The 61,217-nt window shown below is 36.4% G+C and overlaps 4 protein-coding genes across 14 annotated transcripts; 2 read left to right on the top strand and 2 right to left on the bottom strand.

The window, feature by feature from the left end:
- The first annotated feature begins 18,625 nt into the window (after window positions 1–18,625).
- LOC142540945 (uncharacterized) lies at window positions 18,626–21,397 on the top strand. Of its 2 annotated transcripts, none has more exons than XM_075647428.1 (5): window positions 18,626–18,843; window positions 19,278–19,405; window positions 19,709–19,795; window positions 19,960–20,118; window positions 21,101–21,397. In XM_075647428.1, the coding sequence occupies exons 1-5, from the start codon at window positions 18,738–18,740 to the stop codon at window positions 21,200–21,202; spliced, it is 582 nt and encodes a 193-aa protein (XP_075503543.1). In that variant the 5' UTR covers window positions 18,626–18,737; the 3' UTR covers window positions 21,203–21,397. The 2 variants fall into 2 exon arrangements, with proteins under 2 accessions (XP_075503543.1, XP_075503544.1); XM_075647429.1 differs by having other exon boundaries at window positions 18,660–18,843; window positions 19,290–19,405.
- Window positions 21,398–27,471: 6,074 nt separating this feature from the next.
- Window positions 27,472–36,186, top strand: LOC142540947 (uncharacterized). 10 transcript variants are annotated; one of them, XM_075647440.1, is made up of 9 exons: window positions 27,472–28,041; window positions 28,299–28,556; window positions 29,513–29,755; window positions 29,894–30,040; window positions 30,185–31,205; window positions 31,313–31,697; window positions 35,331–35,400; window positions 35,517–35,601; window positions 35,682–36,186. In XM_075647440.1, the coding sequence occupies exons 1-6, from the start codon at window positions 27,601–27,603 to the stop codon at window positions 31,318–31,320; spliced, it is 2,118 nt and encodes a 705-aa protein (XP_075503555.1). In that variant the 5' UTR covers window positions 27,472–27,600; the 3' UTR covers window positions 31,321–31,697; window positions 35,331–35,400; window positions 35,517–35,601; window positions 35,682–36,186. The 10 variants fall into 10 exon arrangements, with proteins under 10 accessions (XP_075503555.1, XP_075503553.1, XP_075503554.1 ...); XM_075647438.1 differs by having other exon boundaries at window positions 31,648–31,697; window positions 35,331–35,415; XM_075647439.1 differs by having other exon boundaries at window positions 31,648–31,697.
- A 2,771-nt stretch (window positions 36,187–38,957) lies between these two features.
- On the bottom strand, window positions 38,958–41,789 carry LOC142540949 (non-specific lipid transfer protein GPI-anchored 3-like). The gene is made up of 4 exons (XM_075647442.1): window positions 41,692–41,789; window positions 39,693–39,950; window positions 39,343–39,393; window positions 38,958–39,182 (listed from the first exon to the last, which is right to left on the bottom strand). Exons 2-4 carry the CDS (start codon window positions 39,841–39,843, stop codon window positions 39,070–39,072), a joined length of 315 nt encoding a protein of 104 aa, XP_075503557.1. The 5' UTR covers window positions 39,844–39,950; window positions 41,692–41,789; the 3' UTR covers window positions 38,958–39,069.
- Window positions 41,790–42,280: 491 nt separating this feature from the next.
- Window positions 42,281–50,782, bottom strand: LOC142540948 (uncharacterized). Its single transcript, XM_075647441.1, has 7 exons — window positions 50,658–50,782; window positions 49,306–49,387; window positions 49,125–49,192; window positions 48,920–49,017; window positions 45,869–46,005; window positions 45,620–45,687; window positions 42,281–42,449 (listed from the first exon to the last, which is right to left on the bottom strand). The coding sequence occupies exons 1-7, from the start codon at window positions 50,666–50,668 to the stop codon at window positions 42,296–42,298; spliced, it is 618 nt and encodes a 205-aa protein (XP_075503556.1). The 5' UTR covers window positions 50,669–50,782; the 3' UTR covers window positions 42,281–42,295.
- Window positions 50,783–61,217: the final 10,435 nt, after the last annotated feature.

The following is a 61,217-nucleotide window of genomic DNA, read 5'->3' on the forward strand; positions in this document are numbered from 1 at the left end:
TAATCATGAACTTTCCATAAACATTTAAAATGACATTTTAACCTCAAAACATTTACAATAACATTTTGACATATTAAATCATAAGCATATAAAATTCCCTAAACATTTAAAATATCATTTTAACATAAAAAAATTTCCATAAACATCCATAACTATAGAAATTAATCATATTAGCACATAAAACAGCAAATAGGGCACTGCCATGACGTTTACTAATTTCTAGGTGTAAAATGACCGTTTTACCCCTAGACGTAAAATTTCTCGTTTTTGACATTTTCTTAATTTTATTGATTCTAACATGGCCCAAATAATTATTTAAGCCTACATGAATTTTCTCATATTTTTATTTAGCATAAAACGAGGACTTTTAAATAAATCTTTAAATGTGACGTATTAATGCATTTTAATCTCGAATTAAACCAAACCTTAATATAAAATTCCCAAATTAAAAAATTAGGCTTCTAATAATTATTTAAGTTTAAACCTAATTTTTCATAATTTTATAAAGCTTAAAACTTGGTGTTTCAATTAGTTATTTAATTAGCGTTTCATGTGGCGATTAAATCCCGAATAAATCCAAAACTCGTTATTTTGATCCCAAATTTTAAACATAACATTTTTAAGATTTATTCTACCCTTCCAAGTCATGAACCACCCCCGTGGACCCTTGGATCAATTTTGGCTTAATTAATCTCGTTTTTGACCCTTCGACGAACATACCGAGCCATCTCCTAATTTACTCGAGCCACGTCCGAGCCACCTTGAGCCAAAACCTAGCCAACCCATCTAAGAACCCTACTGTGCAAGCCCAGACCAAACAACCAGCCCTAGCCCGACCAAAAACGTCCTGGAAGTGGACCTAAAATTCTGCACGTGTGTGTGTTTGTAGTGTCCTTGTTGCATTGGGACTCCTAGCCGCCTAGGACTCTACCAGCCCTTAACCACCGACCACCCATGACCCTAACCTTCCCTGGACCATGCCCAGACCATACCCAGACCCTCGAGCCCACCTGCAGCGAGCCACTGAACAATACAGCAGCTGCGCACACCCTTGCTGCCATGCACCTACCTCACGATTCTCGCCCAAGCAGCCAGCCCAGCCGTCCCAGACCCTGGCCCGACCCTTGTGCACCCTCCTAGGACCCTAAGGACTTAGCCTAGCCCAGCCCAAAGCCCCTGGCCGAGCCTCTTTCTTCCCTGCATCAGCAATAACCTGCGCCACTCTTTACTTGCTCTCGGGTGGAGTCCTAGCTTGCTAGGACTCCTCCCCAGCCCATGGTCTTGAGTCCTAGCGTGGCTAGGACTCTTCCCTTGAACCAACCACCACCCTGCTAGCCCTGGTCCCAAGCCAATAGCAAGCCAAGCCCCCCGTGATCTAAACCGTACCCTTCAACCCCATGACAGCAACCTGGCCCCTGCTTGTTTTCTTTCTCGTTTGCAGCGTTTTCAGTGTGTTCTAAGTCCCCTAAACTTGTGTAAAACTTGCCCCTTAACATCCTAATTCATGGCAGCCCCTTTGACAACATAACAAAGATGTTTTTGGGTGAAAAATCAAAAGTTTAGAACACATAAATGCATAGTTACGAAAATTGTGAATTGTGACCTGTTTTCATGCAAAAATTCATTAAATAAAATACTATGGTGTGATAGATGTTTGAAAGAAATAATATGGCGTGCCTTTGCGTATTTTACGCATGATTTTACGTTGACGACGTTGAAGAACGGGCAAGACCTTTGGCTTGAAGCTTCCTTGGCAATTTTCGAAAATTGCCTCAATCTTTATGCATGTGTGTGCCGTGTAGTTTAGGTGGAGATTTTTTCAGAATTGTGGCCGTTTGTTTGTGTAGGAGTCCTAGGGTTTTAGGAGATTTAAACATATATTATATAGTTAATTAAGTCCTAACAAGGCTTTAGGCCTAATAAGCAAACAATTAGGCCCATTAGTCTTAATTAGGATTTAATTAAAATATTAAAATAATTTTGGTAAAAATAAGTTTGTGAATTAAATAGCCGGGTTGCCAAAAAGTTCGTATTTTTGTTGAAAAACCAACAGCGATAAAATTTACGTCCCGGCGTATAAAATCATTTCAAAACCCCTTATTTTCAAAAATAAGAAAAAGCATCACCCTTATTTTAAATAATTAAAAACAATTAACCAATAAAAATATTTTCTATTTTTTTCAGCCTCGGTCTCCGTTCCTCGATCGCAACTCGAATAACCTTTAAAAATACATTTTAATGCAACCATGTATAAAATATAATTAATTCATGCAATTAAAATATTTAATTAAAATAAAAAGAATTTAATAATTCGTGCATGTGGTTCGCGTGGACCTTCAAATTTTTCGGGGCGTTACAGAAAACATAATCAATATAAAACTGTCAATCAGACTCGTGACTCCACGTCTCAGACTAGACTCAATCCTAGTCTAGGGATCCCGGTTTCCAGACGTTGGCATTCCTATATCGAATTCAGTAATAAAAGTAACTCCAATTCTATTCTATCGATATAACCAAACATCCGGTGTCTTGATCTATCCGTCACAGACTGTGGCACTATCGCCAATTCACTATCTTGTGACAAGGTGCAATGTGCCAGTGACGATTCCATCACCATCGGCACTTATGTCACAAGATTACTCGTCTAATACTCATCTAATACATGCTTCTATAAATCAATAGAACAAGCATATCAATTCAAATCATTGTAAATAATAACAATAAGTATGTGATTTAGGGAAACTCGAGTATATCCTACTCGAGTCGTTCTCCCAGTACCACATTGACTTATACATTTCTTTCGTAATCTCGGTCCGACGAATTGGAAGTTCTGAATTCAAGACTGTCTCTATCAATCTGAAATGACATATCGAGAATAATAATATCAATACTCCATTCCCAATTCAACACTGAATCTGATCAATCTGAATCTAACTCAAAATCAACGGCATAACGGAACAATCTCGATATCCCCATCAATACCACATCAACAGATATCAATTACAAATCAAAACAAATATATAATACAATCCATAATCAATCAATATTCCAAATCTGTCCAATTTCAATCGATATAATCGAAAAATCATAACAATTCCATAATCAATCTGTTCTTCGATCTTACTTCGATTCTACGATGTCTAGTATTCTCAGAACACATAATAATAATCAAATAACGATCCTCCAATATCATAATTTCAAATGATAACAGAACTCAATAAAACTTACATCCTGTAGTAGCTATCGACGAGATGATCATAAAACTGTGCTCGGATCGAAATTCTGATAACCGGATTTGGCACAATCAAATTTCTAAGTTAAAATGAAGTTTGAGAATTTCACGAAGCTCTTCCCTCTATTCTTTCTCTGGAAGTTAAGAAGGAAATGAAGATTGTTTACATATCAAGTGCATGGTGGTGACAAGTGTCCCACTCAAATCATTAATTGCACTTTAGCCCCTGAAATCTTCATTATTTGCGATTTGGTCCTCACAACTCTTTTTAATTCAATTTCAATCTAACTAATTACAAAAACCGTGGAATCTAATTCATTATTCCAAAATTCGTAAATTAAATAATCTCGGATTAAAATGATAAAATCTCGGGCCTTACAATTCTCCCCCTCTGAGACATGATTTCGTCCTCGAAATCGCAGGCAATCAAATCATATCAATAAGAAGGTATAACAGAAGCTAAATAGAAAGCTCACATCAATGAAATAACTCTGGGAACTCTTGTCTCATGTTTGATTCAGTCTCCCAAGTAGCTTCTTCAATGCCATGACGAGTCCATTGCACTTTCACAAGTGGCATGGTCTTTGTTCTGAGTTTCTTTTCTTTACGATCAATAATCTGAATCGGTTTCTCGATATAACTCAGACTTTCATCAATCTCGGCCTCATCTGGCTGAATAATGTGAGAATCATCAGGGAGATACTTCCGCAGCATAGATACATGAAAGACATCATGTATTCCAGATAGAGAAGGCGGTAATGCGATTCGATAGGCACGATCTCCTATCTTCTCGAGAATCTCGTACGGCCCAATATATCGTGGAGACAGCTTCCCTTTCTTGCCAAATCTGACAACTCCTCTGAAAGGTGAAATCTTTAAAAATACCCGGTCTCCTGCCTCAAATACCAACGGTCTACGTCGAACATTGGCATATTTGGCTTGTCTGTCTTGAGCTGTCTTCATTCTCTTCTGAATCAGCTTTACTTTTTCTGTCATATCCCTAATCATATCAGGTCCAAATTCAGGTACCTCGGAGATATCATCCCAATACAGAGGGGATCTGCACTTCTTACCGTACAATGCTTCAAACGGAGCCATCTCAATACTCGTCTGATAGCTGTTATTGTACGAAAACTCACAAAGTGGCAATGCATCTTGCCAACTAGTGCTAAAATCAAGCACTACAATTCTCAGCATATCTTCCAGTGTCTGGATAGTCCGCTCTGACTGTCCGTCGGTCTGTGGATGATATGCGGTACTCAGATGTAACTTCGTACCTAGAGCCTGCTGCAAACTCTGCCAAAAGTGCGAAGTAAACCGAGGATCACGGTCTGATACAATCGAATTCGGCACTCCGTGCAATATGACCACTTCTCTGACATAGATTTCTGCCATTTGGTCATATCTGTACGTCATCTGATACGGAATGAAGCATGCTGATTTGGTCAATCTGTCAATCACGACCCAAATCGCATCACAACCTCTGAAGGAACGTCGTAACTGCGTCACGAAGTCCATGGAAATGTGATCCCATTTCCATTCAGGAATCGATAAACTGTGCAGTAGAACTCCTGGTTTCTTTCTTTCCGCTTTCACCTGTTGGCAATTCAGACACTTGGATACAAATTCAGTAACATCAGATTTCATCTGTTTCCACCAATACTGTGTCTTCAAATCATTATACATTTTTCTGCCACCAGGATGAATGCTAAAACGACTGCTGTGCGCTTCTGCTAGTATCCGCTGTCTCAAATCTGAAACATTCGGCACAACAATACGATTATTCACATACAAAACACTGTCACAAACCTGATACTCTGATTGATGTCCAGCTCTGACCATATCAATCGAATTCTGCACCTTCTGATCAACTTTCTGAGCCGCTTTAATTTTCAAAATCAGTTCTGGTTCAGCTTGAATAGCATATAATCTCAAGGGTTGACAGTCTGTCTCAAATGCTAATCCAGACAAACATCAATCTTCTATAAAATTTGAAACACCTATTGTCGATAAGGACAAAGAACATACCTTACAACTCAGTGCATCAGCTGCTGCATTAGACTTCCCGGGATAGTACTTGATTTCACAATCAAAATCCTTCAAGAAATCAAGTCATCTTCGCTGCCTCATATTCAGCCCAGACTGTGAAAACAGATATTTCAAGATTTTGTGATCAGAATATATCTCAAACTTTTCACCGTAGAGATAATGTCGCCATATCTTCAAAGCAAAGACAATGGCCGTCAATTCAAGATCATGAATTGGGTAACGAGTCTCATGTGGTTTCAGTTGTCTCGAGGCATAAGCAATAACATGCCCTCGCTGCATCAGAACACAACACAATCCTCGGTGAGATGCATCACAATAAACCACAAAATCACCAGTACCTGATGGAATAGTCAGTATCGGTGCACTGGTCAATCTCTTCTTCAACTCCTAGAAACTAGACTCACAGTCTTCAGACCAAATAAACGGAGCATTCTTCTGAGTCAACTGAGTAATCGGCTTGGCAATGCTGGAAAAGCCTTTTATAAATCGATGGTAATATCCTGCCAAACCCATAAAGCTGTGTATCTCTGGCACAGATGTCGGTCTTGGCCAACTGATCACGGCCTCAGCCTTGCTGGGATCAACTGATATACCGTCTCCGGATATAATATGCCCCAGAAATACAACCTGTCTCAACCAAAACTCGTATTTCGACAGTTTAGCATACAATTTTTCAGCCCTCAGAATTTTCAACACAGTTCTCAAATGCTCGGCATGTTCAATCATATTCTTCGAATATATCAAAATGTCATCAATGAATATAATTACAAACTCATCGAGGTATCTCTGAAAAACACGGTTCATCAATCCCATAAATACAGCCGGTGCATTCGTCAAACCAAATGGCATGACAATAAATTCATAGTGTCCATACCTGGTTCTAAATGCTGTCTTCGAAATATCAGAGTCTCTGAGTCTCAGCTGATGGTATACAGATCTCAGATCGATCTTGGAATATACAGATGAACCCTGCAAATGATCAAACAAATCATCAATGCGAGGCAAGGGATATTTATTCTTTACCGTTGCTTTGTTCAATTGCCGGTAATCGATACAGAGTCTCATCGAACCGTCCTTCTTTCTTACAAACAATACTGGAGCACCCCAAGGAGACACACTCGGTCTGATATACCCCTTGTCCAATAAATCCTCCAACTGTTCTTTCAACTCTTTCAACTCAATCGGTGCCATTCTGTACGGAGCCCTCGAAATCGGAACTGTACCTGGCATCAACTCAATACTGAAGTCTATCTCTCGAATCGGAGGCAATCCAGGAATCTCATCTGGGAAGACATTAGCAAACTCACACACCACTGGCAAATCCGCCAATGATGGACTCGATTTCAGTAAATCAACTGAATAGACAAGGAATCCATCCGCTCTTTTCTGTAACAATCGAGTCATAGACAATACGGATATCAAAGGAATTCTAGAGCGAGAACCCTTACCGTAGAATTTCCACTCATCGGCCATCTCAGGTCTGAATCTCACAATATTGTGGAAACAATCGACAGTAGCTCTGTACTTGGTCAACATATCGATACCGATAATACAGTCAAAATCAGACAACCCAAGCACAATACAGTCTAACTCAATTTCATGCCCATCATACTGCAGTATACAAGATTTAACAGACTTCACTGATATCAAACATGTCCCCAACGGAGAAGAGATAGACACTATAGCAGATAATGACTCAATAGGCAAAGAATGCATCAATGCAAATCGCTCAGATATGAATGTATGCGATGCACCAGTATCTATCAATACATAAGCAGGATAACCAGAAATAAAACAGTTACCTGCAACAACATCGTCATGTGCGTCCTGAGCCTGCTCCTCTGTCAAAGAAAATACTCGGGCCTACTGTCTAGGCTGGCTCACTGTCTGGCTACCTCCTGGCCTTTGCTGTGACTGAGATGGTGCTGGCTGGAATGAATGTACAGCGGCTGATCGTCTGTCAGTTTGTGCCGCTGATCCCGATGATTCGGCACCCTGTGATCTCTGAGAATCTCTCTGGGGACAAACTCGAGCAAAATGTCCCTGCTGCCTACAGATACGGCAACTGCCGAACACTCCTCGGCACTGCTCAGCGGAATGTTTCCCTCCATAAGTGCTACAGTAAGGACCTGTATAACTCTGGCCCTGACCAGTCTGTCTCGAGCCACTAGAACTGGATGAACTGCTTCCAGATCTCTTGAACTGTTTCCCTCTAGCTTTCAACTGATCTTTCCTTCCACTACTGCTACTACCACTCTCAAATCTAGGCGTAGGTTGTTGTGGTATCGGTGCTGGGCAACATACGAAGCTCCTCTCTGTCTAATCAGACCGGTTTCTGCTCCCTTTGCTCTGTTCAGAGCATCAGCAAAGTTGTTCGGTCGCCCGGTGTTCACCAATGTAAATATATCCGGATTCAGGCCATTGATGAACTGATCAGCAACAGCTTCTTCGTTCTCGGCCACGTGTGGAGCGAATCGCAATAATGTAGAGAACTTGGACACATACTCCTCAATGTTCAACTGTCCCTGTCTCAAATTGGCAAACTCCGCACCTGTCCTTTCTGTATGACACTGGGAAAAATCTCTGATAAAATTATGTTTTGAAGACATTCCAGGTAATAGTCGTACCTCGATGCTCCAAGGCCCTTTTTGTTGTAATCCACCAGTTCTTTGCAACATCATGCAGCTGGTGCCCAATCAGTTTCACTCTCCGCTCATCAGTGTAGTCCAACGAATCAAACAGCATCTCAATGTCGTCTAACCAACTCTCGCAATCAACTGAAGTCTCAGTACCCTTCAGAGTCGGTGGATGGAATGACTGAAATCTCTTCAGTAATGTCTCCATCGGTGTTGCTGTCACATCCATGGGAGGATTCGAAGTGCTACCCTGTTCCGGCATTCTTCGAGGAGACATATCTAATTATCAAAAGGGTTAGCAACCAAATACAACAAATCTGGTTCAGTCCTCCTCCGGATCATCTTACTGCTGATCAAGAATCGGTTCTGATTCGTTCTCAAACATGCGTTATAAAGCAGTAGAACATGCTAGCAATCAAAAGCAGGAAAGAAAACTCAATCTACCCCGCTCACTAGCTCCTATCTCAGTCTAAAGGATCTATCGCTCTGATACCACCTGTTGTGGGGACCCGGACGCTAATCATTCTCTTAATCATCATTTGGGACAATTTAATCAATTATAATAAACAGGGTCTCAATTTTTTTCTTTTTAAAATACAATATTAAATGCAGAACGTAATGAAATACATTCTAATATACATGTCAGTATTAAAGTACAAGTCTTGTACTATATACAATCATTCAAACTAAGGTTTAACAACTAAATATCAAGTGTCCAAACCCTATCTCTAATCAAGGTCCGAAGTCTCCACTCAAATCCCGATCTCTCTTTATCTCCTCGACCCCGATCATGTCCCACCTGTTGCCATGCACACATACAAACACGACAACAGCCGGATAACTCCGGTGAGAATAAAATCCCAGTATAAATCAATGAAATATGCAATCATATAACAAATGTAAAAGCATGTAACAACTATCAGTAATATGTATCAAATCTGAAAACATAATCAATATAAAAATGTCAATCAGACTCGTGACTCCACGTCTCAGACTAGACTCAATCCTAGTCTAGGGATCCCGATTTCCAGACGTTGGCATTCCTATATCGAATTCAGTAATAGAAGAAACTCCAATTCTATTCAATCGATATAACCAAACATCCGGTGTCTTGACCTATCCGTCACAGACTGTGGCACTATCGCCAATTCACTATCTTGTGACAAGGTGCAATGTGCCAGTGACGATTCCATCACCATCGGCACTTATGTCACAAGATTACTCGATTAATACTCATCTAATACATGATTCTATAAATCAATAGAACAAGCATATCAATTCAAATCATTGTAAATAATAACAATAAGTATGTGATTTAGGGAAACTCGAGTATATCCTACTCGAGTCGTTCTCCCAGTACCACATTGACTTATACATTTCTTTCGTAATCTCGGTCCGACGAATTGGAAGTTCTGAATTCAAGACTGTCTCTATCAATCTGAAATGACATATCGAGAATAATAATATCAATACTCCATTTCCAATTCAACACTGAATCTGATCAATTTGAATCTAACTCAAAATCAACGGCATAACGGAACAATCTCGATATCCCCGTCAATACCACATCAACAGATATCAATTACAAATCAAAACAAATATATAATACAATCCATAATCAATCAATAATCAAAATCTGTCCAATTTCAATCGATATAATCGAAAAATCATAACAATTCCATAATCAATCTGTTCTTCGATCTTACTTCGATTCTACGATGTCTAGTATTCTCATAACACATAATAATAATCAAATAACGATTCCTCCAATATCATAATTTCAAATGATAACAGAACACAATAAAACTTACATCCTGTAGTAGCTATCGACGAGATGATCATAAAACTGTGCTCGGATCGAAATTCTGATAACCGGATTTGGCACAATCAAATTTCTAAGTTAAAATGAAGTTTGAGAATTTCACAAAGCTCTTCCCTCTATTCTTTCTCTGGAAGTTAAGAAGGAAATGAAGATTGTTTACATATCAAGTGCATGGTGGTGACAAGTGTCGCACTCAAATCATTAATTGCACTTTAGCCCCTGAATATTCATTATTTGCGATTTGATCCTCACAACTCTTTTTAATTCAATTTCAATCCTACTAATTACAAAAACCGTGGAATCTAATTCATTATTCCAAAATTCGTAAATTAAATAATCTCGGATTAAAATGATAAAATCTCGGGCCTTACAATATAACTGCTTGAAAATTGAACCTCTCCTAGGAATTACAAACCCAATTAAATTACATTTCAAATTTCAAATTCAGAAATTAAGTTCTATTCTGAAAATTATAAACCAAATTCAAATTGTTATTCAAAATTTAAATATGAATTTTGAAAATTTGAAACATGTTTCAAAAATTGTTAATCGTTGAAATCTTTTTATTAATTTAAAATTAATGACACATATATATAGATGTAATATTTTTATAAATTTCATCTATATTTTAGATGAAATAATTTTTAATTTGATTTTATTTTTGAGATCAAATATATTTATTTCAATGATAGTATAAAATCATTTTTCTCTTCAATATATTAACTTTAATCTTAGACCAACAATTCTCAAATTATTATAGATGATTAAAAATAATCGTATGTCAATTTAATATAAACTACCATTTTTATTATTTTTTTATTCATGCAAAATAATAAAAACAAGGGAAAATTGTTAATTAACATATTTAGAATTAAAATATATGTATGTAATTTGACATACTCAACAGGCAACTTTAGTTAGTTAAATTACTTTAAGGCCAAAATTGATTATGGAGTTGTATAGTAGGCTATTGTTAATAATTCATGTTAAATAAATTTATATTAAATACCAATTACTATTTTTTTATACTTGAATATATTTATCTTGTGAGTTATTATTATAAATGTTTCTTTTAGAATTAGTTCCATTTATTTTAATTATTTTTGTTGTAATTATTTAAACAAAAAATATGGATTTGAGAGCCAGAGTATGTCAATAATTTAGTTTTCATGGTTCAGTCAAGATGCTAATTGCAACATCAATATAAACGTTAAGTGATATTACAAATGGTATGATTTCTTTTAATTAAATAAAGTATTTTATCTCCAACATAGATCATTCTCTTAGATTATGCAATGACACTAGATTGATCGTGACAAGGCTCGAAAACCATGTTTTGGAAGGAAAAATTCTTACTGGAAGTAATGTAGGTCATAAAGTGCTTATTCCAAGAATGTCATTGACGTCTTCTGATCTAAGGCTTCTTTTTAAATTTCAACGAAGACAGTTCAATATTCTTTGATTGTATCATATGCAATGATAATCAACAAAAGTCAGGGGCAATCATTGTCTCATGTAGGACTTTTTTTAAGAACCATGTTTTTAGTAATGGTCAGTTGTACGTTGCTGTATCCAGAATTTTGATATGTGATAGTGATAACTCGAAAAATTCAACGACAAATGCTTTATTTAAGGAAGTTTTTCAAAATTTGTAATTTGTTATTATTTTCTAATTGTATGATCTATAATCCATTTAATTTATTTGTATTTTAATTTAAAATATTGAAATTAAAACCACATTAAAAATTTGTATCATGTTTATTATTTTATTTTGTTACAGTTATTGTTTTCTACATAGCAGATAAATTTATATGTGAATACAATATAATTGATACACATTATGTCATCCATTATCTAATACAAGCATGATAGTAATTTTCAGACGAAATACAAAAAATGACTCTTTTATTCAGTGTTTCATTGTTAAGATCTATATGTATATGAAAACAATAAACATTTTACTTTGATAAAAAGTCACGTTATAGAGAAAGTAAATAAATTATCATACATACTAATTTTAATAATCAATTAGATAAAATAATTGTCCGTGCATCGCACGGGTGAAAAACTAGTACACTGAGAGGGATGTTGTTACTTGTTAGTATCGGTTCAACGGTTTGATTTGTCTTTTTATTTGAAATGGTGAGGTATTTCACAACAATTCACTTCAAATTTGATTTCGTCTCATATATTTGTCTGTATTTTCACACCGATTTAAAAAAATTATTAGAAAAGTTAATTTTACAAAGAAATTTCACTGATCAATGGCCACACTTATTCCAAAGAAGCATTTATTGTCATCAAAGGTTCTACTTTAATTGTGGTTGATTTGGGTAAAAAAGATTTGATTGTGGGAAATAATTTGATATTTAGGTTTTCAATTATACAATTAATTTTTTTTAAAAAAATTTGAAATAAATCAATCCTACAAATTTTGGGTCCTCAGTGTTGTGAAAAAGTAAAAATTTATGGTAAAAAGTAAAAATCTCAAACTCTCAAAATTTACCAAACTACACACTTTATAATATTTTTCTCTCTACTCAATTGTGATTTTCTTCACAAATGAGAGATCTATTTATAGGAAATCTTTACAAATAATCCAAAAATAAAATACATCATTACCTACATCATCACACACTAATTTTCAATATTTACAACTCTTATTTTCAACATTCAAATATTCAACATTCAAATATTCAATACTCACATTTTAAATATATTTTTCAACACTCCCCCTTGTGATGATGATCATAATGATTGTCTTCATTACGTGTTTTTATACTGCCTCGTTAAAAACCTTACTAGGAAAAACCCATTGGGATAAAAACCATAGTAAGGGAAAAAGAGTGCAGTCACGTAAACTCCCCCTCATGTTGACACGAACAATTCTTCACAAATTTCGTAGATTGCGCATCCCAATATTATATATATGATTTCTGAATATTGACGTAGGAAGCGCCTTTGTGAAGAGATCTGATGAATTTTCACTTGATTGAATGTGACGAACATCAATACATCTATTCTTCTCAAGCTCCTTGGTGAATGCGAAGAACTTAGGAGGAATATGTTTAGTTCTGTCACTTTTTATGTATCCTTCTTTCATTTGAGCAACACATGCAGCATTATCTTCATATAGTATCACAGGCTTCTCATCAGATGATAATCCGCATGAAATTTGGATATGTTGGGTCATTGATTTTAACCACACACATTCACGACTTGCTTCATGTAGTGCAATAATCTCGGCATGATTTGATGAAGTTGTTACGAGCGTTTGTTTCTGAGAACGCCAAGATATTGCAGTGCCTCCACGAGTAAATACATATCCAGTTTGGGAACGTGCCTTGTGTGGATCAGATAAGTATCCAGCATCAGCATAACCAATTATACTTGGATTAGCATCTTTTGAATACAAAAGTCCCAAGTCTGTCGTTCCTCGTAGATAACGGAATATATGTTTAATTCCGTTCCAGTGTCTCTTTGTTGGATATGTGCTAAATCTTGCCAACAGATTCACGGCAAAAGATATATCAGGCCTTGTACAATTTGTAAGGTACATAAGGGCACCGATGGCACTTAGATATGGTACTTCTGGACCAAGAATATCTTCATCATCTTCACATGGACGGAATGGATCCTTTTCTATGTTTAATGATCTAACAACCATTGGAGTACTTAAAGGATTTGCTTTATCCATATTAAAACGTTTAAGGATCTTTTCTGTATAATTTGTCTGGTGAACAAACATTCCACATTCTTTTTGTTCAATTTGTAAACCCAGACAATACTTGGTTTTTCCAAGATCCTTCATTTCAAATTCTTCCTTCAAGTATGACACAACTTCTTGAATTTCTTTATTCGTTCCAATGATGTTTAAATCATCAACATATACAGCAATAATTACGCATCCGGATGTTGTTTTCTTAATGAAAACACAAGGGCATATTGAATTATTTACATATCCCTTTTTCATCAAGTGATCATTTAGTCGATTATACCACATTCGACCTGATTGCTTTAACCCATATAATGATCTTTGTAATTTCACATAATAACATTCCCTGGGTTTTGAACTTTGTGCTTCAGGCATCTTAAATCCTTCAGGGATTTTCATATATATATTACTATCAAGTGATCCATATAAGTAAGCTGTAACAACATCCATAAGACGCATTTTTAAATTTTCAGATACCGCCAAGCTAATCAAATACCGAAACGTAATTGCATCCATCACAGGAGAATACGTTTCTTCATAATCAATTCCAGGCCTTTGAGAAAAACCTTGTGCAACAAGTCGAGCTTTATATCTTACTATTTCATTTTTCTCATTTCGCTTTCGAATAAAAACCCATTTGTATCCAACAGGTTTTACACCTTCAGGTGTAAGGACTATAGGTCCAAAAACATTACGTTTATTTAGCGAATTTAATTCAACCTGGATGGCATCTTTCCATTTTATCCAATCCTGCCGATTTTTACATTCACCAAAAGATTTTGGTTCATGATCTTCGTTATCATTTATGATGTCGATTGCCACATTATAAGAAAATATATCATCAATTTCATCTATATCTTTTCGGTTCCATATTTTTCCAGTATTAATATAATTGATAGAGATTTCATGATTCTCGTCAGTTTGTGGTTCTGACAGAACATTTTCATCATCATGTGTTTCTTCAGGAACACCATTCTCTATTTTGTGATCATCATGTGTTTCTTCAGAAACGTCATTCTTTATTTTGTGATTATCGTGTTTCTCTATGAATTTTCTTTTTCGAGGATTTTTATCCTTGGAACCGACTGGCCTTCCACGCTTCAGGCGTTTAATGACATCATGAGTATCTTCCATTTGTTTCTTTGGAATTTCAATTCGAGCAGGGGCATTTGCAGCATGTATATATGATTTAGTTACCCCTTTTGTGTCTGCAAATGCATCTGGTATTTGATTTGCTATTCTTTGCAAGTGTACAATTTGTTGTACATCTTTTTCACATTGTTTTGTTCTTGGATCCAGATGTAACAATGATGATACATACCATGTAATTTCTTTTTCGGTATGTTTCTGTTCTCCCCCTAACATTGGGAAGATTTCCTCATTAAAATGACAATCAGCAAAACGTGCTGTGAACACGTCGCCTGTCTGAGGTTCAATATATCGAATGATTGATGGACTATCATAACCGATATAAATTCCAACCTTTCTTTGAGGTCCCATTTTCTTTCGTTGCGGTGGTGCAATAGGCACATACACCATACATCCAAAAATTCTCAGATGAGAAATGTCTGGTTCTTTACCAAATGCAAGCTGCAATGGGGAGTATTTATGATATGCACTTGGTCTGATGCGAATTAATGAAGCAGCGTGTAAAATTGCATGTCCCCATATAGAAATAGGGAGCTTTGTTTTCATTATCATTGGTCTAGCAATCATTTGCAGACGTTTAATCAATGATTCAGCCAATCCATTCTGTGTATGTACATGAGCAACAGGATGCTCAACAATGATTCCCATAGACATACAATAATCATTGAAAGTTTGGGAAGTAAATTCACCAGCATTATCAAGTCTAATTTTCTTGATTGTATAATCGGGAAATTGATTCCTCAATTTTATTATTTGAGCAAGTAATCTTGCAAATGCAACATTTCGAGTTGATAATAAACATACATGTGACCATCTGCTGGAGGCATCAATCAATACCATAAAGTATCTGAATGGTCCACATGGTGGATGGATTGGTCCACAAATATCACCCTGAATACGTTCAAGAAACATTGGTGATTCAGTTTGGATTTTGACTGGTGATGGTCTTATAATAAGTTTTCCAAGAGAACATGCTTTACATTGAAACTTATTATTCTGAAAGATCTTCTGGTCTTTCAGTGGATGACCATGTGTATTTTCTATAATTCTTCGCATCATTGTTGAACCAGGATGTCCCAATCGATCATGCCAATTGGTTAATATCGAAGAATTATCAACTACCATGTTTGATTCAATGGGACTTATATGTGTATAATGCAATCCAGTAGGGAGCATTGGTAGTTTTTCAATCACATATTTCTTTCCTGATTTAAATGTGATAAGACACATATATTTCTCATTCCCTTCATTCATTGTTTGAGTATCATACCCATGGGAATATATATCATTAAAACTCAACAAATTTCTTTTCGATTGTGGTGAATATAAAGCATCATTGATAAAAAATTTTGTACCATTAGGTAACAAAAATTGTGCTTTACCACATCCTTTAATCAAGTCTACAGGACCTGATATTGTATTCACCGTTGTTTTTGTTGGTTTTAGTTCCAAGAAATATCTTTTATCTCGGAGGATAGTGTGCGTTGTACCACTATCGGGTATGCAAACTTCAGCTTTGCTCATAGCATTTTCCATATTTGAACTTCAAAAAAATATGCAATGAAATAAATTACTTGCAATATATATTTAAATATAACACAAATCATAATTATACAATAAAACATTATTCTATGAATACATGAAAAATAGATTATTGTACATTTATATTCTACCATTATATTGTTCATTTTCAGAGAAATCGTTGAGAAAATCTGCAGCATCAATATTGTTCATTTCTATCCCACCAACATATTGATCATTTCCAGAGAAATCATTCATAAAATCACCAGCATCAAAATGAGTTGCATCACTCAAACGGTCACTGCGTTCAGTGAAATTGGTCTCCTTTTCTTTCCCCTTTAATGATTCTTTATAAAGTTTACAAAGGTGCTCAGGGGCTCGACAAACTTTGGACCAATGTCCTGGAGTACCACATCTGTAACAAGAACTTTCATATCTTTTTGAGTGCTTCTCATTAACACTTGTATTCTCATGATGCCTTTTCTGTGGATGGTTTGGGACGTTCTTTTGAGATGAGTTATAAAAATAACTATCTCGATTATTTTCAAAACCACGGCCTTGACCACGACCACGGCCAATTCCACGTCCACGTCCACGTCCACGACCTCGACCTCGACCAAGACCAAAACCTTGTCTTTGAATTTGATTTTGGTTTCCAGGTTTAAATTCATTTTTTTACTTACAGCATTTACTTCTGGAAATGCTGTTGATCCAGTGGGTCGGGACTGATGATTTCTCATTAATAGCTCGTTGTTTTTTTCCGCCACAAGAAGACAGGCGATGAGTTCAGAATATCTCGCGAATCCACGTACTCTATATTGTTGCTGTAGAGTAATATTTGATGCATGAAACGTGGAAAATGTTTTTTCAAGCATCTCAGATTCTGTGACCTCATGTCCACAAAATTTTAATTGCGAGATTATTCTATACATCGCCGAATTGTAATCACTGACTTTTTTAAAGTCTTGGAATCTCAATGTATTCCATTCATCCCGGGCGGTCGGAAGTATAACTTCTCTTATATGTTCGAATCTTTCTTTTAATCCCTTCCACAAAGCCATGGGATTTTTTTCAGTCAGATATTCACATTTCAATCCATCGTCGAGATGTCGACGCAAAAATATCATGGCTCTTGCCTTTTCTTGTGACGTGCATATGCCATTTTCTTTAATGGTCTCGCTTAGACCCAATGACTCAAGATGCATTTCTACATCTAGAGTCCATGGCATATAATTCTTTCCCGTGATGTCGAGCGCAACAAATTCGAGCTTTGTTAAATTTGACATGGTGGTACTAAAAAATTACGATGCATTTTATTAGTTAATAATTATTGCAATACAAAGTAACGGATAAACAACAAGTACAAGTATTTGTAAAAATAAAGAAAACACACGAGGAGGATATTTTCCGATAAATAAAAGACTCGTGAGTATGATAACCAAAATAATTAAAAATATCCTTGAGAAAGCCATCTTCTTTTTTCTTCGAAAAATTTGATGATGAATAATTTTTAGAGAAGAAGAGAAAGTTGGAGTGATGGAATGTGTTTGTGAGATCATATTTATAGGGCAAAAAATAGCCGTTGTTTACCATTTATGACCGTTGGGGTACAAAAAAAATAAAGGTATGTATTTGTATAATTTTATGATAATAATATGATATATATAATATTAGACATGTTTAAATAATTATGTATATCATATCATAATATTATAATGAGTGTCATAATTTATTTTGTTTAAAAACCTTATAGGCTTTTATACTTGTCGTATCCCTTACCGGGAGTGTGGGATGTCGTCTTAACATCCTCCCAGGATTTATAACAAGTTTATGAAAAATTTATTTTTATTATTTCTAATAATAACATTATATTGTATATTAAATAAATACACAATAAATAAATAACAGTAAAATAAATATAATTATTTTTGTTACCTTTTTTTTCTGTTTGGAGCTTGGAAAAGTATGTAGGACTTTTAGAGCTTCGTGCTGATAACGTGTTGTGAAAAAGTAAAAATTTATGGTAAAAAGTAAAAATCTCAAACTCTCAAAATTTACCAAACTACACACTTTATAATATTTTTCTCTCTACTCAATTGTGATTTTCTTCACAAATGAGAGATCTATTTATAGGAAATCTTTACAAATAATCCAAAAATAAAATACATCATTACCTACATCATCACACACTAATTTTCAATATTTACAACTCTTATTTTCAACATTCAAATATTCAACATTCAAATATTCAATACTCACATTTTAAATATATTTTTCAACACTCAGAATAATTTTCCAACGATTTTGTAATTTATTTGGCTAAACATAATGGATAACTAGCATTATGGCAGACACGAGGGACTAAATTTAGATTTTTAAAAAAATATTAGTAATAATATTATAAATTATTACTATATATAAAAAATTATTACTTTCCAGCCCACGAAGCAAAGACTCGTAGAAGACCAATGGGCTCTTCCGACAACTGGGCTCCAAGAAAGCCCACCCGCACCCGAAACACGGACACTAATATCGCAGGCAGAGGATGAGTGGCGGGGAAAGGAAGCTCTGTCTCGTCCATTCCCACAGTTTCCTCGAAGAAATTTTGCTACAATGGCCTCGATGCCATGTATGCACGTATGCACTAGCATCAGTAAAAGACCCACTTCATTTCTAACCGATCCTCACTTGCTGGAACCTTCGAACAGATTAATCAAAGGTCACATCTCTTTTTATGATCTATTCCGTTAATAATCAATGTTTAGTGAGCAATTTTAAGTGTTACTTTATAGTTGTTGAGAACTTCTGGTGATTTCTTTCATAATCTATGATAGTCTAGTTATGGATATCTTCGTTTGGGACCCCTTAAAGCCTGCAAATAGATTTATCTGAGTTTTTGTGTGTCTAGATGAGTAGGATTAGGGGAAAAAACTAGACTTGATGAATGGCTGTAACGAGGATGGCGATGGAGTTTCGACAAGACAAGTATACATGTTTAATGTTTGCTATTGATGTTTTTTTATGGTCCCATTGTTTACTTGTACGTGATTGTGTATTGTTTCGTTTTTTAAACACAGGATTTTGCTATGTGCTTGTGCATTGATTGAATTGTAGATGCAGAAATGGTTTATTCTTAAAAATTTATAAGTTTAGGAGGTTTTCCAGTCCTGAAGAGAATATCTCATGCCTCAACATCAAGGAAAGTAATCTCTACAATTCCAAGATGTAGTGGCTCCTCCGAATCGAGTGGTGATAAAGATGAATCTCCAAACCAGAATAAGGTATGCCTCATTGATGTAATGTAAGTTTAATTCTTCTTATTTCCCCTGGCTATGGTATCCTTGACATGTGTTTTGAAAATTTAGCAAGCAGTCTACTTTGTCGCTTATTTCATCAGTCGGTTTGGCATTATTCTTCTCTCAAAGAACGTGAATACTAAGCTTACAGTGTTAAATTTGTTACCATCTGAAGTGGAAAAATAAAAGAGAGAGTATGAGTAACTCGGTTTATTTTTGCTATCACTGCTATGTTTTAAAAATTGTGGGAATCTTTGAGTCGGCATGCTAAATTTGTGACAATTGCAGACTTCTTTTGGATACAATAGGAAGGATGTTTTACTAATCGGGCTTGGAGCTACTATTGCTGGCGTCGGCTTGAAAAGCGGATTGGAGGTATGGTGGTATCATTTTCGCTTTGTTTCCCCTTCTCTTAGTACTCTACCTTGCCACCTGTTCATCATTGTCTCTGTGATACATTTTGTCTTTTCGGTTCTTTTCTAAAACTTAGTATGAGTTATAAAATTTTCTCAAGTGACACTTGTTGAAATTTTCTGCAGTTTGTTGGTGTTGATCCCCTACAAGCTGGGAATGTTGTACAGTTAGTCTTGGTTTTAGGTCTTACGGTTGGATGGATTTTTACTTACATTTTCAGAGTTTCAAATAAAGAAATGACATATGCACAACAGCTGCGTGATTATGAAGTTAAAGTCATGGAGGTTAGTCATTTATTTGTTAACTTCGAAAATCATTTTTCTTGTCTGCTTTTGATGTTTTGTGCTCTTTATTTGCAATACACAAATCGATTAAAATATCCAGACCCCTTTTCCTCTATTTTAGTGATTTTTTTATTTTTCTCTCTTTTGATGTATGAGATTTGAGTGGAAAAACTTGGTTCTCAAGGAAAGTGCTCTTTCCATAAACCGCTGAAAGGAGAAAAATGTTAGATGGTCTGATGTATTGGTGATTAGAAATTTTATCAATCACATAAAATCCATGCTATACTTTCTCTCAATTAACATGGAGCTGCATCAGGCTGTTCTAGACGGTTGTGATATTTTCTATGTTATCAACAGCTATTCTTTTGTATTTCTGCTGCTTTTCTATACACTGATTACCATCCAAAACTTCAATGTTTCATGGAGCTAGTCGTGGAATAGCCAGAGCTTAAGTTTTAATTGAAATTTGTCTCTTTCGTACACTTATTGCTATCCGAAACTTCAATGATTCCTGAAGCTAGTCGTGGGCATTACAAGAACGTAAGTTTCCGTTGAGATGAAAATCAGATGGTTGATGTTAATATATTTAAATTATGCAAAAACATTTGGAGGGTAAAACATGATTTCTCAGTTTATAATACTGACGTGTAATAGCATGCAATGTCTTAAAGAGAAGAGGGTGGGACAGAGAAATTAACCATGGCTTTCTTCTTTTTATATATTCCTTGAAAGAGAAGGGAATATATGCAAAACACAGAATAATTTAGATCCTGTAGTACAGCATATATGCTGTTATTGCTTATTTATACTCCTATATAAAAGAAAAACTAATCGATAGACTGTGTGTATTAATCGACTTCTCATTCCTTAACACCCTTCACTCAGCTCATAGTACTAATGCAGTCTCATTATCTTTTCATCTTAATCAGGACATTGCTTACATTAAAATCTCACTAATTTTTTTTTTTTGTCGATTTAACAGAAAAGATTGGAGAGCTTAACAGAAGCAGAGATACAAGCATTGCTTGAACAGGTTGAGGAAGAGAAGAGACGCATGGCTGGTGGGGAGCAAGTTAACAAGTGATGCTTAATCTTTGGTTTCGAATAAATTTGGAAAAATAGCCATGAAAAATAACCATAACAAGTTTGTACAAAGTCTTCATGATGCTGCAAAATCTGTGCCTGGCGGTAGATTTTATTTGTTACTTTACCTCTATAAATCAAGCACGACTTATGATACGACCAAGAATATATAGAGCGAACATATCGGTTATTTGCAGTTGCTTTCTTTTTTTAGTTTCACATATGTTTTGACAATATGATTTATCTTGGTTTTCTTTTAGTTTTGTGAAAATAGAAATTCTCATTAATAACAATTGGAATTACTGATGTATCTCAAAGATATAAACTTTCACCATGATCGATCTCATCAGTGTAAATTTGTGAATGCAAATTGCCTACCATGTATATATATATATATATACAATTTTGATATCCTGCACACCTATCGTGCACACTTTTGTGAGCACCGATGAAGTGTCACTCACCCATTGGATGTGATGAAATATAGAAAAATTGCGCATCCAATGGGCGAGTGACACTTCATCGGTGCTCACAAAAGTGTCCACAGTAGGTGTGCCGGATATCAAAACTGTATATATATACACACACACATTAATTGTACAGATAACAGGGAGACAACAGCCAAAATATGTTCTGTACAGATAACAGGGAGATAACAGGGAGACAACAGCCAAAATATATTCTGTACAAATTAAAGCATTTCACAATAGAAATCTTTTATATATATATACATATATTTAAATAATATTAAATATAGATAATTGGATGAGTGATGTTTACCTACTCCAAACGCGTGCCATTACTCTAAATCCTTGTAGAATTCATGGTAGACATGAAAATTCGAGAAAAATCCCAAAACTGGAACGGTAAGTCGATTATAGAATTAAATTATATCTCTTCAAGGTGAATTTGTCACACACGGTGTTGATAGAGACGCTTCAAATCACAAAACCAGGCATACAAAAGATGATTTTTGAACTCATTGTTATAAATGATCGGAATTTGTATGCAGCAATATCAGTGAATGAATATATTTGTATTTTCAAGTTTTTTTATTTTTGTAAAAAAAATCCATTATGAGAAGGTCTATTTATAATATTCCAAAAGGCTGGAGAGGTCTTTTTGCGAATAGTTGTGATTAATTGCTAAGATTCAATATAATCTGTCAGATCTTAATCTAATGATGTAAATCACGTCTCATTTAATAGGTTACAACCATTAGATTACATCTTTTCAAGATATTGAATCTGGTGCATACATCTCCCATTCAACTATCCATATTGCATCCTTACTGGATGATCACAACCACTTAAGGTCTCACTTAGAAAAGATCTGTTATATTTGAATCTAGTAGTCCATATCCCATAGGCTTGTCAAATTGGGTCAGGCCCGTCGGGTCGGTCCGCTCCGTCGTAAAAATTGAGCGGGTTGGATTGATAAAATAGCAGCTCGTTTGGAGGCAGGCCAAATGGGTTGAGCCCGTTTGGGTTGCGGGCTGGCCCGCCAAATTAGGGTAGAATTTTATATTTTTAAGTTTTATATAAAAATTCATATTTCTTCCTTATTTTTTCTCATGTGCCTAAGCCCGCCAAATTAGGGTAGAATTTTATACTTTAAAGTTTTATATAAAAATTCATATTTCTTCCTTATTTTTTCTCATGTGCCTAACTTCAATCACTCTGGTAAAATCTCTATACTTCTATTTTTTTTGAAGATGTTATACTCTCCAGTCTCCTTTTTTTTTTAATGTTTAACTCGAACTAATCCAGAATTATCGAAATAATATATTAAATAAAATAATTATGTGTATTATTGAACACATAATATTTTTTGAAATTTACAACCATCTGTTTCCTCCACTTTCTGTTATGTTCCAATGTTTCTCACTTTTTAAGAAAATGTGGATGGTAAGAGCTATGTGCCTTGTGCGGACAAACCCTTAAGATCGTTAATTTTTGTTTTCTTGTGAGGATAAATTCTTAAGAAACTGGAGAAAATGTATACTAAAAAAGATTTGGAATTCACATTTAAAGGTTTCATTGTATTTACGGTTGGTGATATTACATGAGTTAATTTTTTGTACATGTGTACGATGAAATCTTGTGTGAATTAGAATAAACACTTTATTTTTTTATGGATTATGTTGATTGTTGTATGCTTTCAATGTCTTATTTCAATGTTTTTAAATTTTTTTATGAAACTATTTGACTGAAATATATTTTTCTTCTATATTTATTTTAATATTGTTTAGTATTTTTTTTTAAAAAAATAATAAGCGGGTTGGCCCGCCTAACCCGCAGCCCAAGGTGGGTTGGGTTGGGTTGGTAATTTAGAGGCCCGTCAAAATGGCGGGCTGGCCCGCTCCGTCAGCCCGTTTTGACATGTATAATATCACATCACTCACGAAGGTGCTCAATTGTTCGTATGCAGACGATCGCTTGAGACCAATCCGATCTACCAATTTGCCATCCAATGGTCATGATAATGAACCATCAAACCATTTCGATCATGTGCGCCAGATTACAATCCAACGGCTCTCAACCACCTCCATATCACATGTTATACTTGTGCTCTATCACTCACCACATCACAAAATTCTGCCACGCATATGCTGATTAGATTTTACATGTCATCGAACTCCGGTTTCAATTGCATATGAGTAAAGGCTCCCACGTGCTCTACGCCATGGTCACACACCTCAGTGGTGCTTTGTCACTTGCCACGTCACCCGATTTTGTTACACGTGTGATGACTGGGCTTTGCCACGACACCGAACCACGGTTCCAATTGTCTATAAGGATAGGTTTCTTACCAACAATGAGTACGTGCATTGTGCGTCTTTGCATATGTGTGTGGTGCGGGGCTCGGATCAAGTCAGTGTGTTGCACCTTCTTCACTTTTGATTGACTTCAACTAAACAATTACCCAACATACAAAATGATATACAAGGAATACTTCTTTTTCTTATTTTTCCAATGTGAGATAAGTCCACACTGTTTTATTTATTAGATTAAATGAGTTTGTCTAACTTTAATAATTGATTTATCGTTCACCCCAATCATTTTTGAGTAAATTTATAACGCCTGAAAATTAGTTCACGTAGACCGCATGCATGAAAATTATTAAATTGCTAAAATATTTTAATTAAATAATTTTGGATGCATGAATGATATATTTTGAGTGAATAAATGATTAATTGTGTAATTTTTGCTTTATTTCGTAATTTGAATGTTTTCAGACGAATATCGGTGGTTGGCCGGGGACGGAGGACCGGAGACGATTAAGGTGTTAAAGATTTAAACGCTAAGTCTTTATTTTTAGTTAAGAAAATCTTTATTTTAAATAATTTAACAATTTTCACATTTTCAAAGTCAAATTTAAATTAATTAGTGGGAGCAAGAAATTTTATGTAATTTATAAGAGGATTTTTGGAAATAGACATTTTTAAATTTTTTTAATTTAAGCCAAATGATTTTTTGAATCTTAATAGGCTTAATTAATTATTTAAAAACTAGGCTTAATTAAGCCCATTAACTAAGTGTTTAGGAAATTTTTTTAAATTCTTTTTAAAAGTAGTCCACACTCACACATACCTAAACACCTAAACACACACACACCTATACACACCGAAACACACACAAAAAAATTCACGTAAATTGAATTGAAAGAGGGGAACAAACAGCGACCGAACATTGGGTTCCTTGGCAAGTGAAGTTTCAAATTTTCTTCTCCATCGTTCTTCGGCTTTCTTCCTCGTTCTTCCTTCCAACAATTATCACTCATCTCCTTTGCATCCCAAGACTGGTTTTCGGTGGGGTTTTGACAAGAAAAAAGGGTAGAAAAAGGTTTTAAACCTTTTTTTGTATCATTCAAACTATGTTATGCATGTTTATTTTTTTTAAGCATGAAAAATGTTTCGATCGAATTATTTAACGTTTCGACATAAATTTTCAAATTTTTTTTATGTGTATACGCATATATGAGAAGTGTTATGAATTCTATGAGGACCGCTGCCAATACGAGATGTTTATGGGTTGTAAAAGTGTCGTTCAATTGGTAAATTAGGGCTGGATAGAGTAGCAAAAGTAGGGTATGCACAGGCTTGATCGTTTAAGTGGTAAATGAGGGCAGGACAGTAGCAAAGGAAGGGTATGCACATGCTTAAAAGTTAAGGTTTTCCGTGCATGTTATGGGTTGTAGTGATCAGTTAGGGGTGCGGCTTGACAGATGCTCGATCAGGCGTGGTCGTGACCCCGTTAGGGCTGCTTCCTAGGCATAGGGAGAGTTCTAGTAGGGCTGGACACATTGGCGAGAAGGAAGAAGGGGCCGCGATTACACTAAAGGTTAGGACTCGGTTTTGGGCACGGTTAGGTTGTAGGGTGTGCACGTCATGTTTCGGTTGGCTAGGCTGGTCAAGTAGGGTCCAAGGAGGATGGCTAGGGGTTGGGACATGGTCTGGTGCAGGCGTGGTCCAAGATGGCTCGAGAGTTTTGGGCGCGTGGCTCGGTTCTGTGAAGAAGGAGGTCGATTATGGCTAAGGAAGGATAGGTGCTCTAACCATGGGTCCGCGAGGGTTGGTTCGTGGCTCACAGGGGAAGTTTGGGGATGGAAAATTTATATTTCAAATTTGGGAAGAAAATATTAAGTCTTGAATCGATTCGGGTTTAAAACGATTCATTGTTTAGCTATTAAGTTATTAAATTGAAATTCTCAAGTTTACGTCTAAGAAAAATATTAGAATTCAAATTTAATCAAAAAAATGATTCTATGGATAACCTCGGTTCAAGAAAAATAAAAAAAAAAACTCAAAATCGGGAAGTTTGGGGTACATGGGTAAAATGCTCATTTTATGTCTCGGGTAGTTCGAAAGGTCTGACAGTATCCCGAATAATCATGATACATGCTAAATGATATTTAAAAATGTTTATGATGAAAATATGATATTTTTTTACGATATATGCTGATGCTGTATGATTTTCCCGGAAAAAATGCTATTTTACGATTTCGAAGGATACGATATTTTATAGATAAAAAGAAAAAAAAATATTTTGAAGGATGTGAATTGATTGTGACGGTAAGAAAATGAGGATTTGTGATGGACAAAACCCCAGTGAAACCCGTTTATGGGACAAAGCCATGTGGGAACCCAACACCGAATTTTCATAGGCCAAGGCCTAGTAACCGAAAAATGGTTGCCGATGTCCTCGCCAACTATAGGCCAAGGCACATAACATAAAAGTAGTTACTCTTATTTCGCCGTCTGATACCATGGTTACATATGAGATTGATCAATCGACCGAAGGATGAAAGGATGGTCGCAATTAATGAAAAGAATTCACCCCGAAAGAAATGTATATGTATATGTTTATGATGAAAGGAAAAATATATGATGAAAAAAAATGTTTAAGATTATGCAAATGTTTATGTTAAATTTATTTTATTAACGTAATTTTCACTATTGCATGTGGATGTATATGTAATACTTGTTATTACGGTTAAAACGTGTTGAGTCATTAGACTCACTAGGTTTGGATGTTTGTAGGTGCAGATGATTTTGAGGGAGACACTAACGTTTGAGTGGATCGGGTCCAACTGTACACTCTCTCGATGGACTTTAATTTTCTCGACTACTAGATTTATATGTAAAGTTTTTAAGCAAAATTTTGAGGATTATTTTATGACGATGTTATACTTTGTTTTAAAGTTTAGTCGTTGGATTATTTTAAATTGACGTACGATTTGACGGTTGATGTTTTACGAGTTTTTATGAAGTTAAAGATTTTTAAGTGTTGAGTTATTTTAAATGAGAGTTTCGAATTTTAGGGTTTATGAATATAAAAAAATTAGTATATTTTAAGGAAAAATGAGTAAAAGATATTTCAAAATTAATATCTTAAAAATATCTATTTGAAACGATGATTCTAATTTTCAACTAAATTTTCACTTTTATAATAATGGGACAAATATAGTTCGATCAATAGTTCTCAAAACTCATTTCCAACAAAGGTATCAAGTTATCTAATTAGAGTTAGGGGTACATAAAATAAATTAAAAATCGTAAAATAAATTAATTTTTAAGTGATTTTATTTAAATTGAAATTTATCGAAGACCAAAATCACGGAAAAACAAAAGTTGAAGAACCGAAAGTGCAATTTCCAATAATCTATATTTTAACTAAAATGATAACTTGGCAATGCTATTATTGACTAAACGACGCCACGTGTCCTTCTGGCTTTCTCCATATGTCCAATCATCAACTTCCAAAGACCAACTCACCTCCAAATCAATCATCCACACGTTGTCGTCTTTCATGCAAACTTCTCTCCTCTGCTCCTCCAAAATCTCCCCTCTCCACACTCGATCCGCCAATCTCCATCCCTAGCCCTCAATTTCATGCCATGGCGTTAGTCACCGGCGATCAGTACCTTGAGTCGCTCGTTAAATTTGTGGAAAATCAAGCGGAGAGGCTGATCGAAGGTACCCTCGTCTTGAAATTGAATCCCGTGGGGTTGAGGTATGTGCAATCCAGGCTAGAAGCGTTGGAGGAGCTTGAGAGCTTGATTGCTGGAGCTCCGGTCGATTATCTGCGGGCGTATGTTTCTGATTTGGGTGATCACCGCGCGCTCGAGCAGTTACGAAGGATTCTTAGGCTGTTGCCTTCATTGAAAGTGGTTTCGGTGCTCCCGGCGCCGGGCAGGGATCCTACGCCGCTATATTTGTTGCCGTTTGGATGTCTTAAGGTTTTGGAACTCCGGGGATGCGATCTGTCGACGTCGGCTGCGAAGGGGCTGCTTGAACTGAGGTTTACGCTGGAGAAACTGATTTGTCATTTTTCTACCGTGAGTGCCTTTTATATATTATTTTTCGAAATAAAGTAGAATATATGAGTTTTGGGAGTGGGGCTGATTCTGAAACTGTGATGCTCTGAAATGGAGGATGTCTTGTTGTTCAATGGTTTGAGGACAACTATCAGAATGCCTGTCTATTTTTTCTTTTATAAAAATGAAAATGGTTATGTTTTGTTAGTTAAATGTATTTGAACTGCTGCAGGTATTGATTTCCTGTTTTCTCTTTTTTCATATCACAACTGGCTTAGGATGCATTACGGCATGTATTCGCCACTAGAATTGTAGAGATAAAGGATTCGCCGCATTGGAACCGCTTGTGTTTTGTGTCATGTGCATGTAATGGCCTGGTTCTCATGGATGAGGCTTTGCAGCTTCTTCCTGTCGTGGAGACTCTCGATCTCAGTAGGAACAAATTCTCAAAGGTGGATAATCTATACAAATGCAGCAAATTGAAGCACCTCGATCTGGGATTTAATAACCTGAGAAGCATTTCATCATTTGGTGAGGTAACTTTTTGAAATTTCCAGAGAAAGAGATGCTTTTAGTAAGTGCTGACTTGAATGATTTTCTTTTTTATTTTGTTTATTATAATTGTTCACATTATTGTGCTGCATTTACGTAGAGATTTCAAATGCAGAGATCTGGATAATAACTATTCAACTAGCCTAATTAACTCGATGAAAGCTATGCAGAAATGAAGAGGCATCCCAGTTGTAGTCAATTAGAGACAATTCTTCTTCCTGCCATAATATTATACGCATTGCTCATAGGCAATAGAGATTTTGGGATTTTTTACGCTCTTTCTCCATGGATTCTGGAGAAAGGAAGGAATTAAAGCTTGGGTTTGGATAAGGGACATTATGGTGATATATTATTTTGATGGATGGTGATAAAAACAACTGCTGCCTGGGACATTTTATCAACCAAAATGGTGTTGTAATGATGGCCTATAGAAATTGGGGTGATGAAATGGCTACATATTGCTGGTTGATCCTTGATGATTAGACAACCCTACCTCTGGTGTTCCCGACCTTAGGAGTTGGAGAACAGGAATCTTAACTTTTAAAACATTCAGAAACAAAAATTTGATCCTATCTGGTAGAGTTTTAAAAAGGAATAAACATTTTTTCTTTCTTCTTCTTTATTAATGACTTTATTAATTGCGATATAGTAATCACATTTGTGGATCTCACTTGAAAATCCCAAGTTAACATGAATGGCCTTTGGTGATAAATTTGTGTGATAGTTGTAATATATTTCCTCGCTACTTGTTTAGAATGCTATGAGTAGCTTCAGTTTAAAATGATTATTGGGCAAATATGGGAATGTAAAACAAAGAGTAGAAAAGTGAAGAAAGGAGCCTTTGTTTGATTCATGTTCTATATAGCTACTTAAAGATATTTTGTTTCCATTTCTGTCCTGCTATAAGTTTTGGACTCACTTCAGATGTTCTTCCATGTAGGTTCTTTGTCAAATTGTTAAACTTGATCTGAGGAACAATGCTTTGTCCACACTGCATGGAATTGAGAATTTGAAGTCACTTGAAGGGCTGGACCTTTCCTACAATATTATTTCAAACTTCTCTGAGGTGGTGATTCTTGCCGGTCTTCCATCACTTCAGAACTTGTGGTTGGAAGGAAATCCTCTTTGCTGTGCAAGATGGTTCCGAGCCCAAGTTTTCAGCTTTTTTCCTCTTCCATACATGGTAAGTCACTATTGATTTAGTCATTGTTATAATTCACAATTGAAGAATTTGATGTCTGGTCAACTGCATATATGTGCCAATAATAAAGCCTAGCTCACATTGAACTTAACTGTTGTTATATTTGCATGTGTTCTGTAGCTTAAACTGGATGATAAGAGAATATCCTCAAGTGAATTTTGGAAGAGGCAGATTATAGTCACTAGCAGGATGAAGCAACCTGCTAGATTTGGATTTTATGTACCAGCCAAGGATGACACTGATTTAGAGGGGATGAATACAAAGCGGGTAGGAAGCCATACCATTGCAATAGGCTCTCTTTCGTTTTTGTATTAAACCTTTAACTTACCAGAAAAAGATTCCTTTATATTTGCTCTTACGAAGTTAATTTCTTTGCTTTCTGAAGCGTGCATGTTGTTTAATGATTTGCAGAAGACTATCTCTCGAGTTGTGAGCATTGAGAGTGAAAAACAGTTCATTCGTCTGTGTTCTGATCCAGATTCCATGTCATGTGATAATGAGATTCAAAGCAAAGACGAAAATGCGATTTCAGATGATGAAGCTGAAATAGAACATATGATGAAAAGAATTGAACTTATGAAAAAAGAACATTCCATTCAATGGTTGCACAAATTTAAAGAATGGATGGATCAAGCATCTGGAAATGTTGATGGTAACAAATTTAGGAGTGGTATCCTAAGTAATAATAAAGAAATTCACGCAAATGGCAAGTGGAAAGATGAGAACCTTGGTGAGACCTCAAAATGTATCTCCGACTCTGTTCAGCATTCTGGGGATGAGAGTAGCACAATGATGCTAGAATCTGAAACTTCCTTTGCGGATACATCACCTGTTGTCAATTACCGACGGCATTTTGATAGAAATAGTGACACAACATCAAAATCGTTCTTAACGAACCGGGGAAGGGATGGTTCTGTTGCCAACAATTTACGTGGTAATCTAGAAGAGCTGAGATCTTTAAATGATGAAGGGTTTATGTCTGCTGATGTTGTTTACTCTCGCTTTAATTCACTTGTTTCTGGAGGGGATAACACAAGTATTGAAAATTTAGTTTCCCCATCAAGTCTAAATAGTGTCATGGGGTCCCGTTCATCGTCAGCTTGCCCGAGATCTCCCCCTCATTACCAAGAAGATATTTTGCATCGACGCCAGAACTTAGAAGAAGAACTTTTGCAGCTATCTGCTGAATCCTTCTTCGTGGCATCCTCTGATAGTAATTCAAGCTGCAGTGAAGATGATTCTTCTGAGTTTGACACAAATTTAACTCAGGTTAATCAGTCCCTTGATGAAAATATTTCTGGAAGAAATGCAAAAGATTTCTCTGTGGTTTCCAACCCAGGTGACATAAATGATGACACAAATCCATCTATGAAGCAAAATGGAACACTCATTTCAGGTCCTTTTACTGGAGGAAAATATGCTGGTACCAGAGGTAGAGAGTTTGAGGTTTCAACCCATGCTTCAAGCGGTAGCATCACTGATTATTTGGTTGACAATGATATTGTAAATTTTCGTGAGGGACAATCTGATTTTTTGCAGAAGAATAAATGCAGAGGGAAACCAAGAAGAAGAATGGTTTCCTTACCTGAGGAGGATGATACCCATGGCAACATTGACTCATCGAAGAAGTCCAGTGACCATGTGCAAATCTACAAAAATGATATGGAAAGTGAAGGGAAATAATTATTTTGCTCTAATGATGTGGAAATTCATTTCAGTTAGGATAAATGATGACAGTATGACCACCATCTTCTGCACCGTTACTTGGGTGTTCTTTCTGGGTTAAATACATCAATAAAGAGACAGATAATTTTATTGAGACCTATTTCAATTCGAAGATAGCTGATTCTGGGATTGGTGAAATTTTTATGCAGCTTATGCTATGCTGTTGTTTGTTTCCTGGGAGATCAGGTTATTATGAAAGGTTATTTCTTGTTCACTGAATCATTATGATCTGATTTACTCTGAGAATGTTTTCTGATTTCTTCTTCCTTATAATATATTTGTTCGAATGTGGTCGACACATGAATATTTCTAGCTTATGACTAATAAAACAACGATGATGTTTATGTTTAGCTATTGGTATATTAGTTACCAAAAATATAGTTCTGTTAAGATCTCTGAATCTAGAGGCCCTTAACATTATGAGTAACTTCACATCATTCATGAAAATAATTCTGTTTTCTTCTATTTGTCGGATTTATTTGTTAACATTAGAAACTAACATTCCTCAACGACACCATTGGGATTATCCATTACAGAACCTTGATTAGGATTCTCAGAGAAATGTGAAGAAACATCGAACAAATGTTTATTTAAAAGTAGTCTGCTCCAATGAAATTATATTTGATGCCCCCAATATTTAACCTTATCTGAGTCTTACTTCTTCTCGAAGACCTTAGCCGCAATCTGTCGAGCACGTCTCGTCCGAATCCCTACATTCGGTATCATATGTAGACGAGCTCGGATGAGCCTCGTGAGCTCGGCCGAGCACTATTCGGCGACTCAGCCGAACCGAGCCCTGGTGCAGGGCTCGGCCGAGCCGAGCACCAGTCTAGCCGCCGAACACCAGCTCGGCCCAACCGAGCCCTGTGCTCGGTTCGGCCGAGCATAAGTGCTCGCTTGAGGCCCACTCATCCGGCGTATGATTAGACATTTCAGAAAATCCGGGGCATTTCCGGATTTACAGGGATTGGAGAAAAGTTTACCTTTAAAGAAAAAGGGCTCGGTTCGGCCGAGCATAAGTGCTCGCTTGAGGCCCGCTCATCCGGCGTATGATTAGACATTTCAGAAAATCCGGGGCATTTCCGGATTTACAGGGATTGGAGAAAAGTTTATCTTTATAGAAAAATTTACCTAAGATAGACCTTTGCTCAATATGGTAAGTAGTCCTCTCAACCATTATAAAAACTCAGGTTTCATTGCAAATGGGACATTCGAACATTAATCTTCTTCAGCACTATTCTACATATCCTATCTTCCCGCTTCTTTCTTCAAAAAACCAAGATCCGACCAGAACGTCAGAGTGGTCACGTCGGAAAAATTCCCGGCACCTTCCAATATCTTCTCGTCTGTGCAGACGGGCAGCGCTCCATCTGCTCCGGCTCAAACATTCCTGATCCGAAGCTCCAGCTCACCAGACCGAACCAAGGGAAAATTTGGTATCATCAATTGGCGTCGTCTGTGGGAAAGTTGAAAAAAGAGATAAGATGACGAGTACCAGGAGTCGATCGGGGGAGAACAATCAACCAAACCTCAACATGGCAGAGCTCGTCCGACTGATCACTACGACGATGGAACAAGTATTGGCACAAAGAACAGACAACAATCCTCATCCCGGAGAGAATCATGATGCCCAGAGACAGGAGATACAAAGATTAATTGAAGAAATGGAACGTTTTAGAGAAGAAAGGAATGCACCCCCCCTTCCGCCCCTTCTAGCTCGGGGGATTCCTTTCTCGGCCGAGATACTGGCCGCCGAGTTGCCACAAAATTTCAAATTTCCTAACGTCGGAGAATACGACGGCTCGGGGGACCCGGAAGAGCATCTATCTCGGTTTGAGAATGCGGCATTACTGCACCAATATTCAGATCCGATCAAGTGTAGAGTCTTCTTAACCACTTTGGTCAGATCGGCCCAGCAATGGTTCAATCTGCTTAGGCCAGGAACCATCAGAACGTTTCAAGACTTATGGAGAGTTTTTCTCCACCAATTTGCGAGCAGTAAGAAACATCCATTGACAGCTCTGAATTTATTCAATGTTAAACAACAAGAACAGGAAAACCTGCGGGATTTTGTTAAGAGGCTCAACAAGATGGTCATCGATGTTCCCTCTGCTATTCTAGATATACTGATAAGTGCTTTTACACAAGGACTAAGAGGGGGTGATTTTTTCAAGTCCTTGGTAAAAAAACGCCCCGCTACTTTCGAAGAACTACTGGCTAGGGCAGAGAAGTATTTGAACTTGGAAGAAGTACAAATGGCGAGGAGAGGTAAGCCGAGGGCTTCGGCCAAGGTCGCTTGAGATGCTCGACCCACTAACCTTGTGCCAAGGGTCGGGCGTTTCGAACCACATGCACTTCTTGGACAGTTCGCCGCTTACACACCTCTGAAAGTTAGCAAATCCCGAGCATTGGAGCTGTGTGATGAACAACAGCTCGTCCGAAGGCCTCGGAGCAGTGATAGAGGACCTCGTAATCCCAGATCAGAGAGGTATTGTGAGTTTCACAAAGATTATGGTCATACTACCAATGAATGTCATCATTTGGATCAAGAGATAGAACGGATCATCCAGAGAGATCCAAAAATGAAGTCAATCCTAACAGGTCGAGGTGAAGGACATCGACCCCATAAGAGAGTGCGAGAGGAAGGTGATCCTGAAGGGAGAAGGGCACCAAATCAAAGAGAAAATTTTCAGAATGCTAACCTGAATATGCGTAGGGTAGAACCCCGTGAGCGACCACCGCCTCGAGGGGTAATTAATATGATATCAGGAGGGCCTACAGACGGAGACTCCAATCGGGCCAGGAAAGCTAGCAGTAGAAGATTGGAGAACATGGAGATTAGTAGCACTAAAGCACGCTCGGGACTTCGGCAGATCGGCCGAACCGAGCACGAGCGTAAGTGCTCGCTTGAGGCCCGCTCATCCGGGTATGATTAGACATTTCAGAAAATCCGGGGCATTTCCGGATTTACAGGGATTGGAGAAAAGTTTACCTTTATAGAAAAATTTACCTAAGATAGACCTTTGCTCAATATGGTAAGTAGTCCTCTCAATTATTATAAAAACTAAGGTTTCATTGCTAAGGGGACATTCGAACATTAATCTTCTTCGGCACTATTCTACATATCCTATTTTCCCATTTCTTTCTTCAAAAAACCAAGATCCGACCAGAACGTCAGAGTGGTCACGTCGGAAAAATTCCCGGCACCTTCCAATATCTGCTCGTCTGTGCAGACGGGCAGCACTCCATCTGCTCCGGTTCAAACATTCCTGGTCCGAAGCTCCAGCGCACCAGACCGAACCCAAGGAAAATTTGGTATCATCAATATTGTTGTTGTTCGTCTTCATGTTTATAAAAATATGGTATTTAAAAAGAAATGAACACTGTTGATTTTTTCTGAATTTGTAGATGAAGATACAACCCTTTGAGGTGAAATATACTGAAATCTGCATGGGTTATAACGCGAAAGATCATAGTTAGATTTGCAGAATGATTATTTAGTTATGTATTAAGTGGTTTTTTTGTTCAGATCTTTAAGAGTGACAAAAATATTTTTAGTGTAATAATATTTGCACTCTATTTTGTGTTATTTACATTCCTCTTAATGTGTCAAATTTGTTGTTCATAAGTGGAGTGCAAATAACAAAAAATGAATAGCACCACACATATTTTTATTTTATATTTTATGTTGTAAGTTTATAGATTGACATTCTACATGCATGCTAATATAAACTTTGGGCAATTGTTACTTGACTCTGGTTGTATTAGCATGTTGGTGGTTCAAATGCTTCTATTAGCTTGTTGGTGATAAATATCCAGTTAATGTATGCAGGGATGTAGCTGTTCTACGAAGCAGCGAACACAAGTATATTTTACTCATTGTTGGTGCATGTGGTGGGCAGGTTAGCTTTGTAGTGGTATGAGCTTTTAGCTAGAAGTGCACTTTATGCTATCATCTTTTGTTTTATTTTCTACTGTGTAAATTCTGCTTATCTGGCTATTTGATGTCTACTTGTAGGAGATGCATCGGTAGAGGTAGTTGGTTGCCACAGTGTTGGTGACGATAGTGAGGTTTCTGTTGGACTAGGACTTCAAGTTGTAAGGTAGTAACTTGCAGCTACTTTGCTCTTTTTCTCCGCTCCTTATTTTGTAACAGCATGTATATCATGTTGGACATGTATAGGGTTCACTTCGAAGGGAATTCCACATATGTTTTCATAACCAGCTGTATGAAGAGATCAAGAGAATTGCTTGGTGTGTGTGATTTTCTTGACTCGTCGGGAATCAAGGATCATTGCTCTCTGACGAGGTTATCTATAGCATCTCTTTGATTATTTTAATTCTGAAACTGTTTCTTATGTTGTATTTATCTGGGCTTTGTGCGTTGAACTTTTTATTTTTATACCATGACACGTGTTTGAATTATAATGGAGCTTAGAGCAGGTTCAGATTAATCTTTTTGAGTAGACTGTCTTTAGAGGTTTAGAGATCAACATATTCTAGCACTCCATTGTCTTTTTTGGACACGACAGGTTGGAAGGTATGGCATGGTTTGACTTGAACTTCCCCAGTACATATAGGGATTTTAGTATAAAAACAGCAACGCTGGTAGAGTCTTTCATTAATCACAATATGTCGTTACAAGAGTTGAACCGGGAGAAAATTGGGGATATGTTACTATTTTTTTTATCTGTTTTCTAGAAACACATTTCACATCTTCCAACATTATTATTTCTTCAAATTCATTTTTCATCCTGTCCAAAAGTATCGTATTGTTATTTTATATTGCAACTTGGTGTATGATTCGAATTTTTAAACGCCCACATACTATTACAGAATCAATTGTGAGAGAAAGCTACCTGATCCAACTGAGTACAGTAAATGTTTTTCCTTAAAAACAAACAGTACAATTTTGTTTTCTCAAAATAGACCTCCAAAACGCTGGAAACTATGCTTAACACACCCTGAAATTTTAGAGTTTCTGTGGAACAGTTTTTGAATTAGCATAATTTATTCTTCTGATCCCTTGTCTTTCCAAAATGGACTTTTAACTGTATAATTGTCTATGGTAAGTCATTAACCACCGTCTTTTTTAACCCACCATGACACCGAAATTAAACCTCAAGTCTTTGTACCAATATTTGGGAATGCATTGCTGGAAATTACTGAAGAATTTAGTTCTTGGCGTTCCATGCCAGTGATGCCACTTAACTTTTTATTAAATTACATGGTGTTAAAAAGCAGAATTGGTGCTTGGAGTTTGAGAATACTCATGTAACTACAACTATGTATAAAACGCAAACATCGGCTTGAAGTTTCAGACATATAAAAGCCTGATGTTCTCTGAGACAAATAACACAGATGTTGAGTTTACTAACAAATTTATAAGACATTTTAAAGGTAAAAATTGAAGTTTGTTTGAGGAAAGTTTATTGATTATAAATAGCTTTGGGCTGACTTTCAACTAACCCGAATTTGTACCTTGAAAATTGTTAATAATTTATGACAATAAACAATACTAATTTTTTAAAAAATAAATCAAATGAATCTAAGGAAGTCATTCAGTAAACTAAATAGATGGACCAAACTTCAGTGAAATTATACTAAGCCGAAAGGACTATTTCTTGGCATGTTTTAACTCTTGAATTTTAAAAATTATTTATGATACCTAGGGATAAAGTTAGAAAACATCCAAAGTTCTCTCAGAGAGCATGTGGAGTAGTTACTTGAATTTTTTTACATGTATGTTTTACCACTTTACATGGTGATTAAATATCAAATAAACTTTGTTAAATCTTTTTACATTTCAGCCCTGTACTCATTTCAGTCGATCATTCGGATTGAATGTTTAAAGAAAATCATGTAGAAAAAAAGATTGGGAGTGGCAGTGCCAGGATCCAAGGACAAAATTCCGAATAAAGAAGTCTTAATTAAATCCACATTTAGTTCTATATCCTAAACAGAAATGCCCTTGGAGATGAAGGTGAATGAAGTGTAAATCCAGTGCTCAAAGCATTGAATAGAATGAAATATGAATGATTTTGCCGTAACTAGGATGAGATGTCATCAAGACATAATTTTATATTGAGTCAGTATGGTGGGAATCACGTTTTATTGAAAATTATTTAGCAATCATTTGCTTTGCCTATATTTCAGGCTAGCTAAAATGTTGTTTTCACGTGGAATCTTAATTAGGCATCGAAGAAAACATGTTTTAAGACTTTTATGGAATGTGGATGACACACAATCTAGGTACAGAGTTCCACGATTGGGAGCTGAAAACATAAATTAGGAAAAGTTGAGATACTGGTTAATTCTGTTCCATATATCCAGCATAAATAAGAAGTAAAATCGTTTATTTTTTTTATTAATGTGAAAATCGAAGTGGAACTGTCGTTCTATTATGAAATATGTTACCTTCAATGCAATTGTCGATCTCAGTTGTTTTCGTGATTGCTCTCAAACAGTTTTGGCATGCATCATGCCATGTGATCGATTTGTTTTCAACCTTAGAAATAAGTCTTTCGAGAGAATAATAGTGATTACGTAGATGTATACAATAAGATAGGTAAACAATAATTGATATTGGATTGACTACAATAATGTTTTTGTTTGTGGATTGACTATTACATTTTACCTAAAATATAAATATTGAATACATTTGTCGAGATCAACTCCATCTGAATTGTTTTGTTTCATCCGACTCTATTATATATACATACATAAAACCTTAATCATTATACTTTTAATGTAAGAGTAGGTATCTTATGAGATGGTCTCACTAATCTTTATCTGTGAGACGGGTCAATCTTATCAATATTCATAATAAAAATTAATATTTTTTCATGAATGATCCAAATAAGAGATATCCGTCTCGCAAAATAAGACATGTGAGATCGTCTCATACAAGTTTTTGCCATACTTTAATTAGGAAAATTTTAACCAACTTAATCCCTTGGTAATTATTTTGACTTAAAAGAATTTTTAAAGAATTTGCCAATCATGAAATCAAAATGAATTTCATCATTGTTTTGATATTCTCAATGATTTTTTAGTTTCGAATGATGTCGTATACAAAGATTTTATCGTTTTACCTTCAAATTAATGAACTTTTGACCGATGATTCACATTCTTAAGAAAGAAATATTAATAATTAAATTATGAAAATTTAATCAAATTTTCGAACTCGATAATCTCAATGTGCCCCTAATCTCGAGGGGGTATTATCCACATATTATCATCACTAACTCACACAATCCCCAAGGTCTTAAATGATAATTTGACAATGGTCAATATCGGCTCTTTTAATATAATACAAATTTTTTATATTGTGAACACTAATCATTAGCACATGATGTCATCTCAGCGGTGCTCACATAAATGCTTATGGTAGGTGATCACTATATCAAAACTATATATATATATATGTGTGTGTGTATGCGGGAAGGAGATGGAAAGCATAAGAAGTGAGCATATTGTACAATTTTAGCAAATACCTTCGAAACAAAGAAATTTCAGTAATCTCTAATCAAAAGCCACAGTAGGCTACTTGACATCACCAAACATACATATCAATTAATCAGAATGCTAATTAAACTGAAAATGGCAGCCATGCTTAGAGATCCAGCAACATGGGAAATCACACTGCTGCCTGCGCTTTTGGGAGGTGGACTTACAGCAGAACCTGAAACAATATTTCTTCGGATAATAAATCTTAACCAAGATTTCAAAATCACCATTTTAAGTTATCGGGTTAATTTTATGTTTCTAATTAAATGGAATAATTAAAAGTGAAATAATACATAAACACAAAGTAGTTAATATATGAATGCATAAAAATTTACCAGTCGAAGGAGCGGGTGGAGCCTTTAGGGAACCAGTGGGAGTGGGTGCACCTGGAGAACAGTCGAATAAATTAAACCCCTTAAACCGGATTTTTTTATCAGTTCATGCATGTTTTTTTTAAAAAAATGTATAAATATCAACATGTATTATATCTTAATTTATTATCAAATTTTATATCAAGAAACATAAATATTCATTTTTGCGTGAGCCGTAGCTATTGGTAGAGACGCCAATAAACTCGAATGGATGGGATCAATGACCATAATGTGTAACCATATTTGAAATATATAAAATGCTACACATAAAAACACAGAATTTCCAAAAAAAATTAAAATAAAATAAAATTTACCCTTTTTGCAAATGGATACATCGGCACTTGCACCACAAGATTTTGCAAGATTGAGTCCATCCTGTTGAGTCACGTTGAGACTTTTCAAGATATCCGGATTGTTGAACACAGCGCAGAGGCATTGGCTTTCCTGGGATACCACCTGTTTCATCGGCACGCAGCACGACGGCGGCGGGGTGGTCTGTGACTTGAGATACGGCTGGCACGGCAGTAGTTTCTGGATGCATGGCAGCGGATCCCCGCCGTGGTCACCACCACCTTCATGAGAAAAACCCATAAAAACCAGAGAGCATGTCACGAGAAAGAAAAAGCAAATAGAGTTGGATTTCGCCATGGATTTCTAGGTTTCAGAAAAGGGTTTTTTTTTCCCCGTCTTTTGTGAGTGAGAGGGAATGCAGGGTTTGCATGGGATTTTATGAATGAATTAAGGAAGATATCTTGCTCACCTCAATATTAGGAACGGATTTTAAGGTAGTTATAATCTTGATCATGTATAAGGATTTTTTACCTTAACAGACAAGAAATGGAGAAAAAATAAGGGAATTTTTTTTTCTACTAAATTGTTTAAATTTGAATTTTCATCCATTAACTTCTCAAACTTTGATCTTGATGTCTTAAATTTTACCTTTCAGCTATTTTGCTCTAATTGCGATGTGGTGTGCCGAACACACTTCAGCAATTTATGATGTCACGTTAACATCTTCAAGAGTCGTATCTACGTTCAAGCGAAAAATGATCAAAAAGTTTAAAAAAAATATTTTTTTTTTATTGCATCACAACCAAACTTAAATATTTAATGGACTAAAACTCAATATAGAACAAGTTAGTGCACCAAAAAAAAATGTATCCAATCAAAATTAAATTTTGTAGATTTTAAGTTTCATTAGACATAAGATATCATATTCACATTTAAAATATGTACGTGTATCCATCAATTAATAAGATACGGTTTTCAAAAAAAAAAAAAAATCGATTAAGGACAAGTTTTGAATGTTTTTATTTTAATCAAAATCAAAGATAAGATATAGCGATACTCAATATAATTCCATAGTTTTGCCATTCAGCTATTAACGGAATACACAAATTATTATCAACCAAAGAAAATGATGAATGAGCATTAATTAAGATTCAATATGAGAAATAGCTTTTGATACTTTATATTTTTAAGCGTCCAGAGAAAAATATTTTTTTCGATAAATTGCTTCATTTTATTATTTAATCGAAGAAATTTCATATAATCCCATTCACTAATTTATCTATTTTTCTCTCAAATCAATATCATCCATGCCATATTTAAATTTGATTTCACTATCATCTCATGCATCATATATTCAAAGCTAATTAATCATACACTGAATTGGGAATTCACCCTTGACTTTGGATATATTTTAGAACAAAAACTTGTGTAAGACAATCTCACGGATTATATTTTGTGAGACATGTCTCTTATTTGGGTCATCCATGAAAAAATATTACTTTTTATGCTAAGAGTATTACTTTTTATTGTGAATATCGATAGGATTGACCCGTCTCACAGATAAAAATTCGTGAGACAAGTCTTACAAGAGACCTACTCATATTTTAGATATATAGATGTGTATTTTTGGGTTTTGGATGTGTTTAGGATTGAATTTCAAAAGGCTCAACATTGGTTGTTGAGAGCTACGAAAGAAAATGGAGGATAACATTTTACTAAAAATTAGGTCATATTTCGTACAATATATATCGTTAATTTAGTTATACATTGCATATACTTAAATAGAAGTGGCATCATATACATTCAAGTTGTGTATATTTAAATAACAAAAATAAATAGATTAATTACCACTCTCAAAGAAAATCTGATGTATAAGAAACGCAAGAGCATTTTCATCATTTACTTATAGTCCGATACCTGGAAAAAATACAAGGTTTTGAACTGCCAGATATGAAAATCAACAGCCCAGATTAGCAAAAAATACGAGGAGGAGAAAGAAAGAAAGAAGAAGAAAAAACTCACAAGTCTAATACAATAGGCATTTAATTTATAGCCCTCAAGTTTCCTTCTCACTGATGCGAGCATCCTTAATTTGGCAAAACTCAATCCAGGCGTTCCATTTGTAAAGTGAGAGCCAAGAATATTTCACACAATGACACCGTGCCTTAAAGATAGAAGCATGCACTTCATAGAGTAACTTATATGTGCATATATACATATACAACTGGATCTAAGACTGAACTCATAGGCGTGCTTTGTTTGGGTTATAGAAGGAATTTTTTCCCAAATCTTTAACTCATTCTGTGCCACTGTTATTCCATCAATTCTCAATAAATATGTAGACTGTTTTAAAAATGGTTTCGAATTTCCAATCATCTTACTTTCAAAAAATTGAACAAATGTTCAAATAAACATATATTATCTCAGCTTCCAAATCTTTTCATCACACCTACATCACTCTGTAAATATTCCAAAACTATTTGAAAATCACTGATAAGTCTAAATAATTTGAAGCCAACCAAATGCCAGTATAACTGATTATTACTTACTTTAACTACATCAAAGTTGCGAGAGTGTTTAGTTAGGAAAAGTAATAGAAGGTCTCTTCAGATTCATTTCTAACACTTCACAAAAAAACGGAGAATTCAACTATTATAAGACACAGACAGGCTCCATGGAATGCATTTAGAAAAGAATAGCATGATCTGAGAATTACCTCCCAGAGGCCATCATTAAGATAATGCATATTATCCACACCAATCCCCTTGTTAATTGCTCGTCTGCATTTGAGAAAACCATGGTGCATAATAAAAGGCAAATAATTTTCTTTTTGGGTAAAAGAAAATGTTAATGTTTTATACAGACACCTAAAACAGGTTCAGACACATAAAACCTGGGAACCAGAGGCCTGCCATTCGTGGGGCCATAAATGACCCAGTGGGAATGAGAAGTAAACCTCACCCAGGCCCAGCCCGTCTGCATAATAGGACTGGGCACAGAATCTGACTCTTAAATAGTATCTAACATGTAAGTTCAAACTATCATATAATAACCAACACCTTTCATTTTGAGAATTCAGTTCAGGTCCAGCTAGACAGGAAAATAAGCGGCGAAAAAAATGTGGACACAACATGGTTCAGAGGCGGATGTGATTGCTCAGATATAATCCATTTATGGTAAGACAAATTAGGGAATGGGAGATAAGAGTTCAGTTGAGCCGTACTGAGTCACAACAGAAACTGTGACGGTTGAGCTCCATAAAGAGAAAATAAACCAGCGGAATAAGCACACGAAATGTAATACTCCAAAATATATATGTATATATATGTTAAAATATATAAATATGTAAATCATAATAATAATAATTATTAAAGCTTTAAAATATATATTTATGGTTGCTTCTTAGGTTATCAATAGTTGATAAGTGTCAAGGTTGGCCTTAACACTTGGCAACATTCCAACATATATTCATGGCTATACATAAACTTCATTTTACTCAGAAAAACAGATAAAAACGACCAAAATAATTCTATAAAAATGTTGGAAAAAAGCTAGGAAAATACCCCTAAATAAGAAAAAATCTGAATATAGAAAAAAATCTCTTCAAAAATTCCCAAAAAAATCCCAAACCTACCTCTTATCCAACCCAGGAATCATCTAGACTGGAAGCTGTACCAAACCTATAAGCAGAATCGGAGCCAAAAAAAAATAAAACCGTGAAGAACACAAGCTGCTCAAGTCCAGAATTTGCTCTTCTCAGGTTGCATGTTCATGCATTTAAAACTCGTGTTTATTGCTTATTTTAGGTTTCGGTTATAACTTAAAAATTGTTCCTTGTGTTATATATAGTCCATGCAAGGCAACAGATTGTCCTAGAAGTCATCGGAGTCGTATTTTTTCCGGCGACAAAGTGGCACGCCCACTGTTTTGAAATTCAAATTCTGGGCAAAATGGGATGCGATTTTATAAAAATGTTGTATGCAAAAGTTGTATATCTTGATGAATTAAGTCTATCCTGAAAGTTCCGGCAGTGCATGGTGTCGGAGGCTCGGTCACGCGCCTTAGCGGTTGCGCATGCAACCCACGCGCCGTCTTGATTACCGGAATTTTCATTCCCGACGTTTTCCGCACTTGCTCAAGGCTATAATTTCAAATTTCAGAATTTTCGGACTAGCCTATGAATTTTTGATTAAGAAAACAAGGTCATTCGCCACAAATTTTTGGGATGGTTAACTTCGACATTGATGCTTCTGGATTTCAATCATGCATGCTGTTTTTGAACTTGGTTATTAAAAGTAAAATGTTTATCATGATGTCAAGTATATACAAAGTCCATTCAATGGTCGGAAACAATACCGGGCCCCTTGAAGACCAGTTTGCAAATACCCAATCTGGACTACATGGGTATAGAATTCAGAAAATCGTTCTTTGCAAAAGTTAAAAAACTCAACAAGATACACCTACTGTGAAAATTTTAGAATTTTTGGAGTCGATTTCGAATTATTATGAATTTTCTTGCAATTTTAAAGTTGTACCCAAACCCAAATTTGACCAAGCATTGAACTTAGACAAGTCAATTATATAGGAATCTTACTAACACATAAATTATCACAAAATTGATGATTATAGGAATATTGAAGCAATTGGAGTGACAAAGCAAATCATTGAGTAAGATAGAAAGGTGAGGTTTATTACCCATGTTATTTAATATGATCTGTTTGGCATCTGGCCTGAAATTTATTGTAATTTCCTCAACTACTAATTTTTCTATATGTTGCATCGTATTGAGTAATTCGGAATTTAATTGATCATATTGATTTACATATTTGATTGTCTGGCGTACTTGATTCTTTGTTAATTAATGATATATGATTGTAAACAAATGACTGAATGGAGCCAGGACAACGGTCACTGTACCTGACCGTACCGAATTTCTAATCCACTGGACAACGTGGCATAGGCCCGAAAAGTGAGTCCAATGAACGGTTTCAAACCCGGATATATGGTTTATCTGAACAACGTGGCTTCGGTCCGGCATTGCAAGTTCATATTGGCTCGTAGTTGATCGATTGTATGGATTCTACATGAGTATGTGGGTAAAAATGCTACACCGAATGATGGTGGAAGTCACCTCTTTAGCCCACATATCCATTCTAGAATATAGAACAGTCACTGCATGTTTTTTACATTACTAATTACTTCATCGTCTCTTTCATTACAATACATCCTAACATATTGATTACAATCTTGATACAATATTAATTTATTGGACATATATATACATATGTATATATGAAAGTCCAGATTATTACTTCACTAAGTCCTCAAATACATGAAATTGTATTTCTATTTACCCTAAATTCCAGATATAGGAGAACCAGAGTAACACCCGGAAGAAAATTAAAAAGAGTTAATTTGTTAGATTGCCTTGTACTGTATTGTAAAATAATATATCGTATGGTTGTTTAGAGTATGCATTGTTTGAGGCAATGTCATTTATTTGAATAAATTGTAGTTACGCTTCCGCTATTGTATTAATGTTTATATGTTTAAAAGTTAGGGGCCCACACCAAAAATAAAAAGATGTAGCATGCCTTTGAGGAACAAATATATACCCAAAAGCGATAGGTGTCAGTCTGCCCTAATTTAATGTACAATGGATAGCTGTCCCCTAGCAAGTGGGAAGGAAGAAAGTAAATGCAGACATTTTTATGCTAACCCCAAGAGAAGTACACATTCACAAAATGATGTGTTCACAGCTCCTGAAAGTACGTTGTTGGCATAGATTTAAAAAAAACAGCTTCCGCTAAATAAGTAAAACATAAAAAAAAATTAACATATTTGAAGGCAAAAAAATTAAACAGATAGTAGACATTAGATCTAAAACTAACTTCCACGAAATATGTAAGAAAAAAACTTTTTAGCATATTCCAAAACAAAATCAACTCACATATCTTTGGCTGACAATTTTGTAAATCCAATAGCAAGAGCATGTTCTTTCCCTTCTGCCATTATAGCCTAATTGAGATAAATAATAAAATGACGATTGTTGTTACTTCAAAAGTAAATGAAGCAAGTCTCACTAAGGCATGAGAAAAACAAATTATAATATCCACGCAACAAGCAGTTAAGGACAAACTGTAGTTGCTTCCACGCACACAGGAAGCAATGACAGAATAATTTCAATGTTAAGACTAACCACCGGAGTTTCAGCATCGACTTTATCATCCAAGGCACCCCCAGGAGAAGTAAGCCCCGGACACATTATATTTGCACCAGAAAGTACAAATTTTATTGCTCCCCTGTCAACTTGCAACTTCTTCATTATATTTGGGTCTGCAAAAGGAAAAACACAGTTAATAAAATTTGAAAGCTAAGCGGACTCAAAAATCATTACAAGAAACTTACTCAAAATAACGTATCTGTTTGACAAACTAAATATTTTTGCTAGGTGAATTTGACAAAAAAGGAAATTTGCAGCTCTCCCTCACAGTTTCATCAAGGATTTTCTTTCTTTAAATTTTATCTTACTCTAAATCAAGCTAATGTAAAGCAATAAGTAGATTAGGTGAATGGAGAAAGTTCACGGTGTATGTTATGTTCACCCAGGAAAGAGGTCGATCAGCATAAACCATCCTTTTATAAAATGAGTACATGAAATTTTATTACCAGCTGCTAGATCAGTAAATAAAGTAAATGATAGGTGTCGTTTTTGCATGTTCTATTGTGTTGTTTTCACTCCGTTATTGCATGATTCTATTGTGTTGAGTCTTCATTTCATTCATTTCCGTTCATAATTTATGCATATGGTCATTCCTCACGTGTGTTGGCCGGTTTGCAGGGATAACAGCCAAAATGATGGAGATAAGGTGAAAAGTTGAAATCCTGGCGAGAATGAAGCGCTCTAGGGCGGTGCTTTTCAGCCGCCCCAGCGTGAATGCGTACGAAACTGATGCACGAACAAAGTCGAGCGCGCTAGGGCGGTTATTTTTTGCCTTTCCGGCTCGCAAAGATGAAGAAACAAGTGTTGGAACAGAAGACCTCGCGCTAGGGCAGTATTTCCATTCCGGCATGCTCGGAAGAAAACGTGAAGTACAAGACAGAACATGTCGTGCTAGGACGGTGTTTTTTGACTGCTGCAGCAAGACGCGATAAGAAAAAAAATATCTCAGATTTTCGACTTTTATGGACTCCAAAGGGACATCAATAAATTAGGGAACCCTAGCAGACGTGAAAGGGAAGGAATACACACAAATCATTATATACACGAACACAAGCAGCCGCCGCACGAGGAAAACCTGAGTTGAGGAGACAAGCAAGGAAGACAAGTTTTCGCGCCTCTTCTCGTTCTTCCATTTCTTTTAATATTATTTGGTGAAGAAACTTTGTTTAATTATTGTTTTGATGATAAACGGTAGTACCAAGTTCTATTTTGTTAAGATTTAGTGGATCCTACCACAAAACTTGGTTCATGATAATTTAATCTTCGACATTTGATTATGTTTGATCGTGTTATTAATATTATTTGAATTGTTGAAGCGTACCTAACTTCTACAATATGTTATATTGTTCTTAATTCGAGATAAGATTTTTACCTAACTTCTACAATATGTTATATTGTTCTTAATTCGAGATAAGATTTTGCAGTAGGAACGAATAATATAATCCATAGATTTACAATTTACACAATATATGAAATTGGATACATGTTGACAGTGATAGTCCAATTGGTCGAAAGCTAGGAAATTCTACAAATCGTTCATGCAATCGCCTATGATAAATAATTAAAGAGATTTAATTATTTCATTATATTGAATTAGTTTATCATAACTTGTTAATAATTTAGAGAATCTCGTAAAAAAAATAATTGTTGGAGTTAATTATTGAATCAACGTGAATTGAAAATTCCAACAAATTACTTAACATCTGATTTCAATATTTGCTTAAGTTTATTTTTGTGTTGTTAAATTCTAGTTTGGTTGGAAATTCATACACTCAATCCTCCCATGTTATTGTTAACAAGCAGCTAAAGATTTATTTTCTATGATAAAATTTGTATGATACAGTCTCTATGAGATGATACTTGTATTCATATGTATACTTATAACTTGACTCATGCACTTGTGATTTATTCTAGTATAAAGGTTTATTTTATTGCACATTTTATAGTACAAGAAAAAATCTATTGTTATTCTTAGTTATTCTCTTTATTTATAATCCAACTGCTAGTAGTTATCATCCTCAGTCTGAGAGGAACAACGCGCGGAGATCCATGGGATTTCATCAAGTAGATGATTATTTTACTGCTATGGTTGCACAGTTGGATGTCATTAATGATAAAATTGACAGTTTGAGCATGGGAGGTCCTGCCATAGCCATTCAGAAGGTATTTTGTGATATATGTGGTGGTGAACATATCACCAAGTATTGTCAATATGGAAATCCTTTCTATGTACCATAGAAGGAGCCAGTCAACCATGTGGGTAGCCAATATCGTCCTAGAAACGACCCCCTATTCAAACACATTATCCTGGTAGGAGACAACATCCAAATTTTTCATGAGTTGGTCAGAATGATCAAAAGGATAAATCCATCAATCTGCATGCCTGAAATCTTGATGGAAGAAAAGTATTCACATTTGATGCAACCTCATAGGAGACTCAACTCAAAGATGCAGTGGGTAGTAAAAGTTGAGACCATCAAACTTCTAGATACAGATATTATCTATCTTATATCTGACAATGCATTGATAAGTCATATTCAATGTGTGCCTAAGAAGGGTGATATAATTATGGTTAAAGATGAGTTAATCCCCACTAGGATAGTTACGGTTTGGCGGGTGTGTATTAATTATAGAAAATTAAATGATGCAAAGCGTAAAGATCATTTTCTCCACTCCTTCATTGATCAGATGCTTGAGAGATTGGTCGGTCATGAATTTTATTGTTTTTTAAATGGATATTCGGAAAATAACCAAATCACAAGTGCACCACGTTCACTTATCCTTATGGTACTTTTGTATTTAGACGTGTCCTTTTGGTTTCTGTAATGCACCCGTCACTTTTCAAAGATGTATGACCGCTATATTTCATGACATAGTATTTTCAAGATGTGCTGGATGTAGCTTCAGATTATCAATCAAATCACCTTTTAACTATCTCAGAGGTCAGCAGCCACTTTTGCAGCAGCTAAATTAATGTGTTTAAACCGTATCTCATGTATAACACACTGCAGAAAATGAATTGCTTACACTGATGAAGAAGCTTTAAAGTTGGCATATATGGTCCATCACGAATGTTGAAAAACAGAGGCACGTTGTTTACCAGGACCAGATTCAGATGATTTTGACTTCACAAAAGAAAAACGGAGATATTGTAACATCAGAAACAGAATCAAAGACTGCAAAGTATAACTATCGAGTACCCAGCTATAGGAGTTTTCAGAAAGAGAGAAACCATTTTGCAACAATCAGTGGAGACTTTTTTGGCAGCAAATCTTCCAACACAGGTTCAAGTCCTGGGTACTGAAGAAAAGAAAAGAAAAGAAAAGGTACAGCACTTGCAGTAGATGTAGAATCTAAATCCAGAAGTACTTGTCACCATTCAAAAGGTTAAAAATGTGAGAATCATTCCAAACCTCATCTGCAATGCTTTGCCGAATTTTTCGTTGCACAGATGCCTTCACTTGATTTTGGGCAGAAACTTCTTCAGATGAGAACCTAAAAGCCGAAACTAAGAAGATTGTCAGATATTAATGCAATGTCAATGGACCAAATGAGGGTCATAAAGAAAGCTAGAGCATCATCATCCACGAAAAGAAAAGACCAAACCCAAACTAATTAGGCAGCAGAATCACAAAGGCTGTTCAAATCACAACTAAAGCAATAAATTACACCCATATTACAAAGATGAAAATTGTCTAATGGCAGGAATATATTGAAATTCCTAGCAGCAGCTGTAGAAATTAATGGCACAGTGGAATAATCGAGTAAAAGAGGCATGCCGTACTTTTTCACCAGGTTAAGCAAGTTGAGAGACTTTTGAAAATTAATGGGATACAAAACTACCTGAGAAAAGACAATGAAGAATATACAGACCGGCAGCCTTCTGCTTTTAGAGAAACAAAGGAGGGTAGACTGTGAAGAGAATTGTCAATCAAGAAAGTTTTAGTGAAAAGTATGAGATAGGATGGGTATTTCCTTCTCCATGAATACGTCGAAAAGTAATTTCAAATGGTTTACAAAGGCTTTCAGGGAATCAACTCAAATTACAAAATGAGGATTTTAGCAATGTCTTCACCATCTACTGTATTTGGTAGGTCAGGAAAAGTATAGTTTTTGAGGGTCTGTGCTTAGCATTGATTCGCTATTAGTTAAATCAAGTTGCATATTTTGGAAGCACGTAACATCACCCAATTACATTTTTTAGGGGACATAGTTGCATAGACGTTGTACCATGAAATCTTTAATTCTACCGATAAAAAAATAGGAAACAAATGGACCGGGAAAAGAAGTACGCTTTCTAATAAACATTATGGCCAGCAAATAATAATTGGCAATTTGGCATATAATTTCCAGCCTATAAGCTGAAGCAAACAATCTTCATTAAATAATTTGCACAATAACGACCATTCTAAATCCTTTTTTCCACCAAATTGGCAATTCCCCCTTTACATTCTGTTTTTTTCCAACCTAAGTGGTTTCAGTAGAAGACAAAATCACTCACATGAAAAATAAAAAATTTCCAATTTACAGCTGCACCAAAAGTCCCCAGAAAGAAAGATGAGAAGCAACATACAACATTCAACCAACCAACCAAAACTTGTACATACAAGATCACAGGGGAGAAAAAGGTTAAACCGCTCGGAGTGTGAGATTAAACACAATTAAAAATAGGATCCTCCATGCGTTCATCTAGTTGTTCTAAACAATCGAGTGGAACCAAAAAATCACAGTAGATTCAATCGAATACAAAGAATTTAGCTCTTACTTCTTGAACATTCTTCCGGGAAGTGCGCGAAGAGTTATAGCTTAAACAGAAACGAACAAAGCGAATGACAACGGTGATTCGACGAATATGGTAGGGCGGGCTTATTTGATGACCTCCGATAAAAAAATAAAAAATAAAAAAAAAATTATAGTATTAATTATATTGTTCAAATAAATAAATATTTATATAATTATTATCTATATTATATATTAAATTTCCGTTCAATTTTTTTCCAAGATTTTAATCCAAAACCAGTAGCTCGCTTTTTTTCAATCTAATTTTTTTTAAATAATAAAAGAAAAAACACCTCCTAAATTAATTCTTTATTCATTTCTCCATAATTTTACCCTAATTTTTTATATGAGATTTCAAGCGATCGGGAACATGATGTCAATTTAAAGGGATTATATGTGTCACTTCAGTGTGTGGTTCCATGGATTTCATGGAATTTGATGGGGTTTGAATTTGAAATCTCATTTTGATTATTTGGTATGATGAACTTTTAAAATGGAATTGGTATTACTGAAACGTCGACTAAACTATTGATTTTATTTATTTTTAATTAATCCAAGCCTTGGCCGAATCCAACATACACATAAAACTTATAAAATTTGAAACATAATCCATAAAATAATTCCAACTACTAAGTAAGATCAACTGCAATTGAAATCCTCAAATGTGAATCCAAATTAAAAGTTACTCTTTAAAATAAACATCAACATATTACTAAAAAGCTGTCAACCATCACAACATAAAAATCATGAACATTTTGAAATACTGTTTTAACAATAACCCTAATAAAATAATAATTTGCGGAAGAATCACAAGGTCCTCGGGCTTCTCGTGCACTACCAACTCAGTCCACTCAGTCCTCAGCACCTCCAATCTCCTCAACAGCATGCTAACCTGCATCAATCATATCTAGTGAGTCTAAAGACTTAACACACCTGAACCGTATAACAAAGTACATATACATATCAAGCAACAGTGAAAAGTACGGTAATTAAAATAACTTTCATGATCTTCAAAAGCATAAGCATAAACATAAACATATTCTATTCAAATCATGTCATCATATACGTATTCGTTTTTTTTTTTATTGAATTAAGATCATTAGTTGTGACTTTCGTATCAGCTATTGGTCGATGGATCTATATACGTATAATCATGGTACCGGCCAGGCGACGGGGACATCAGTGACACTCTCACCCGTAAACTGAGCATTGGTCTTGCATGTTTCGTGTTCATATTTGTCACAATCAAGTCATCTCCTTCAAACATGTCATCATATTCATCATTTATAAAATATCATGCATATACATACATTTTTTTGAAAACAAGCATGCAACGTATTTTCAGCATTTTTTTATATAAAAATTCCATATTTATATAAAATAAACATTTTAAACATGCATACTGCTAACTCAATTCAGATGCGAAATGATCATTTTGCCCGTGAAACCCTAATTTGATCATTTTACCCCTAGATCTTAAACTTCGATCTGAATCCATCCAAACTTATCAAAACACCTTAAAACATACTTTCAATCATTTCTTAGACATAAACTTGAGTCCATTCATTAAATTCTCTAATTCGTTTTAAAACTTGGACCGGAGTCTCGGTTTTAACCTGAATCAACCCGAAACTCAACCAAACTTTCCCAAACTTAAACCATGACTTAACCACACATGACCAGCCCTTAAACAGCCTAATGAAAACCGTTTAGGACCCTGAAGGGCTCCTGAAAAGCTGCTGTAATTTCCTGTACACGTGAGCCGAAATCCTATTCCACAACCAAGACAAATACTCGGCCTTAACCCAAACCAGCCGGACGAGGCCCTAACCAATCAACCTAGGACTAAGACCAAACCCTCTTGGACCGACCTAACAAGGGCCTATAGTAACATGCAAGCGGACGTGCCCAGGCCACTCGAAACACCACGCTCGCGCACCCCTTAATCAATCCTAGACACCCGATCTGTCCTTGGCTATGGCTAGCCATTCTTGGGCCTTATTGAACCATGATTCAGACTCTCCTGGGTTTGCATCATGGCCTGGTTCACACGGCAGCTGTAATGCCCGAGATTTTGATTATTGTAATCTGAAATGATTTGTTGATAATTGAAGTGATTATAGAGGGAACGGATCAGACCGGGAAAGCCAGAAAGAAGATTGAAGTTATGTGCGAGGTATGCGCGACCCCGTCGGGCGCATATGCGCGAGGTAGGCAGAGAACCTCGCGCATATGCGCGACAAGGATCGGCGCATATGCGCGAGTATGGCAGAGAATTGCAAAGAACCTCGCGCATATGCGCCGAGCGAGGGCGCGCATATGCGCGAGCTGCCGTGAGGTTACGCGCCGAGACAGAATGTCCCGCGCATATGCGCCGAGGAGGGTCGCGCATATGCGCGAGACGTGCAGCATAAGGATGAAGCCACTTGCCCTTGTGTCATGCAATATATATATACATCATGCAATTCTTCAGATTCAGTGGAAGAAAACGAAAAGAAAAGCTGGGAGAAAGCTTAAGTTCTTCAAACAAGAGATTTGTGATTCACGCAAGATCCGCCCGTCTGATTTTTAATCCGACTTCAGTACTGAGTTTCTATCGACGAGAGCTTCAACTGGACGTAAGTTTCTTATGTTTTTGATATGATTTGAAATTTTGATATTGCCAGAATCAGATATGATTGATATATGACGTTCTTGACATAAGTAGACATCGTATAATCGAGACCGGATTGAAGAACAGATATCGTATGAAATTATTATGATTTTCAGAATGGATTTGATTGAGATTTGATATAAGATTTTTATTGTTATCGATCATGAGTTGAGATTTGTATCTGTTGATATGTGTATTGCTGGGTATATTGAAATTGTGCAGTTATGCCGTTAAAACAGAATTAGATTGAGTTCTGATTATATCCAGTATTGATTTGAGTGGTGTATTGATATTGTACTCCTCGATATTGTCATTACCAGATTGAGTATAGACATATTTGAATTCGAGACTTCGACTTCGTCAGACCGAGAAGAGAAAGGTATAAATCAATGTTGATCCGGGATTGCACAACTCGAGTTTGATTTAACTTGAGTTTCCCAAAATCACATACTTGATTGTCATTGCCTCGATATGTTGCAATGTTTTAGATTATTATGCTTATTCTATTGATTTATAGTTAAGCAAATGTTATGTGAGGAGTCATGGGCGGATGTGCCTAGTCCTTAGGCTGATGTGCCTGAAATTTGGCGGAGATGCCAATTTGGCGGAGAGGCCAAGTCTTTGGCAGAGGTGCCAAGACACCGGACGTTTGGTCATATCGATGTTGCCTAGGAGTAGAGCGACTTCTATCGCCGAGATTCGATATGGACAGGACCAAAGTCCGTAAATAAGAACGTACCGCCACCGAGATCGGGAGAGTAGGTGGGAGATTGTTACGTTCTTATTCAGATCGGAATCCCTAGATTAGGAACGAGTCGAGTCAGAGAGTATGAGTCGGAGTTTAATTTACAGTGTTATATCAATTCAGTCTTTCAGATTTGATACATGTTATTGACATTTGTTTCATGCTTTTATATCTGTTTATATGATTGCATGTATACATGATTTATACTGGGAATGTATTTCTCACCGGAGTTATCCAGGGTGTTGTTGTGTTTGTATGTGTGCATGACAACAGGTGGGATAGAATCAGGGTCAAGACGAGGATGAGAGATTATATTTTAGCGTGGAGATTCGGACCCAGAAGTAGAATAGGTTTCAGCACTTGATATATAGTAGTTGAACCCTAGTTTGATTTTAATGTATTGAGTACAAGACATGTACTTTACTTTTGATATGTATATCAGATTGATTACATTACGTTTTCGCACTTGTATTTTAAAAAAAATTTTAGACCCTGTTTATCTTAATTGAGTTAATTATTCCCAAAGATGGTTAAGAAATGAATTAGCGTCCGGGTCCCCACAGCAAGCGGTATCAGAGCAGTAGGTTACCTTAGACTGAGATAGGAGCTAGTGAGCGGGGTAGATTGAGTTTTCTTTCCTGCTCTTGCATGCTAGCATGACAGTATAGTTTACTGCTTTGAAATTGCATGTTTACTTGATTATCTGATTTGATTGTAAGCATGTATTATTTGAGAATGAATCAGAACTGATTCTTGATCAGCAGTAAGATGATCAGAGGAGGACTGAAACAAGTTTGTTGTATTTGGTTACTAATTCTTTTGGTAATCAGATATACCTCTTCGAAGAATCCCAGAACCGGGTAGTACCTTGACTAATCAGATGGATATGTCCGCAACTCCAATGGAAGCACTGTTGAAGAGGTTTCAGTCATTTCAACCGCCGATTCTGAAGGGTACTGAGACGACTGTTGATTGTGAGAGTTGGCTAGACGATATAGAAATGCTGTTTGATTCACTTGATTACCCAGATGAACGTAGAGTTAAACTGATTGGGCACCAGCTACACGAGGTCGCGAAGAGTTGGTGGATCGCAACCAAGGAAGCCTTAGAACAGCGTGGTACTGTGATTACGTGGAAAATCTTCAAAGCTGAATTCTATCAAAGGTTTTTCCCAGTATCGTACCGAAAGGACAAGAGTATAGAGTTTGCCAACTTGAAACAGGGTCAGCTGAATATTGAAGGATATATAGCAAAATTCTCTACCTTACTACGTTTTGTTCCTCATGTGGCTGGGAATGATGAAGCTGTAGCTGATCAGTTCATCAATGGATTGAATCCTGAGATATTTGCATTGGTAAATGTGGAGCGACCCCATAATTTTGCTGACGCCTTAAACAGGGAAAATGGAGCTGAGGTAAGTTTGATCCAACAGCAAGGAATGTCGTATGTTGCTCAACCACAGAAACAGCAACAACCTCCAGCTCAATTCTTGCAATCACCGTCTAGATTTGATAGCGGTAGTAGTGGTGGTGGAAAGAAAGATTTTCTGAAAGCTCGAAGGAAACAGTTTAAGAAGTTAGGGTGTTGTTCATCTAGCTCCAGTGATTCTAGCTAGAGTTATATAGAGGTTTATTGCAGAACTTGTGGAGGAAGACATTCCACCGAGGCAATGCCGAGGGGTGTTTGGTAGTTGCCGCATCTGCAAACAGTCAGGACACTTTGCAAGAGTTTGTCCATAGCGAGGTTCCCAAGGATCCCAGGGAACAGAATTATCTGGATCCGTGGCACAGCCTGATAGACAATCATCTCTTGTTCACTCTATTCAACCACCGACGACTCCTCAGTCACAAGCCAAGGCCAGGAGGAAGCCAGACAGGTAGCCAACCATCCTAGACAGTAGGCCAGAGTGTTACATTGACCGAGAAACAGGCCCAGAACACATCTAATAATATGGTGGCAGGTAATTGTTTCCTTTGTGGTTATTCTGCATATGTATTGACAGATACTAATGCATTCCATATGATTATCTTTGAACGAATTGTGTTGATATATATTTTGTCTATTGAGGCATTATCTGATGTAGTATTTAGCTCGTCACCTTTGAGGAGATGTTTTGTATCAGTGACATCTGTTAGGCATGGTATACTACAGTATGACAGACATGAGATTGAGTTAGATGATATTGTACTTGGGTTGTCTGATTTTGACTGTATTATCGGTATTGATATGTTGACCAAGTACAGAGCTACCGTGGAATTGTGTCCATGAGATTGTGAGATTCAGACCTGAGAAGGCTGAAGAGTGAAAATTTTACGGTAAGGATTCTAGATCTAGAATTCCTTTGATATCTGTGATGTTTATGACTCGATGATTACAGAAAGGAACATAGGAATTCCTTATGTATTCAGTTGGCGTACTGAAATCGAGCCTATCATTGGCTGATTTGCCAGTGATATATGAATTGCTGATATTTTCCCTAGATGAGATTTCAGAATTGCTTCTAGTCAGAGAGATAGATTTCAGCATTGAATGCGTACCAGGTACAGTTCCTATCTTGAAAATACTGGACAGAATGGTACTGATTGAATTGAAAGAGTTGAAAGAACAGTCTGAATATTTACCGGCCAAGAGTTACATTAGACCAAGTGTTTTCCTTGGGGTATTTCAGTTATGTTTAGAGGTTAATGAATCGTGTATTTAGAAGTACTTTGATGATTGTATGATTATTCTATCGATGACATTCTGATATATTCGAAGAGTATGACTGATTATACCGAACATTCGAGAATTGTGTTGAATACTTCGAGAACAGAGAAATTGCATGAAAAAATGTCAAGATGTGAGTTTTGTCTGAGATAGATTGTATGTTTGGGGCACAGTATATTCGAAGATGGTATAATGGTTGACCTGAATAAGTTGAAGACGTGATCAGTTAGCTAAGACCGACATTAGTGTCAGAAATTCACAGTTTTATGAGTTTAGCAGATATTATCGATGATTGATGTTTCGAATCTGATTGAATATTGCTGTTGTTCTGAATCCGTGTTTGAAACAGATAGTAGACCGTGGAGAATTTATATTGTGCAGGCCGAACCAGAGCTGATTTTGAGAATTAAAGCGGCTCAGAAAGTTGATCCGAACGTTCAGAACTCAATATCGATGGTCCGAGCAGTGCATCAGTCAGAATATCAGGTACGTGACAGTGTGTTTTATGTGAATAATCGTCTTGTTGTGCCAGATGTTTCAGATTTGAAACGACAGACATTGTCAGAAGCGCACAGTAGTCGATTCAATATTCGTCCTGATAGCAGAAAAATGTATAATGATTTGAAAAGACAGTTTTGGTGGAAACAGATGGAAGCTGATATTGCTGAATTTGTATCCAAGTGTCTGAATTGCCAACAGGTGAAAGCGGAAAGAAAAAAACCAGGAGGTCTATTACAGAGGTTTTCCATTCTTGAATGGAAATGAGATCATATTTCCATGGATTTCGTGACAAAGCTACCGCGTTCCTCCCGAGGTTGTGATGCGATTTGGGTCGTGATTGATAGATTGACCAAATCTGCATGTTTTATTCCGTACAAGATGACGTACAGACATGACCAGATGGCAGAGATCTATGTCAGAGAGGTGGTCAGATTGCATGGAGTGCCAAAGTCGATTGTTTCATACCGTGATCCTCGGTTTACTTCGCACTTTTGGCAGAGTTTACAGCAGTCTCTAGGTACGAAGTTACATCTGAGTACCGCATATCATCCACAGACCGACGGACAGTCAGAGCGGACTATCCAGACACTGGAAGATATGCTGAGAGCTGTAGTGCTTGATTTTAGCACTAGTTAGCAAGAATCTTGGCCACTTTGTGAGTTCTCGTACAACAATAGCTATCAGACGAGTATTGAGATGACACCATTTGAAGCGTTGTACGGTAAGAAATGCAGATCCCCTCTGTATTGGGACGATATCTCTGAGGACCTGAGATTGGACCTGATATGATCAGAGATATGACTGAAAAAGTGAAGCTGATTCAAAAGAGGATGAAGGCAGCTCAAGACAGACATGCCAAATATGCCAATGTTCGACGTAGACAGTTGGTATTTGAGGCAGGAGACCGAGTATTTTTGAAGATTTCTCCTTTCAAATGCGTTGTCAGATTTGGCAAGAAAGGGAAGTTGTCTCCACGATATATTGGGCCGTATGAGATTCTCGAGAAGATAGGAGATCGTGCCTATCGACTCGCACTACCGCCTTCTTTATCTGGAATACATGATGTCTTTCATGTGTCGTTATTGAGGAAATATCTTCCCGATGCTTCACATGTCATTCAGCCAGACGAGCGGAACTTGATGAGACACTGAGTTACTTTGAGAAGCCGATACAGATTCTAGATCGTAAAGAAAAGCAGCTCAGAACGAAGACTATTCCGCTTGTGAAAGTTCAGTGGAGTTGTCACAGCATCGAAGAAGCTACATGGGAAATCGAATCAGACATGAGACAGAGATTTCCCGAGTTGTTTCACTGATGTGAGTTTTCTGTTTAACTTCTATTATACATTTCTTTCTGATATGATTTGATTGCCTGTGATTTCGGGGACGAAATCGTATCTTAGGGGGGGAGAAATGTAATGCCCGAGATTTTGATTATTGTAATCTGAAATGATTTGTTGATAATTGAAGTGATTATAGACGGAACGGATCAGACCGGGAAAGCCGGAAATAAGATTGAAGTTATGTGCGAGGATGAGCCCTCGCGCATATGCGCGACCCCGCCGAGCGCATATGCGCGAGGTAGACAGAGAACCTCGCGCATATGTGCGATAAGGACCGGCGCATATGCGCGAGTATGGCAGAGAATTGCAAAGAACCTCGCGCATATACGCCGAGCGAGGGCGCGCATATGAGCGAGCTGCCGTGAGGTTACGCGCCGAGACAGAATGTCTCGCGCATATGCGCCGAGGAGGGACGCGCATATACGCGAGACGTGCAGCATAAGGATGAAGCCACTAGCCCTTGTGTCATGCAATATATATAAATGCATCATGCAATTCTTCAGATTCAGTGGAAGAAAACGAAAAGAATAGCTGGGAGAAAGCTTAAGTTCTTCAAACAAGAGATTTGTGATTCACGCAAGATCCGCCCGTCTGATTTTTAATCCGACTTCAGTACTGAGTTTCTATCGACGAGAGCTTCAATTAGACGTAAGTTTCTTATGTTTTTGATATGATTTGAAATTTTGATATTGCCAGAATCAGATATGATTGATATATGGCGTTCTTGACATAGTAGACATCGTATAATCGAGATCGGATTGAAGAACAGATACCGTATGAAATTGTTATGATTTTCAGAATAGATTTGATTGAGATTTGATATAAGATTTGTATTGTTATCAATCATGAGTTGAGATTTGTATCTGTTGATATGTGTATTGCTGGGTATATTGAAATTGTGCAGTTATGCCGTTAAAACAGAATTAGATTGAGTTCTGATTATATCCAGTATTGATTTGAGTGGTGTATTGATATTGTATTCCTCGATATTGTCATTACCAGATTGAGTATGAACAGATTTGAATTTCAAGACTTCGACTTCGTCAGACCGAGAAGAGAAAGGTATAAATCAATGTTGATCCGGGATTGCACAACTCGAGTTTGATTTAACTTGAGTTTCCCAAAATCACATACTTGATTGTCATTGCCTCGATATGTTGCAATGTTTGAGATTTTTGTACTTATTCTATTGATTTATAGTTAAGCATATGTTATGTGAGGAGTCATGGGCGGATGTGCCTAGTCCTTGGGCTGATGTGCCTGATATTTGGCGGAGATGCCAATTTGGCGGAGATGCCAAGTCTTGGGCAGAGGTGCCAAGACACCGGACGTTTGGTCATATCGATGTTGCCTAGGAGTAGAGCGACTTCTATCGCCGAGATTCGATATGGACAGGACCAAAGTCCGTAAATAAGAACGTACCGCCACCGCGATCGGGAGAGTAGGTGGGAGATTGTTACGTTCTTATTCAGATCGGAATCCCTAGATTAGGAACGAGTCGAGTCAGAGAGTATGAGTCGGAGTTTAATTTACAGTGTTATATCGATTCAGTCTTTCAGATTTGATACATGTTATTGACATTTGTTTCATGCTTTTATATCTGTTTATATGATTGCATGTGTACATGATTGATCAAATCTGCATGTTTTATTTCGTGATTGATAGATTGACCAAATCTGCATGTTTTATTCCGTACAAGATGACGTACAGACATGACCAGATGGCAGAGATCTATGTCAGAGAGGTGGTCAGATTGCATGGAGTGCCAAAGTCGATTGTTTCATACCGTGATCCTCGGTTTACTTCGCACTTTTGGCAGAGTTTACAGCAGTCTCTAGGTACGAAGTTACATCTGAGTACCGCATATCATCCACAGACCGACGGACAGTCAGAGCGGACTATCCAGACACTGGAAGATATGCTGAGAGCTGTAGTGCTTGATTTTAGCACTAGTTGGCAAGAATCTTGGCCACTTTGTGAGTTCTCGTACAACAATAGCTATCAGACGAGTATTGAGATGGCACCATTTGAAGCGTTGTACGGTAAGAAATGCAGATCCCCTCTGTATTAGGACGATATCTCTGAGGACCTGAGATTGGACCTGATATGATCAGAGATATGACTGAAAAAGTGAAGCTGATTCAAAAGAGGATGAAGGCAGCTCAAGACAGACATGCCAAATATGCCAATGTTCGACGTAGACAGTTGGTATTTGAGGCAGGAGACCGAGTATTTTTGAAGATTTCTCCTTTCAAATGCGTTGTCAGATTTGGCAAGAAAGGGAAGTTGTCTCCACGATATATTGGGCCGTATGAGATTCTCGAGAAGATAGGAGATCGTGCCTATCGACTCGCACTACCGCCTTCTTTATCTGGAATACATGATGTCTTTCATGTGTCGTTATTGAGGAAATATCTTCCCGATGCTTCACATGTCATTCAGCCAGACGAGCGGAACTTGATGAGACACTGAGTTACTTTGAGAAGCCGATACAGATTCTAGATCGTAAAGAAAAGCAGCTCAGAACGAAGACTATTCCGCTTGTGAAAGTTCAGTGGAGTTGTCACAGCATCGAAGAAGCTACATGGGAAATCGAATC

Source organism: Primulina tabacum, chromosome 3, assembly GCF_025594145.1.
Source record: "Primulina tabacum isolate GXHZ01 chromosome 3, ASM2559414v2, whole genome shotgun sequence".
NCBI classification, from domain to species: Eukaryota; Viridiplantae; Streptophyta; class Magnoliopsida; order Lamiales; family Gesneriaceae; genus Primulina; species Primulina tabacum.

Coding starts and splice junctions, on each gene's coding strand:
- LOC142540945 (XM_075647428.1), top strand. CDS start 18,738: ATGGCCTCGATGCCATGTATGCACGTATGCACTAGCATCAGTAAAAGA. Junction 19,796..19,959: donor GCTTGAAAAGCGGATTGGAG/GTATGGTGGTAT, acceptor AATTTTCTGCAG/TTTGTTGGTGTTGATCCCCT. Junction 20,119..21,100: donor ATGAAGTTAAAGTCATGGAG/GTTAGTCATTTA, acceptor TCGATTTAACAG/AAAAGATTGGAGAGCTTAAC.
- LOC142540947 (XM_075647430.1), top strand. CDS start 27,601: ATGGCGTTAGTCACCGGCGATCAGTACCTTGAGTCGCTCGTTAAATTT. Junction 28,557..29,512: donor GCATTTCATCATTTGGTGAG/GTAACTTTTTGA, acceptor TCTTCCATGTAG/GTTCTTTGTCAAATTGTTAA. Junction 30,041..30,184: donor AGGGGATGAATACAAAGCGG/GTAGGAAGCCAT, acceptor AATGATTTGCAG/AAGACTATCTCTCGAGTTGT.
- LOC142540949 (XM_075647442.1), bottom strand. CDS start 39,843: ATGAAACAGGTGGTATCCCAGGAAAGCCAATGCCTCTGCGCTGTGTTC. Junction 39,394..39,692: donor TGTATCCATTTGCAAAAAGG/GTAAATTTTATT, acceptor ACTGTTCTCCAG/GTGCACCCACTCCCACTGGT. Junction 39,183..39,342: donor TCCACCCGCTCCTTCGACTG/GTAAATTTTTAT, acceptor ATATTGTTTCAG/GTTCTGCTGTAAGTCCACCT.
- LOC142540948 (XM_075647441.1), bottom strand. Junction 49,193..49,305: donor GGCAAAGCATTGCAGATGAG/GTTTGGAATGAT, acceptor TCTTTTCTTCAG/TACCCAGGACTTGAACCTGT. Junction 49,018..49,124: donor CCACTGATTGTTGCAAAATG/GTTTCTCTCTTT, acceptor TCTTTTGTGAAG/TCAAAATCATCTGAATCTGG.